Source organism: Archocentrus centrarchus, chromosome 3 (assembly GCF_007364275.1).
Source record: "Archocentrus centrarchus isolate MPI-CPG fArcCen1 chromosome 3, fArcCen1, whole genome shotgun sequence".
Classification (NCBI taxonomy): domain Eukaryota; kingdom Metazoa; phylum Chordata; class Actinopteri; order Cichliformes; family Cichlidae; genus Archocentrus; species Archocentrus centrarchus.
The window spans coordinates 11819395-11880342 of NC_044348.1; the positions used below are offsets into that span (position 1 = coordinate 11819395).

The 60948-nt window shown below is 41.6% G+C and overlaps 8 protein-coding genes across 8 annotated transcripts; 4 read left to right on the forward strand and 4 right to left on the reverse strand.

Moving 5' to 3' along the window:
• Window positions 1-9590: 9590 nt before the first annotated feature.
• mettl21e (methyltransferase like 21e) lies at window positions 9591-12869 on the reverse strand. The gene is made up of 5 exons (XM_030726267.1): window positions 12598-12869; window positions 10692-10861; window positions 10482-10599; window positions 10304-10401; window positions 9591-9901 (listed from the first exon to the last, which is right to left on the reverse strand). The coding sequence occupies exons 1-5, from the start codon at window positions 12644-12646 to the stop codon at window positions 9605-9607; spliced, it is 732 nt and encodes a 243-aa protein (XP_030582127.1). The 5' UTR covers window positions 12647-12869; the 3' UTR covers window positions 9591-9604.
• Window positions 12870-13185: 316 nt separating this feature from the next.
• On the reverse strand, window positions 13186-24180 carry ercc5 (excision repair cross-complementation group 5). The gene is made up of 15 exons (XM_030758030.1): window positions 23881-24180; window positions 23577-23752; window positions 23365-23480; window positions 23140-23241; window positions 22719-22782; window positions 22446-22589; window positions 22075-22285; window positions 20983-21864; window positions 19752-20023; window positions 17659-17778; window positions 16839-17052; window positions 16316-16460; window positions 15062-15262; window positions 14903-14987; window positions 13186-13926 (listed from the first exon to the last, which is right to left on the reverse strand). The coding sequence occupies exons 1-15, from the start codon at window positions 23966-23968 to the stop codon at window positions 13390-13392; spliced, it is 3357 nt and encodes a 1118-aa protein (XP_030613890.1). The 5' UTR covers window positions 23969-24180; the 3' UTR covers window positions 13186-13389.
• Window positions 24181-24319: 139 nt separating this feature from the next.
• On the forward strand, window positions 24320-27913 carry blzf1 (basic leucine zipper nuclear factor 1). Its single transcript, XM_030723844.1, has 7 exons — window positions 24320-24594; window positions 24888-24989; window positions 25437-25897; window positions 26023-26222; window positions 26321-26449; window positions 26626-26857; window positions 26982-27913. The coding sequence occupies exons 2-7, from the start codon at window positions 24911-24913 to the stop codon at window positions 27165-27167; spliced, it is 1287 nt and encodes a 428-aa protein (XP_030579704.1). The 5' UTR covers window positions 24320-24594; window positions 24888-24910; the 3' UTR covers window positions 27168-27913.
• Window positions 27914-28545: 632 nt separating this feature from the next.
• trmt10c (tRNA methyltransferase 10C, mitochondrial RNase P subunit) lies at window positions 28546-30485 on the reverse strand. The gene has a single exon (XM_030723694.1). The coding sequence runs from the start codon at window positions 30291-30293 to the stop codon at window positions 28770-28772; it is 1524 nt and encodes a 507-aa protein (XP_030579554.1). The 5' UTR covers window positions 30294-30485; the 3' UTR covers window positions 28546-28769.
• A 687-nt stretch (window positions 30486-31172) lies between these two features.
• On the forward strand, window positions 31173-33965 carry txnl4b (thioredoxin-like 4B). The gene is made up of 3 exons (XM_030724586.1): window positions 31173-31354; window positions 31434-31585; window positions 33077-33965. The coding sequence occupies exons 1-3, from the start codon at window positions 31223-31225 to the stop codon at window positions 33240-33242; spliced, it is 450 nt and encodes a 149-aa protein (XP_030580446.1). The 5' UTR covers window positions 31173-31222; the 3' UTR covers window positions 33243-33965.
• Window positions 33966-34623: 658 nt separating this feature from the next.
• Window positions 34624-40949, forward strand: mrpl16 (mitochondrial ribosomal protein L16). The gene is made up of 5 exons (XM_030723389.1): window positions 34624-34861; window positions 36568-36639; window positions 39638-39786; window positions 40149-40442; window positions 40597-40949. The coding sequence occupies exons 1-5, from the start codon at window positions 34792-34794 to the stop codon at window positions 40786-40788; spliced, it is 777 nt and encodes a 258-aa protein (XP_030579249.1). The 5' UTR covers window positions 34624-34791; the 3' UTR covers window positions 40789-40949.
• Window positions 40950-43493: 2544 nt separating this feature from the next.
• On the forward strand, window positions 43494-54165 carry cenpq (centromere protein Q). The gene is made up of 8 exons (XM_030726243.1): window positions 43494-43962; window positions 45865-45907; window positions 46017-46128; window positions 46283-46351; window positions 49663-49792; window positions 51410-51529; window positions 53049-53120; window positions 53793-54165. Exons 1-8 carry the CDS (start codon window positions 43876-43878, stop codon window positions 53976-53978), a joined length of 819 nt encoding a protein of 272 aa, XP_030582103.1. The 5' UTR covers window positions 43494-43875; the 3' UTR covers window positions 53979-54165.
• Window positions 54166-54902: 737 nt separating this feature from the next.
• LOC115778072 (C5a anaphylatoxin chemotactic receptor 1) lies at window positions 54903-57579 on the reverse strand. Its single transcript, XM_030726088.1, has 3 exons — window positions 57530-57579; window positions 56567-56679; window positions 54903-56198 (listed from the first exon to the last, which is right to left on the reverse strand). The coding sequence occupies exons 2-3, from the start codon at window positions 56651-56653 to the stop codon at window positions 55263-55265; spliced, it is 1023 nt and encodes a 340-aa protein (XP_030581948.1). The 5' UTR covers window positions 56654-56679; window positions 57530-57579; the 3' UTR covers window positions 54903-55262.
• Window positions 57580-60948: the final 3369 nt, after the last annotated feature.

Here is a 60948-nt window from a genome sequence, read left to right on the forward strand (position 1 = left end):
TTTGTCCCTGGCCTGAACCTCAGACAGAAACTGCTACTCAACGTTGGGTTCCTCCCTTGCCTGAACCTCACACATAGATGGAGCTTCAGAAGGAGGTTCTTCCCTGAACTGAACCTCAGTAAACCACCAGGCTTCAGAAGGGGCTCTTCTTTTGCCTGAACCTCAAAAAAAGATGGGGGTTCAGCAGGGAGTGATACAGGATCTGGTAGGACTGCATCAGAGTCTATTTCTAAACTGTTTGTTGGTGCTTCTTTGGCTCCAAAACACCTTGAGAATTGGTAACATCAGTGCACTCAGCCAGGGTCTTGTGAATACCCCTACATTTTGCCCACACTTGTTACTTCTTTGTGAAAGGATAATATTGTTTTCCAACCCAAGTCTGGTGCCCTGTTGTTAAGGTGCTGGAATTTGGAAAGCTCTTATAATGTAAACCTCATACATCAAAATCAAGAACTACTAACATTTGAATTGGGCCACATATCACATTAGGTTCTTAATTGTTTTTTTCCTGCCAGTTTTAGCTGTGGTCAGCACAGCAACTCATGCTCCATACATGCCAAACTAAACAGACCAGCACCTAGCATTCACAGGGTGCAACAAAAAGGAAAGCTGATGCTCAACTTCAGCTGGAGGCTTGAGCCTGAGCCTACATCTTTGCCAAGTGTAAAGAGTGTATCCATTTGGAACAAGAAAGTTTCTTTTGTCAAAAAACATGTTTTTGTGGAGTCATCTTGATGTTTGAATGTACCAGCAAAGACGTGGTGTCACAGACAGGGGACAGACACTTCAGAAAGTCATTAAAAAAGGTATAACTACAGGACAATACATTGTGTTTCTGTGAGCGCAGCTTCAAAGTCAAGGAGACATAAAGGCCAGTTTCACTGTCAGAAAACTACGATTATATTACAGGTGAGCTACATGATTAAAGCTCTTATTTCATGAAAACAAAACCACAATTGACTTTGAGGATCATTGCGTACTGGAACCTTACACGGGATATGTGGACAACACTAAAATATATATAACCACATATATATTACTATAACACACACACACACTCACACACACTATATATATATATATATATATATATATATATATATATATATATATATATATATATATATATATATATATATATATATATATATATATATATATATATATATATATATATATATATATATATATTGTGTGTGTGTGGTTTGTGTACTGAATATTGTCTAATTCTGGAAGTGACAGCTGATTTTTCTGAGTAATAATACAATATAATACAAAAATTACAAAACCCTTGATTTATTTGAAATGACTTAAAAACATTACAACAGTATAACAGTAACAACATTTTAAGTATTAACCACCCACACAAACCCAAATTTAAAGCCAAATTTTTAGTTTTCCATTTTCCATTTTCAATAGAATTGTTGCTCCTCAGTGACACTTGAATATGATGGTTATTTGTTCAAGGTCGAGAAACAGGAGTGGAAGGCATCTGCACTTTTCCTGCTATATTGTCAGCTCTTGCTTGTGGTTGTTGCTGCTCAGTGTAGAAATTAGTTATGCAGCTGGTTTTTGGACACTACAGTCAATGCTGTGTGGGCTTTTTGATTGCCAATGGGAAGGCTCCTGTTCGGGGCTTTGGTCTTCTGTGTTCTCATTTTTTTAAAAAGTCTTCTGTGTTCTCTATGTCAATACAAGGGTCTCTGGAGGATCTCTGTGAGAGGCCAGGGTCAAAAAAGGGATGTTGAAGAACCTCCAAGGGTGTGATGCGCTGGTTGGGATCTAAGTGCAGCATCTGTTTAATCAGGTTCACCAATAAATCCTGACCACTATGGCGTCCTGTTTTCATTTGCATTATTTCCTCAAGATCATCAAGATGCTTGAACGTTGTGCATCCCTCTTGTGGTGGGAATCCAGTCTCATATTGTTCTTCAGATATAAATCTCCAGCGCTGATCGCTGCAGTTTTCTTGTAAGAAGAAATAATGTGTATTAAATCCACGGTCTAGGACACAGTCTGGTGGCTGGCCCTGAGTGTCTATTATGAATCTGAGAACATCAAACTCTGTTTCACCGGGGTAGAGTGGCCAGCCTATGGCCATCTCTGCAGCTATCAGGCCCAGGGACCACATATCAATGGCTTGATTAAATGGCACATGGAGCATTACCTCTGGCGCCCTGTACCAAAGACTCTGCACAGAGACATGTGGAAGTAATGCAGACACGGGACATGCTAGTCCAAAATCAATCATTTTGACTTTGATGGGAGACTGATGGCGGTCCACAACCATCACGTTATGTGGTTTGAGGTCAGTGTGTAATATTCCCATGGAACTCAGGTGAGACAGAGCATTTGCCAGCTGATATAAAATCGGCCTCACCTCATTTATGGGAAGACCTTGGTTGTTGCGATCCCATATGTAATCAAGCAGGCTTTGATCAAGTAGTTCGAAATTTAAGCATATACGCTCCCTGTCGAGAAAAAAGCCATTCCATTTCACAATGTTGCACCTGTCTGGGTCCAAGCATTGCAGCTGCTCGAGGATGAATATCTCTGATTTTGCCTGTTGCAAAATTTTGGGGTGGTTCTTGTTTACCTTGATAGCCACGGCTTTGTCGGTTTCGGTATTGAGACATTTGGTTACAAAACCAAAGCTGCCTTCTCCGAGGAAAGCCTCCACTCTGTAGGAGTTTCCCAGCATGGTTCCTTCAACAATGTCCAGATCACTAGAGAGGAAGGATGGTTTGTTGACTGACATTTTGGGCAATGTTTGTTCAGATGATTCAGTTGGGTTTTGGACACTGCAGTCAATGCTGTGTGGGCTTTTTGATTGCCAACTGGAAGGATGCTGAGAGAGAATGAGGCTTTGGTCCTCTGTGTTCTCTATGTCAATGCAAGGGTCACTGATGGAACTCTGTGAGAGGCCAGGGTCAAAGAAGGGATGCCGAAGAGCCTCCAAGGGTGTGATGCGCTGGTTGTAATCTAAGTGCAGCATCTGTTTAATCAGGCTCACGAACAAATCTTGACCACTATGGTCTCCTGTTCTCTTTTTCATTAATTGCTCAAGATCATCAAGACTCTTAAGCTTAAAATATCGTGTTTCTTGCATTTGGTATCCTGTGTCATGTTGAAATTCTTCTTCAGCCTTGAATCTCCAGTGCCGATTGCCGCAGTATTCTTGTATGAAGTAATGCTCTGTATCCAATCCACAGTCTAGGACACAGTCTGGTGGCTGGCCCTGAGTGCGTATTATGAATCTGAGAACATCATACTCCGTTTCACCGGGGTAGAGTGGCCAGCCTATGGCCATCTCTGCAGCTATCAGGCCCAGGGACCACATATCAATGGCTTGATTAAATGGAGCACAGAAGATTACCTCTGGTGCCCTGTGCCAAACAGTCTGCACAGGGTCACGTGGATCCAATGCAGACACGGGACATGCCAGTCCAAAATCAATAATTTTGACTTTGATTGGAGACTGATGGCGGTCCACAACCATCAGATTATCTGTTTTCAGGTCAGTGTGTACTATTCCCATGGAACTCAGGTGGGACAGAGCATTTGCCAGCTGATATAAAATTGGCCTCACCTCATTTATGGGAAGACCTTGGTTGTTGCGGTCCTTTATGTAACCAAATAGGCTTTGATCAAGTAATTCGAAATTTAAGCATATACGCTCCCTGTCGAGGAAAAAGCCATTCCATTTCACAATGTTGCACCTGTCTGGGTCCAAGCATTGCAGCTGCTCGAGGATGAATATCTCTGATTTTGCCTGTTTCAGAATTTCAGGGTCATTTTTGTTGACTTTGATCGCCACTGCTTTGTTGGTCTGGGTATTGATACATTTTGTTACATAACCAAAGCTGCCCTGTCCAAGGAAAGCCTCCACTCTGTAGGAGTTTCCCAGCATGGTTCCTTCAACAATGTCAAGATCATTAGGAAGGACAGATGGTGTGTTGACTGACATGTTGAGTGATCTTTGTTCAGGTAATTCAACTGGATTTTGGGCACTGCAGTCAATGCTGTGTGGGCTTTTTGACTGGCAATGGGAAGACTGATGAGACAGAACGAGGCTTTGGTCCTCTGTGTTCTCTATGTCAATACAAGGGTCTCTAGAGGATCTCTGTGAGAGGCCAGGGTCAAAAAAGGGATGTTGAAGAACCTCCAAGGGTGTGATGCGCTGGTTGGGATCTAAGTGCAGCATCTGTTTAATCAGGTTCACCAATAAATCCTGACCACTATGGTGTCCTGTTTTCATTTGCATTATTTCCTCAAGATCATCAAGATGCTTGAACGTTGTGCATCCCTCTTGTGGTGGGAATCCAGTCTCATATTGTTCTTCAGATATAAATCTCCAGCGCTGATCGCCGCAGTTTTCTTGTAAGAAGAAATAATGTGTATTAAATCCACGGTCTAGGACACAGTCTGGTGGCTGGCCCTGAGTGTCTATTATGAATCTGAGAACATCAAACTCTGTTTCACCGGGGTAGAGTGGCCAGCCTATGGCCATCTCTGCAGCTATCAGGCCCAGGGACCACATATCAATGGCTTGATTAAATGGCACATGGAGCATTACCTCTGGTGCCCTGTACCAAAGACTCTGCACAGAGACATGTGGAAGTAATGCAGACACGGGACATGCTAGTCCAAAATCAATCATTTTGACTTTGATGGGAGACTGATGGCGGTCCACAACCATCACGTTATGTGGTTTGAGGTCAGTGTGTACTATTCCCATGGAACTCAGGTGAGACAGAGCATTTGCCAGCTGATATAAAATCGGCCTCACCTCATTTATGGGAAGACCTTGGTTGTTGCGATCCCATATGTAATCAAGCAGGCTTTGATCAAGTAGTTCGAAATTTAAGCATATACGCTCCCTGTCGAGAAAAAAGCCATTCCATTTCACAATGTTGCACCTGTCTGGGTCCAAGCATTGCAGCTGCTCGAGGATGAATATCTCTGATTTTGCCTGTTGCAAAATTTTGGGGTGGTTCTTGTTTACCTTGATAGCCACGGCTTTGTCGGTTTCGGTATTGAGACATTTGGTTACAAAACCAAAGCTGCCTTCTCCAAGGAAAGCCTCCACTCTGTAGGAGTTTCCCAGCATGGTTCCTTCAACAATGTCCAGATCACTAGAGAGGAAGGATGGTTTGTTGACTGACATTTTGAGCGATGTTTGTTCAGGTAATTCAACTGTCAATGCTCTGTGGACTTTTGATTACCAACTGGAAGGGTGCTGTGAGAAAATGAGGCTTTGGTCCTCTGTGTTCTCTGTTAATGTAGCACTCAAGGTCAAAACTGAAAGAAAGTTTCAAATGTAGGTCCTATTTATCAACATCAAAGATCAAAGGACCACACAGCATTAAAAATTCGACATTCTGACGTATGTGCGTGTGCATGCGCCCGTGTGTGCGTGTGCATGCGCCCACGTAAGCGTGCGCACGCACGTTAACTGATGGCGTAGAATTCCATTTCCGGGTCCAAACTGTCACTAAAAAAAAAAAATACTTTGAGGCTGTTCAGGGTCTTGAACTGACCGTTATCTATTCATTGTGGAACAAATGGAGGAAAATTGTGGTTTTCGAGGATTTGGAAATTGTTTAAGTGTACTTGTCATTACTGTGTTTATTTTTAGGGGGCGGATCCCCCTTCAAGTTAGCAGATCGGTCCCACCATAGACTTATATATGGCTATAGGCCCCACTGTGCCACTCATGTCTGGCCCTCTGGAAAGGATCCGGCTGCCTAAACGTAGCGGACCGGTGTGCACACGTTACTGGCAGATAGGAGGGGGAGCACTTCTCTAAGGTAAGCACTGTAAACTAGCGTGTCAAACATGGTTCAATCATATAGTTATCTGTTCAATAAAAATGATCGCGGTAGGAGATAATGAAGGTAACTGTTTTATTTGTCGTTTTTATTCAGAAATGCGAGATTTGGGCAGTGGAGTTAGCTTATAGCTCTTTAACTACCGGCATATTAGCTAACATAACGTGAAACTTAAAGAGTTTAAAAGTTAAAAAAGCCCCTCAAGCATTTATTTTGGTGTGGCAGGTGTGGTGAGTTAGTTGCCTGTCCTGGTAGTTGATGTTACTCCAGGGCTGAGCACATGAAGGATTTTTATTGACCCCGCTCCAGGACTAACTGCAGCTAAAGTTAAACACAGCCTGTTGTGGTTCTCCAATTTCAAATCTTAGCGCGCATCCATCAGATTAAAGTGCAGCGGTCTAGCCAGAGAGTTGATTATAATTTGGCCCAAAATTGATCCTGATTCAGCTACTTCTTTTGAAACATAGCCATTCCTTTACAGGCAGCTGTAAAAAAAAAAAAAAAAAAAAAAAGAAAAAGAAAGAAAAAGAAAAAAGTAAAAATCTGATGATTCTCCAGCAAATTCTTAATTGGCCTTTTCTCTTCCTGATTTCTACATTTAAGAAAGAAATGTCGCTATTTAAATCAGCAGTGTCATCATCCGAATGCTTTATCACACAAGACTTGTTTTACCTGTCAAGACTTGTTGGATCTGTGCCATGAAGAATTAAGGCAGGTCTGAAGGCCGAAGCAGGTCCAACTTAGTAAAGTGGCTGATGAGGAACAGCTAGTCTCAAAATACACCAGGATGTGGCTACATGGAGATGACTAGAACAAAATGTGCTATGTGGCAGTTTGACAAGTGAGGAAGACTCAGTGAACATGACACAGTGTCACCTTTTCTAAAGTCATTCCTGTGTGACATTAAAGTTGAGTGAGAAAAGTAAACTCTTTTGTTAATCAACAGGATCCAGCCGAATGCATTTCTCAGTCATACCTTTTGTACTTTCCCCCAGCAGGGTTTTGTTGATGGATAGGCAGGAGAGTCGTCCTGCTCAGTGGATGGCTAGGAAATTCTTCAGCGCCGTTTCCGCTGTGGGAATCCAAGTGGTGGCAAAAGCAATGGTGTCAAACACCGTGCTTCAACCTGAGCAGAAGACGGAGATCCTGGAGAGTAAAGACATCGCTGCTCTGGGGAAAATTGCAGAGAAATAAAAGAGCAGGAGAATCACATTCTCAGTTTACACTCAAACCCCGTTCGAGCAAGTTTTCCGGACATCAGAGTGACACGTCAAGCTTTACATTTGACAGAGGACGCCTCTGAGGCAATCATCTAAATGGGCGGTTGTCTCAATTTCACCCACATCTGCATATTTTAAATCAAGGAATATTTGGGGGGGTGTTGCTATATGTTATAGTCCTAGAAACTTGTAAGAAATTGAGGCTGATTAAATTAACTTTCCAAAAGTGTAAAAATTCAAAGGTGTGCATGAGAAATTGCTTTAAAAAAGTTTTAACTTTATTCTTTAAGGTAATTTTATCATATTTCAGAAATGACTATATCCTCCAGCGCTCATCACACCGACATCATCATATTTTGCAGTTGTCAGAAGTCCAAAAAGTGTTTTTCTATGAACACACTGACAAAGAAATATTGCCAGGCCTTTCAGGCTTCATTATTTATTAACCACTGCCTTAAAGTGAAAATTTATAGAGCACTAGATTCAAATGATGTTTAACTTGTTCATTAAATTATGATTCCTATTTAACTGTGTGTGTTTAAATCAGGAAAATGTTTCCATATCTATAGGATCAATATACAGGTCAATATAAAGATGACAGGTTTTACTTTGCACATACCAAAATCCCAGTGTTTGTTGTGTGTATTAAAATTTTTGTATTGGAGGTGCTGCAAAAATTGTCATATTTACAATAAATGCTTATTAAAAACTGAATTATCTATGAATCAATCTCATGTAATGAATACACAACACATTTACCTCTGCGTATACTTTTGTACACTAATGATTACACATACTACCTCCCTGCACTTGTATTTTCAGTGCGATATGAATGGAACAAAAAGTTAAGATGAGTCTGATAGTTTTCTTTCCTACAATTTTTATAGACATCTTTCTGCCACATATGAAATCTAATATTCTAACAACCCAGTGCAGTGATGAACTTGGAACAGGTGATGCCATAATTAGTTCTCTCTTTTTTAAGAGATACAAAATTAATTTGACTCGCGTGACGCCGCGGTGCCGTTGTCATGCTTTATTTCTTCCTCCGTTTTCAGTTATGTTTTCCCTTTATTGGAGTTTGATGGATTTCATTGCTGAATGTAAAGGACTGAACTGCCACTTTTCATCTTTGATGCAGCAGCATGCCTCTTGTGACAGTGTTGTAATACATTTCACATACATGGATTTGTTCACTAGAAGTATTTGTTGGCATCAGCAGTCAGTGGTCAGTGTGCATTTTGGTCCTTTGCTGTGGGAAAAACACACAGACTGAAAACTGTGATGGCTGCTGAATGAAGCTGAAGTAGTTTTAGAGAGTTGGTGTTGGTGTGCTGTGGGTCACTGTCAGATTTGACACGTAAAAATTTAAATGTGGGGTATTTTTTTTCTTTTCTTTTGATCTAAAGTAAAGCATACACTTCCCTCTTACACAAATTAGTATCCATAAGTAGTATGACTACTGCCCAAGTGTCTGTTTAATAAAAACGCAAAAATCAATAAAATTACCCACAATGTGATGCAAAGAAAGGGAATTTATCTCTGAAAATGTCTGAGGAACATTCAGCAATCCACCCCTCATGCAGCTGTGTGTGGCCTCTGCAGTAATTGGTCCGTAATGAGCAACAGCTGCATCTATCTGCCTAAATGTGTGGAGTTTAGAATATGTTTATTGGTCTCAAAAGTCTGTTTTATAAGGTTACTTCCAGCCTAATTTACTCATTGATATGATGCTGGGAAAAAAAAAAAAAAACCCTGAATGAACCCTGCACACCGACAGCCATTTGAGCACTGAATGGAATTAAAAGTATACATGTGATTTGTATCTGTGTTGCTCTTTAATATATTGGCTGTTTGTTTTTGGCAGCTGATTGGTGATGTAAAAATTTTGATAACCTCTGAGATGTACCATAATCAGGCTGTAGCCTATATCAGCATCCATTAGCATTTAATATGCTTAGCTTTATATGTACCAGTGAATGTACCAGCAAAGACGTGGTGTCACAGGCAGGGGACAGAAACCTCAGAAAGTCATTTAAAAAAGGTATAACTACAGGACAATATATTGTGTTTCTGTGAGCACAGCTTCAAAGTCAAGGAGACGTAAAGGCCAGTTTCACTGTCAGAAAACTAAAATTATATAACAGATGAACTACATGATTAAAGCTCTTACTTCATGAAAACTGGAAAAAACAAAACCACAACTGACTTTGAGGATCATTGCGTACTGGTACCTTACACGTGATATGTGGACAACACTAAAATATATATAACCACATATATATTACTACAACACACACACACACACACACACACACACACACACACACACACACACACACACACACACACACACACACACACACACACACATATATGTATGTGTATATATATATATATATATTACTACAACAGAATGGTTTGTGTACTGAATATTGTCTAATTCTGGAAGTGACAGTTGATTTTTCCTGAGCCCAGTTGTCAAAGTAATAATACAATATAATACAAAAATTACAAAACAACACTTGATGTTAGTTGATCTTTAATCTTGATTTATTTGGAGTGACTCCAGGCTCGGTACAGCTTGATGCTCAGACTGGGAATGTCGTACAGTTCCTCCACTTGGAAACGTTGCTGGAAGCGATCCACAAAGCTGTTTTCCGGGTCCAGCCGGAAACGCATAGCCCATAGGATCTGAGTGTTTTCCTGGCACAGGTATTCAAAGGTGTCCATCAGTTCCTGCAGGTAAGGGTGGGCGTACACCACATCAGCTGCCAGTATGTAATCGAAACAATGAGTGGAACGTGGGAAACGTTGATCCAGCTCCTGACCCCAAATCAGCTCTGTGACCTGAAGGCAACAATATACTGGGCTGTTTTAAACAGTTTTAAACCAATACATTACATCCAGAAGTATTATGTATATAATATTTTGATATCTGTATATAGTGTTTTGATGTGTGTGTATATGTGTGTATATGTACATGTGTGTATTGACTATATATTTTCTGTATATGCTTATGTATATGTGTATAGTGTTTTTCTATTTTATTTTATTCTATTCTATTTTTAGTTTTCTGTACTGAGCTGCTGTAACACGCAAATTTCCCCGTCGTGGGATCATTAAAGTTTTATCTTATCTTATCTTATCTTATCTTATCTTATCTTATCACACTCTTAGGGTGTTATATGTGGTAAATGCTGCTGGAGTTTTACCCAGTATTGACCTAAGGGTTTATAATATAAAACCCACCAGAGGGATGTACTTGCATCGGCCCTTGGTGTTGCGTGTTACATTGTACTGGAGGTTCCCCAACACATCGGGCAGGTCAGTGGAAGTCACCTTAGCACCTGGAGAGAGAGAGACAGTAAAAGAAATGTGACAGAAATCACCACAGAGGTTAAAACTAATCACGGGAATGTTTGAGTACCTAACAGGCTGGACACAATGGTGACAAGCCCAGTTCCAGCACCCAGTTCAATCACATTCTTGTCCTGCAGATTGTATTTGTCTTGGTTGGTCTCTAAGAAGTGACAGAGCACCATAGCCTGTTAGAGGGAACCAAGTATATGTTTCAGTGACAGGGGTAAAAATTATGAGCATTCAAACATTTAAACCTGAGGATAATGCTTGGGCGCACTGAGGGCCAGAGTACAGCTCCGTAGAGGTCCGTGGACTCTTTGATGAGAATCTCCAGATCAGAAAAGACGTATCCCTCCCACACCTCGGGACCAGTAACAGGCGGGTGAAACTGCCGAGCCATTATGGCGCTGGCTAGCTCTGCGTCCACAGCAGCACCTGCTTTGGCATCTACAGGTGAGACAGATATTGTATCAACACTAATGTTTGTGTAGAGACGCTTCATGGTGAATAAGGAAAAGCAGGACCATCATATCCAGCACATGACAGACAAATGGACTATTTAAAGCAGGTGAGGCAGATACAAACCTTGATCTCACATGTCTTTCCTGACTGGCATTATAATCCAAAGATATAACCCCAAAGAAAGTTGGCATGTTGGGTAAGATCATCTGGAAAAGCACCATCAATGCTGAAAGGTATCGCAACATACGCTCCCATCCAGTGATGTATTTTTCAGGGAAGGCATTGCATATTTCAGCAAGACAATATTAAGTACTATATACTGCAACTATTAGACCAACATGGCCTCTTAGTAAAAGAATCTGGGTGCTGAACTGGCCTGCCTGCAGTCCAGACCTTTCACCAAATGAAGACATTTGGCACATCATGAAATGAAAAATACAGCAATGAAGACCCAGGACTGTTGAGCAGCTAGAATCCTCTATCAGACAAGAATGAGATAATATTCCTCTCCCCAAAAGACAGTGGCCTCCAACAAATGCAGGTTTTTTAAAGGTCATCATTTTTTATGGCAGAATTGATTTTTCAGACCATATGTTGCAAAATCCTGTTCAGACTCATTCCATTTAGATGACATTTTCAGTTCTTGTTTTTTTTTCTCCTTAAAATCTCCATGATGGTGATGCAGTAACATGAACCTTAAATTTAATCTTGCATACGAATTACTCTTAAATGCATTTGTTTTAATTCTGCTACCTGAATGGTCAGTGTACAAGAAATCCCATGTTATATGCACTGTGGTAAGAAAATAACATTAACAGTGGTGCCACAAGCACCAACACTGACTGAATGACAACTGCTTAAATTAAAAAAGAGGAAAAAGAAGAAAACAGGCAAACATATCAAAACAAGCAAACACAGAAGATCTCCCTCTCCCTGCAGCTCTACCGACAAATGGCACAAAAAAAACATGCTGCGTTTTGCTTTTATTTGCCACAGAACTACAATAGCTTCTTTGAAAAATGTTTGTAGTGAAGGTGGTTGATTATCCAGATTAACAGGGACTTTGGATCTGGGAGGACATTTGATTTTTTTTTTCTCAGTGTAAATGTTCTGTGTGTGCAACGCTGCAGAAGACGGGAAGCAGAAATCTTAATTAGGTGAACCAACTCTTCCACAGTCCTATCAGCTATCATCTCACTGGATGCTGGAGGACAATACAACAAAATGCAGGACCGCCGTTTCCTTTATTTTGTCCCTGACTGCATGACACTGAATTGAGGTGGCCTTAAATTAAACCAATGAGTAATCAGATGGGGATTTTTCTTTTTTTATATAGCATTAACATTTGACTCTCTGCTCTATGAATAACAATCTGGCTCACAATGCCTCTCTGATCCTGCTGCATTTGTTTGTTTTTAACTCAGGCCAATGTCTCAGTGCTGACATCTACTTGGAGACTCTGACCCACAACTTCAGTTATGCAATGCTGCATTAGAGAAAAGGTCAGGGGAGCCCACCGAGGCACAATGCAAAGGCTGAGTGAGGACAGGGAGAGCTCAGGAGCTCAATTTATAGCTGTGTGTAAATACTAAGTAGAGCCACACGTCTCACACAGTCAAACATCAGATTCATAAGTGCCATTATGCCAGCAATAATAACTGAATAACACTGATGTTATGCAGAAAAGAATAATGTGTTCTCTCTAGTTTAATGATTCTCACCTTGTTTGGTTTTGGAGTCCTCCATGGACTTGGGTTGCTGAGTCTCCATGTCTGAAGGCAGCAGCAGGGCAGGAAACGCCCAGATCAGGAGATCTTGTATCAGCCAAATGCAGTTCTTGGTTTGTAATGAAGGATGAAGTCCTGTGAATTTGGGTCACTGTGGATCCTGACCCCCTGGCAGGAACATTATGGTTTTAAGTTACACACAAATAAAGTGTTTCCCAATTTATTGTCCAGCACTCCCACACTGAGCGTCAGCTGGACCCCACATCTGAAGCTCTTTCTGGACATGCTCCCCACACCTCCCCACCACCATCGCCGTGTGACGCAGTGACTGACAGGAACAGCTGCACTGACGGGCTGCTACGCTGGAGCTGGAAGCGGAATAGAAATTTCTGAAACTGTTCCAACAATTTAACTTGCTTTTTATGTTACTAGGTACGAGTGTTAGTACAAAAAAAAAAAAAAAAAAAAAAAAAAAACGAGGCTGAAATAAGACCTGAAAGAAGTCTGAAGGATCTGTTGTGCTGAAAACTCCCTCAGTTTCATTGTTGACACACGGGGGAGACAAATGACATGAAGAACAGTTCAAAGATTTAATGCAAAGTTTTCTCATTGCTCTCACACATACATCTACAACTAGGAAAAATAATATCCTATTAATAGTTCACAGCAATTATGAACAAAATTCATGTTTTGTAATGGAGAAAAGCCCTGAGTTTAATCAGGCCTTTAAATATCAGTCATTTGGGAGTGTGCATGATCTCAAAGTTCATGTGCAGTTTGGAGTCCTCATATCTTCTTCCCCCTGCCCTTTCCTCTCATGCGTCCTCTCCCTCTCGTGCTTTTCGCTCCACGGCCTCTTTGGTTTCCCTCGAACACAGATCGGGCTGTAACCATAGCAACCCCAGGACCACCGTCACTATCCTCACCAGAGCTGCTGCTGCTCATCCTACCCCTCATAGGTGGAGTTTTACTCGACTGAGGGACAGCCTTTACTGAGGGGGACTCCTGACTGGTGCTGCTGATATCTTTGAGAGCTGTAAGAGGAGATTCATCCATCATCTCTGAACTTAAAAAGCCTCCTCCTGCCACAGACCTCCTCACATCTTTCTCCTCTCCTCCTTTCTTCTGACTCCCTTTCTTGAATTTATATGGAGAATGTGTTTCGTCCTCACTGTCGTCCTCTTCCTCCTCCTCTCCTCCTCCTCCTCCTCCTTCTCTCTCTTTTCTCTTCAAGCAGGTGACAACTCTGCGGAGTCGCTGGCTGCGGATCGCCTGCTTTTCATGTTGCTCCATGCGGAAGAACGCGTCTATCCGCAGCTGAGTCTAAACCAAAACAGACAAGACATAAACGATGGAGGACTTCAAGGCGGTTTTATTTGTTGCTTCTGTTAATGACTTTTTCAAAAAAGGTACACAATTAAACTGGAGACATTTAACCTGCTGAGACCCAGGCTCATGTTTTGGTTAGCTGGACCTGATAAGTAGAAAAACTCATCATCTTTCAACAGAAAAAAAAAAAAGTCCACACACAGGGACAATCACTGAGCAGAATGAAGTATGAGATGCAGAAAAGTCCAAATGTGAGGTCCCCATATGAGGATGCAGGGTCTCTGGAGGTTAAGAGACTAAGTGATGCTAGTGTGCTTATGTGAGAGCATGCAGCCATATTTAAAACTGTGGTGATTAAAAACTACAAACAGACATTATTAACTGCAGCAGGGTCATACACAGGTGGATACTGTTGTGTTTGTTTCTGTTTGTTTTTTACATTACAAATTGCCAGTGCTTTGGTTTCTTTGCTGTGCATTTGTACTACCACTGATTGTACTCTCAGTAACTGTGTGTGTGTATTTAAACCAACTCTCTGTCACTTTTAGCTTTAAATAAGTATTTCCACTATTAGCTAATTACTTACCTTTGTCTAATTATTAACTGTTTCCATTAACTCGGATTGTCAGTATAGTGGCTAACATGAGTAGGAGCATTTCAGTTAGGACACCTTTTTGGTAAAGGTGTCCACCCTCACAGTTATTAGGAAGTATCAGGATCTTTGGTTTTGTGGCCCATTGTAACATCCAGCTCATTCAAAACAGAGCTGCTCATCTTGCTCTCAAAATCTCTTGCGCTGGTGCGCCATGCTTGGTGAACATTTCTATAGGGTCATACCGCAACCTGTGGCTTCGACACGGTCTGGACAGTGATTAACACTTTTTGAGGTTTTAATATGCATGGAGATATTTTTCAAAGCGCAAGTATAAAATCCCCGTTTTAAAAACAGCCGTGTACATGGCTGAGCTACCTGCTGGGTGCTGAGCTGCTTGATCACAGGCTGAACAGTCTCCTCTGTTTTCCGGCTGCTCCAGCCAAAGCGACTCAGGCAGAATGTAAAACACTGGTTAAGAAATATTCACACATTCATGAACACACAGGCAAACCCAACCAAACAGAGGAAGGATATTCTTTGATCATGTCCAGCTGTGGGCGTCCCCAGCTGAAGGAGCTGTCTGACTGGTCCACAGCAGGGTGCAGGTAAGCCTGAGCCACCACAGGGTTGGGGAAACCAGGCTGCAGCTTTAGATCCCTCAGTTTCTTCTTAACTTTGGTGTCGCGAGGATCGGCCACCAGGCGCTTTTTCTCCTGAGTGTCTGACCACCATTTACTGCAGTGAATTCAAATGAATTTAAAAATACAGGCAGACAGTAGTAACCCTTTAGATACAGAAACAACATTTAACACCTTTTCTGGCAGTACTTACAACCCCAATTCCCCCCCAAAACAAATGCATAAATCCATATTTTATTTACAACAGAACACAGAAAACACATCAGATGTTAAAACTTAAAAAGAAAGAAAAAAAAAAAGTACCATTTTAAGAAAAATATTGGCTCATTTTGGGTTTGGTGGCAGCAACACGCCTCAAAGAAGTTGTTTACCGATCTGTAGCACCCCCTCCTTCTTACAGCAGTCTGTGAATGTCTGAGAGCTGGGGAGGCCGGTTGCTGGACTTTTGGGAGAGGAATGTTGTCCCATTCTTGTCTGACAAAGGAGCCAAGTGTCCCAGTGGAGAGCAGGTCACATATTGACATTAGCACTTTACATATGACTCGGTAGCATTAGCAATTTATAGCCAACAGCCTGTTTTTTTTTTATGGTTTTTAATAAAATTTTCATGTAAAAACATCATTTTCTCTTGCATTTTGATTAGAGTGGAGATTTAAGATTGGGTGGGCCCCGTGGGATTTTCTAGTTTTTAAGTGGCCGCAGAACTCTCGACTTTGGGAATGGCTGCTCTGGCTGTTTTCTTTTTTTGGTACCACTTACTTTTCCAGCCTTTTGTTTCCCCTGTCCCAGCTTTTTTGAGATGTGTTGCCACCACTAAATTCAAAATGAGCTAATATTGAAATTTCTTGGTTTAAACCTCTGACATGTTTTCTGTGTTCTACAGTGAATCAAATATGGATTTATAAGATTTGCCAATCATTGCATTCTGGTTTTATTTTATTTTTTTTAACACTTTTTTTTTCTTTGAATTGGGGTTGTATTTATTGTAAAGATTTATATAATACTGCAATAAGCAATAACGTTAACTAGGAAAATGGATTAGAATAGAATAGAATGTCTTTACTGTCATTATAGAGTGTACAATGAAACTGGATTAAAGACCTTTTCTAATGCCTTTAATCATCCTAATCCCTGAAGCAATCTCACACACCTGAACTCTACTAATGGCTCCAGTCCTGGTCCCGGAAACTCATTCAATATCTCCATACCAGTCACATATCCGACCCCCGGCACACCCTCTGTGTAGTCACTTCCAAGCAGGTAAGCCAGATTGATCATTTTAGTCCTGTCCAGACCTGATGGAGGTGAGATAAAAAGGAACAATAAGAAAATGAGATAACACCCTCAGCAGTTAGATACTGCTGACAGCCTGTCACACAAACACCCGTCCCTGATATGTGCAATATTAGCTTATGAGATTCCTGTTGTGATGTGTCATCTTAGCACTATTACAACACTCCCATAAAATATGACACCTCTGCAACTGCAAACGTGTGAACATGAATCAAATTAAATCAATCGCACGGCTGCACGTGGGTCAGTGTGCATTTCTACATTCAACAGGAGATTTGATTCGATCGGAAGCCGGCTGGAATGATCATCCTTTGATTTTTTTTTTTTTTTCCCCCCCTCATAACTGCAAAGACACATGAACAACGGTGGCTTTGACTGACCGAGCTGGTTCTGCAGGTCGCTGTACTGGTAATGTTCTACATATTTGTTCTGGCTGAAGAAGTTCTTGTAAACGTGACGTCCCCCGAACAGCCACACGTCCGAGTCGTCGGTGATGGTCCCGTGCGTCTGGTCAGCGTGATCGAGTGCTGCACACTGAGCCTCGGCCTCCATCGGAGCCACCAGATACGGCACGCCGAACAGCCGCAGCAGCTCCTGGTTTCAAGCAGTCACAAAGCAAAATAAGATGATGCACAGTATTCTCAGTATCAAAGCTGGTATTCAGGTCTTTATGTCTCATTATTCATGACATCTGGGGCTTTTTTTTTGAAAATATATTCTTAAAATTATGATCTTTTCAGCTCAACAGGCGATGGATGTTTCGGTGGTCAGCAGAGATTCTTCTGCTCTTAGCAGCTCATTATCAGAGCTGCTGACAGGATTAAAAAACGATCTGTCGCTTTTACATTAGCGTGAATTTTATGAAGGAGAAAATGCTGACAGCCTGTGGCTTTCAAGAGTATGAGCAAGCTGGCAGACACATGCATAACCCAACACACAGACTTAACACATGCAGACACACACCAAAGTCCGTGAGGTAACACTGACTCTGGGAATGTTGCACTGGGCAGTGCAGAGAAATTTATCCCCCGCTGGCTGTCACACCTGCTCTGATCTGTCAGATCCACTGACAGTGTTACTCTATTTACATGCTGATTTTTATTTTGTGTAGTAAAATAGTATACATCTACTTTAAAAAAAAGTTGAACTGCCTGCGAGGTTTATGTGCGTCTATATGTGCTGATGTGATTTCTCTTTCACCTGGCTTTCCAGGTACATCTGCCCAGTGACTGTGTTGGCCATCCTCTCCTGCTGCTGCTTCTGCTCCCTCAGGTTGCTCTGCTCCACTTTCAGTGAGCTCTCCAGAGCCTCCAGCTCATCCTGCAGAACCACACACACACACACACACACACACACACACACACACACACACACACACACACACACACACACACACACACACACCTTCAGATTTAAAAAAAGATATAAAAACCTCCCACATCTGCCCCCTCTTCACACCACTTGAGGCTTACCCTTTTACACCCCCTCTCCTTGTCTGCTGATCAGGTGAGGAAGGAGCTAAAGAAGATCAAGACCAGAAAAGCAGTAGATAGATCAACTGCTGAGGGACTGTGCAGATCAACTCTGTGGAGTGGTAATGCACATATTTAATCTGAGCCTTAGTCTGGAGAAGGTCCCTGTCCTGTGGAACACTTCCTGTGTGGTTCCAGTGCCAAAGACTGTGCACCCCAGGGAGCCTAACCATTTCAGACCTGAGGTCTTAACTTCCCACCTGATAAAGATCCTGGAGAGGATCATCCTTAACACCATCCTCCAACCTCTGGTGAGCACGCCCCTGGACCCCCTGCAGTTTGCTTACCATCCTGGTATTGGGGTGGGTGATGCAGTCATTTACCTCCTGCACACATCACTGTCTCACCTGGAGAGGACTGGAAGCACCGTGAGGGTCATGTGTTTTGACTTCTCCAGCGTTTTCAATACAATTAAACCGACACTACTGAGGGAGAAGTTACAAGGAGCAGGAGTCAATCATCACTTTACTGCATGGACAATCAACTACCTCACCAACAGACCACAGTACATGACACTTCAGGACTGTGTGGCTGAGGTGGTGGTATGCAGCACAGGGACCCCTCAGGGGATGGTGCTTTCTCCCTTCCTATTTACCCTCTACATATCAGACTTTAGTTATAATGCCACTAAGTGCCACCTCCAGAAGTTCTCTAAATGATCTGGAGTTTATAAAAGCCACCACTGACTTCTTCACCAGGTGTGAACTCAACCACCTGCACATTAACACCAGTAAGACAAAGGAGATGGTGGTTGACTTCTGGAGAAAGCCAACACTTATCTCACCAGTGAACGTCCATGATTAGGACATCGAGGGGGTGGACAGTAAACTGGACTGGCCAGATAACACAAACTCTGTACAAGAAGGGCCAAAGTTGGCTCCATCTTCTGGGCAGGCTGAGGTCTTTTGGAGTGTGCAGGACATTACCGAGACATGGTGATGGCATCCAGCAGGTGGCAGCACAGAGAGGGACAGGAAACTACTCAATAGAGTTGAAGAGGGCCAGACCCCTAGACTCTATAGAGGAAGTGGGTGAGAGGAGGCTATAAGCCAAGCTAATGTCCATTATGGACAATACCTCTCACCCCCTGCACGTGACTGTGGAGGCCCTGAGCAGCTACAGCCACTGTGTAGGATGGAGCGCCTTCATCCCAACAGCAGTCAGACTAAAATATGCACACATGATAAAAAGCCTGCTTAAAAATACGTGTGTATATTTTATCATTCCAACAGCACTTCATGTACATATAAAAAACATCTTTGGTATATGTCTATTTTTCTTATTTATTTTTCTATTTTTATTTTTCTAATAAATCTGTCCTGGGTCTACCACGGGAGGAGGCCCCGGGTAGACCCAGGACACGCTGGAGAGATTATATCTCTCGGCTGGCCTGGGAATGCCTTGGGGTGGCTGGGGAGAGGGAAGCCTGGGCTTCTCTGCTTAGGCTCCTGCCCCCGCGACCTGGCCCCGGATAAGCGGAAGAGAATGGATGGATGGATGGATAAATCTCTGATTCACTTTTTTTCCTGACCCTTTTGCTGCTATAACAAGCGAATTTCCCCAGTGTGGGATTAATAAAGTTTAAATGCAAAACTGCAGTCATGAATCTTTAAAAATTAGTGTTTACTAAAAAGGATAAAATGTAGGTCATGTCTCATAATTTTTGTAGGACCGCTTAACTACTAATGGATCATCAAAATGGCTGGAAATTAATTTCCTGTCAGTCAAACATTGCTCAACTGCATATTTACAGACACCTACCACATCAAAGTGTTCCCATTCATTGATGGCTGGAGCTGACCTGGAGTCTGCCTCTGTCTCCTCTTTCGTCTCACTCTGTGTCTTTGTGTCCGTTTCTTCCTCTGAGTTCAGACGAGCAGCCGAGGAAAGTTCTGTTAAACTTTCCTCGGATTTTTCTTCCTCCTTTGCCTCGTCTTTATGGACTTCATCTGGATGTGTTTTCTCTCCAGTTATCACAAGTGAGTCATCTGTATCCTCCTCTTTTGAGTCGTCTGACACCTCAATGAAGCTCTCTGAGAACACACACACACACACACACACACACACACACACACATGAATATGCTGAGATGAGCTACTTTTCATTCTTCATTCTCATTTTGCTGCGGTAAGCTTTTTTTCCCCCACCCCCGCAAAATTAAAAAAAGAACTGTAGCCAGAATTTGATCTTATTTCCTTGTGAATGAAACAGAAGCATCTCCAAACAGAAGTATTGCCAGCTTGAAAAGCATCAGACATATGACATGTTGGTGTTTTATTCCAAACAATATCAGTTTTATTTAATTTAAGACTACCATGCACATTACATGAAAGGAGCAGGGGGGTCAAGTTGGTTTGAGCAGCAGCTGCAGCAGCATCATCGACTGTGGGCACCAAATGTAGCTTAATAAATGCCCTATATCAGATTTGTTAATTCGATCAGCTGAGCCACCATCTGGGCTGGCACTGAGATCAGCTGATGTATCACGATTGCAGGACTGTTAGCTTCACTTAGAGGTCTACCTGAACTAATGCTGAATTTCCTGAACACCTACCAAATCAGCAGAGCACAGAGTTTGATCATTAATAATTATACTTTCAAATCTGGTTGATAAAACATTTTGTAACTGTTTTTCCTAGATGTAAAAAAACCGACCCTGCCAGCTAAATAACTTAATTTTTCTGGGAGGTCTATTCAACTTAGGCACCTTGTTATGGTTTCAGTTGATGACATGCATCCTAAAGTTGTGTCGTATGCAGCCTTGTTCTTATATTCTCTATTACAGTGATGTGTTTCTGTATTTAAAAAAAAAAAAAAAAAAAAAAAATCAGCTTTTTCAGAAACCGATGTGGCCCAGTTCAAAGTTTTGTCTTAAAAACAAAACTCATCATCTTACATAAAAAAGAAAATCAGACACATGGAAGCAGCAGGTCACCTCTATCAGTTTAACACATTTCAAATGCCTGCGATCTTAATGAGCCTATTTCTGTACCTTCTGATTCACCTTCCTCGCTGCTCTCTGACTTCACTTCGTATCCATTTGTCTCTGGAGCTTCAGTGAACTTCTCTAAGAGTGCAGCAGGTCTTCCACAGAGCTGAGGAGAGAGGCTTGTAGATGCGGCGTTTCGATCAGATGCAGCAGCAGCAGTGTCCTGCGGTTTGTGCTCTGTGTCTCTTCTCTCAATCTGTTCTCGTTTCTCGACTCGGGCGGGACTTCCTGACCTTATATCCTCAGACAATTCTGCTTTCTTTGTCTGACCTTCTGAGTTGATTTCTGTTGCTGCAAATCGAAGTGCTTTATTTCTCTGTCCAATCAATTCTTCCATCTCGTCTTCAGAACTACTATCCAACAACCTGTCTCTGACATGCAGACTGTGTCCTGTCAGGCTCGTCTTAACATCTTTTTCTTTGATCGAAGGTTCGGCCTCTTCCTCTGAGCTGCTGGTGACCACTCGTGCCACACGACGATGGATATTTGTGTGGGGTTTGATGGGTGAGCTACTATTAAATTCAACAGCTCCACCTTCCTCCTCAGCCAGAACCTGCTGGATTGCCAGCAGTGTTCGTGGAGACATGCTGCCATCCGTCTTACTCTGGTCACACTTCTCCTCATCGGAGCTATCGTTAATCGCAGCCTGGATTGCTTTGAGTGTTCGAGGCGAGGGCGGTGATGTGTCTCCCTGAGACAGTTTTGATACAGAGGGTTTGGAGTCTTCTGAGGAGGAAGCCCGCACTTTCTCCTCTTCCTCACAGACAGGACGCCACAGGGGCTCAGGTCTGTCCGGGGCCCGTCTTTTACAGCCTGACAGGGTGCTCCCAGACCAGGGGGCAGCTGCAGGTCGGCTCTCAGCGGCAGTCTCACTCGTTTTGGAGTCTATGAAGATAAGATGGAGTGCAGTTTTATAAACTAATACAAAGTTTAGTTAGTTAGTAATAGATCCATTTCCTGTCTTCCAAACAACAATTTCTATTTACCAAATGTATTTACAGAGATTTAAACACAATTTAGAAAATAAATCTATAGCACTGATTATTTATTGTGCGTACACGGCACAGTAATGTGACAGCCTACCAACTGCTTCACCTTTAATAAGGATATAGTGAGAATGGTCTTCTGAAACAAGTCGCTGTGACTCCACACTACGACTGTGCTGAGCTCCGTCCTGCTGGCAGAGCTCTGGAGCGCTGCCCACATTTCGCTGGTTCATCTCTTTCTCAACTCCCTCCAGACGCTGGTTCAGCTGGTTCCTCTGCAGCAGGCCGGCCAACTGGTACTGCGAGAAGTCTCCTGACCGCTGAGAGGGAGAGAATAAGCATCAGGATGAATTTATTTGGGATGAGTGAATGTAAACGTCTGACCACAACTGTAGGTTACTATGGAAAAATGTTAGTTTTAAAGCTTTATTTTAAAATGAAAACACATTAGCACGGATGTAGCCTGAGAGTGCGCTGTACCTCTGGAGGTTTGTGAAACATGGTGCGCCGTCTTTTGGAAAACTCTTTCATGTCTTTGAGGATCTCGTGTTTCATTTCAGGAGGCAGGCTGGCAAACTCCTCCGAGTTGATGTCCATTGAGTTGGGATCTTCACACACTTCTCCCTGAGGCACAAAGAACAAGCTGCCTTTAAATGTCAGTCAGTGGGGGCAGTTATACAATAAAATTAAAATAAAGACAGATACCGCTATATGAACAGAGGCGTAAAGTGTAAAATTATTTTGGACATGTACCTGATACATGTAATAACTGTCAACAATTTCCTCCTCCTCCTCTTTTTCTTCCTCCTCCTCTGAACTGCAAATTGAAGGGAAAACATTCAAACATTTCTTATTGCACACAACATCTGAAATGACACTGAATAAAGCCAACCAAGTACTTTACCAACTGCTCCCCAGGGCACAGTTTATATGCACTAGTTGGTTATTTGATGAGTCAGTTTTAAAAAAGATAATTGAAAATAAAATGTTTCTAGTCATGGGTGTGAAACCATTTGTTTTTGCTTTCACACAGCACCTCTGTCATGTCCACACATGGGGAGGAAAAGAGCTTTCCAGCCTTTTGCCTGCTTCGAAGAAGGCAGACGGAAGATGCTGGTATTATTCTGACTGACGTATCTGCCCCTTTAATGTATGTAAGCGAGTGAACAGTAACCTGCTTTTGTCCTTGTCCTCTGCAGGGGGCAGGGATGGCAGAACATACATGTCATCCACCTCATTTCTCTTCACACTGGAGAGGCTGGGGAGAGGCTCCTTACTGTGGCAAGGAAGAAACGTGGGTTACCTTCAGACAACAACACTGACACTATAAAGACTCCAGGAGCAGAGTGGGTTTTTTTTTTTTTTTTTACTGCTAGTTCTGGTATGCTCCATCCCTTACCTGTGATCTCCAAGAGCAGCTTTGATAGCCTGTCTCTTCAGGAATGTTTTGATGAGTTTCTCATTCGTGTTTCTGGACTCACGGGTCAGCTCCTCCTTCCTCTGCCTCCTCAGAGCCTGCAGGAGAGCCCCAGCAGAAAACAAGGAGAAATTAAGAGGCTAAACGGGAATCGCACGCTTGAGCGGAAAACATTTAAGCACACAATGACTTACAAGGGTCTGCTTCTTCAGCAGCGGTGCGTCGCCATCAAACACAAAGACCGGCCTGATGCGGAAGAAAAGCAGCTTGCAGATGCGGTGGAAGAGAGTGAGCAGGTGGGCGTTCTGGACGCTGTTGCCGTCCCGGTCCCTCACTCCTTTCACCGCCTGGTTCAGCCATATACTGATGTCTGGGGGGGGTGTAGTTAAGGTTTCTGCTATGGTTTAACAGAAGTCAGTAAAATCCATACACTGCAGAGATAGAAGAAGCAAACAACGGCAGATAAAAGGTAAATACAGTATCTCTAAGTGAGGATACCAACAGCGAGGATCTTTCCTTCCAGAGTCTCAGGGTTGATGGGTTTCCCGGTGCTCTCCAGCAGCCTCCACAGTCCGTGCACTCCCATGGTTTGCGCTCCAAAACGCACTTACACATGAAAAACGGAGGCACACCACTACCGCGACGGCACTGTGCGTGATGAACCATTAAAGCCACTGGAGCAGAAAAAAGGAATCCCTTTTTAACGTTTTTTGCAACAGTATTTTCATCCGGAAAGCAATTATTGCCTTCGCATGAAAGTTCCCGGTTTGAAGGGTCCCATTACCCTGTTACACCACCGGTTTATTACATCTATTTCTGATCTCGAATCAGTTGTTGGTATGGAAATGACAGTAGAATTATAGAATAACCGATCTGAGATCTGTGTGCTTTGACGACGATAAAGGATTTAATGGTTCCTGGGTTCAGTCTTATAGGTTGTGCACTTCGTTCGCTGCTGCTACGACAAAATTGATATTTTTTAGGCAGTGTTATAGCTATTCATGTTTATGGTTAGAATAATGATTTGGGGGGTTAATCTATAACCAGAGAATGTCCTCTGGCAAGTGAGTTTGCAGAAGTGTTTTAGCAGGAAGTTTTGCCTGAGAGGTAGAGCTCAGGCCAAAAACCACCCCAGAAACTCGCCAACTATATCCGGTGACAAAATAAACAGTCTGCGGTTTACGGCAGATTAACCAAGGAGGTTCTTGACCGGTATGTTATCTAATTATATTTGTGAGCCACTTAAAATGACCCAAAATACACTGGACAGTGTGTCCTGTAAACCTGTTATGGCACAGCTAATGTCAGTGTGATGTAGGTTGTTGAAATTCACCTTTCAGTTGGCGCCGCTCAGCAAAGAGCTAACGTTAGCACAGTTAGCTTTCCGCCGAGTTACCGTTATCAGATAACTCAGCTGTTGATCCTGACCTTTAACCGGCGGCCTTCTTTAATCACTGGACGGTACAGCTGTTAACAAAATACTTTCCCCACTGTTATCATCCCAGGACGAAGAGTCACCTGAGACGTTATGAAGACTTCGGTTTCACCCAGACTACAGACTTCCTTCTCAGCTAACGCCACCTCCACCATGACTGCTGCTGTGAGAAGTACGTATAGTTGCTCCAGGCTTTCTGAAAGTTTTTCAAAGCTTTTCTTTTGACATTGTCTGCTTTTTCACCCAGTTTCAGTCACCCTGCCAGTGCAATAAAAGCATACCTGGATAGAAAAGAACAGTTTTTGCCTCACATACTGGATTTCCCTTTATTTTTGCACGTTTCAATAAATCATTGGACCGATTTTCCATAAAGAACTAAGGGGTGGCCCAAGAATTTTGCACAGTTCTATACTTTGGTGTCTGTGCTGTTTGGTGTTGGCAGATCAGCTGTTTTTTGTTTTTGTGAGACACTAACAATGTTAACAGACATAAAGATTAAAGCCACACCATACTGTGTTAGTGCAGAGGGGTTAACGTTTCTGTCAGTATGTTATAGGAATTACATTCAGGATGTATTTAAGCGCAGCATTTAAACACTTTATCTTATCTTATCTTCCAGATTCTGCCAGTGTGCCTGTCCGGGGTCCTGGCGATGGCATGGAAACTGAAAAACCACCAGCCATCCTGGAGGTTAACACAGATCCACTTCCACCAGGTCCATCTGAAGTTCCTCTCCTGAAGATAGCTAGTCCAAAGCACAGCCCCAAATCTACCCATCCAGCACCACCTGCTGCCCCGCAGCCTCTTGGTGTGCTCCACCTAGGCAAAGTAAGTCGAGAGGCCTGCACAGAGGTGGAGGCTGTGAGGATCATGGTTCCACGTGCTGCTATTAGCCGGCGCACCCGCACAGGAGCCACTGAGGGGAAAGGGGAGACTGGGCAGCAGGCTGAGGAGCAGGGCTCTCCTTCCATGCCTTTGGCGGAGGACTGGAGAGGACAGCTAGAGAAGCTGCAGAACTCTGAGCGCAGGCTGCTGCAGGACAAAGAAGGCCTATCCAATCAGCTCCGTGTGCAGACAGAGGTGAGACTGCAATGAAACTGACACACATTATTTAAATATCAGAGCTGCTTAGGACCGTTTCTTATTATGGACACAACAAAAACGTTTCAGCTGTAAAAGGAGCTCTTATCACATCTGTGTGTTAGGTGAACCGTGAGCTAAAGAAGCTGCTGGTGGCGTCAGTGGGTGACGACCTTCAGTACCACTTTGAGCGTCTGTCGCGGGAGAAAAACCAGCTGATTTTGGAGAACGAGGCTCTGGGCAGGAGTCTGGCACACACTGCAGAGCAGCTGGAGCGAATGAGTATCCAGTGTGACGTTTGGAGGAGCAAGTTCCTGGCCAGCAGGTAATGCACAACAGAATTCAGTGGGAAAAAAAAAGAAAATAGAACATTATCATCTGTATTTTACTGAATAAACACTTGAATCTATGTTGTCTCCTCAGAGTCATGGCAGAGGAACTGACGAACGCCAGAGCAGCTCTGCAAAGACAGAACAGAGAGGCACAAGGAGCAATTCAGGACCTGTTGTTAGAGAGAGAGGAGTTCTCCAGGCACATGATGCTCACCCACAGGTAACGTGACCACTCATTTATAGTTATTAAATGAACTTAAATGTTTATTATAAAGGCTCTAAACATAAAAACCCTGACATTGAGGCAAATAAAGGACATTGAAACTCAGAGCTACTACTAGCTTGAATGATGATGGCAGCATGTGTTGACATTGCTTGTTTTTTTTTTGTTCCCAGATCTCTGGAGCAGCTCTTGGTGTCTCTGCAGTGGGGCAGACAGCAGACGTATTACCCCAGTGCACAACCCCTGAGCACAGGAGAGCTGGCAGCGGCCAATAACAAGCTAGCAGACGCCATCAATGCCCACCTGCTGGGCAACAGCGGCAACAGCAGCATCAGTACAGCAAAGAGCAGCAGTGCGTCAGTTGAGCAACTCTGCAGCACACCGGCCGAGAAGATGGCTGAGAAGGTACAAACTCTGTCACTGTACACATCTTATCCCCCCTTTTTTCATGTTTACTAGAATAAATACCATATTTATTTATGTATTTGTGCAAAAAGCTCACAAATGTGTCTTTCATTTTCTTTCTTAGGTGCTGAAGAGTTTAGATCCAATTTCCTGTTCCGAAAACAAGGCTGAGTCTCCTCTTGGTGACTCCACCCCTTCAAACTTCCTCAACAGTAAGAAGAGCATCGGCAGGTTTCACCCTTACACTCGCTACGAGAACATTACTTTTAACTGCTGTGAGCGCTGTACGGGAGACATCCTGGTGCTGTAGAAGTCACACAGACTCATTCCAAATGACTGAGTGTATCTGAGGTGATGCTTTTGCGTTTTTTTTGGAACAGCAGCAGACGATTGTTGCTTGTGATTTTTACCGACTGTTACGTTTACAGCATTTCAGATAATGGCTGGAAAATGTGTTGACCTACTGTTTATTTTTTTACTTCCTTGCTATTTAACTTAAATGATTTAGAGAATCACGGGATTACACATTTCACTGGGAAGAGAGGCCAAGATAAGTCAGTGTTACAAGGTGAACGGATAATGTTAAGTTACATACACGATGGAAGCGATTCACAGCGAGGTGGAGACCAGCGAACAAAGACAGTGAATGACATTCTTCAACTTGAGTGATTATGGGTAGAATAACTGCTGGCAATTGGAAATCGGCAGGACCCAAAATCAGCTTTTCTCAACTTCCGGGTGAGCGACTGAAGAGATTACCAGTAAGAGTGAAGAACAGCATTGACCGAGCAGAGAATGGCCACAAGCGACCAGCTGTCAGCTTCAAAGCGATGTCTGACAAGTGAATTGCTTCCAGTGTAGATAAAGCTTTAGGGTGTCTGAAGGCGTGTTGAGTTTTGTTTGCATATTCTGACTGTAAGTTTGAGCGTGAGACTTGACAGGACAGTATGTTTATCTAAATACCCTCAGTGAGCTGTTTGTACTGTGACAGGATGCCTCCTGTATCGCAGGAGCCACATTTCCTCTGTATAATGGTGCTATCACATTTAGGAAAACACAGTATATACATATATATATGTGTATATATATATATATATATATATATATATATATATATATATATATATATATATATATATATATATATATATATATATATATATATATATATATATTTTGATATTGCATGATATAAATGTGTACATCATGCAAAATCATGATCAATGAATGGTATGTATATTGTATACATACAATATACAACCAGTGTTTTGGCCGTTTTATGGCTTTTAGACAGTTCTTTGCAGTGGAGACAGGAAAGTGGGAGTAGAAGCGGGGAAAACATGCAGTAAAAGGCAACAGGCCAGGATTCGAACCTGCGCCGACCGCACTGCCACGCGGCATACATGGTAGCCAGCTCACGCGCCCAACCACCCTGGCACCCACAGTGTTTTGGAAGTGGACTGATGGTACTACAAGAGAATATTTTGGGGTAAAGGCGACCCTGCTTGTATATATATTTTGTCATTTAATGATGTCACAGTAATTTGTTTTGTGTAACTTATAATTTAAAAAAATGGATAAGGGCTATGTTTTTGCTTCAGAACACATGAAGATAAAATAACTGGAAATATGTCATTAAAACCAAGCAGTTTTTTTTTTTCCTTTTTTGGTTTATTTCATCTCTGTAGAAAGGTTTGCTCTTTACAGTAATGATGGTTTCATCTGCAGTGAAGGCACAACATATAGATATTTGTACATCCTGTTTTCCCATAAAATAAAGACCAAAGTGGCTTCAACCTTTCTAAAATGTCTTTTTCTCATTTAAAAAAAAAAAAATATGTTGCAGCATTTTATTCACTTTCCTCAGCCAATGCTTCCACTTACATTTACAAAATAAAAGTCAGATTTTTTTTCACTCCTCGTGCCACCACTTGTTTCTGCCTGCACTTTTTCTGGCTTCTATGTCGCTCCTCAACGATGGCCGTACTTTGGTTCCAGCTGGTGTGCTGCCTCGACCTGTGAACCCAGACTCTCTGTGCTCTTTGCTTTTAAGTGTGTTTCTAGCTCTTCTCTCTCCTGAACTCAGCGGTCGGTTGCCCTCGTCTCTCGGTGCATGATCTCTGCCTTTATTTCTGGTAGTCTCTGTCTGTTGGTGGAAGCCGTCGTGCTTCCTCTTAGGCACAAACTGTAGCGCCTCAACCCATTTCCCTGTATCCTTAAGAGTGAGCATAATGCGAATCATCTGATCCAGAGTCAGATTTTTGGCTCCCATCTCCCAGTGGAGGAATTCATCCAAGGGTAAACGAGCTGTGGCCAGCTTCAGACGCTTTGCGTTGGCCAGTGACAAGCCTGTCTGGATCGAGCGGTCCACTAGAGCTCCGATGATGTAGACCTTGGAGTGATCAAAGGTGCGGAGGACATTGGGGGAATCTGCGGTAAGGTAGACGAGTTGTTCACGGGGGAACAGGTCGACGTGCTGCCGGTCAGTGCTGGTGATGAGCAGGCGCTCCCACATCTCTGCACCATATCGTTGGAGCAGCTCCTTCATGTAGGGTCCATCTGGTTGCAGGTTGCAGAAGTGGAGATGGTAGGGATCAGCAGCACGCCGGTTCAGGCCTTCCACCTCCATCAGCTGGGACACCGTGTTCTCGATCTCCCGCCTGGACATGTGCGACTCATAGCTCATGTCAAACATCAGCGGCTGACCGAACACCATGGACTGAGCGGTCTTCCAAGCCAGCAGCTTGTCCAGGGAGCGGTCCCAAAACTGGAAGAAGAGTGTGTTTTTCAACTTGTGTCCTCCCTCACCACTCCCTTCCTCTCCACTGCCCTCCAGTTCTCTCTTCTCCATCAGAGATGCTTCTCTCGCAGCCTTCTTCTGCTGCTGCTTCTCCTTACGGGCCTTTTTGTGACCCTCCCTGACAGCCAGGTACTTCAGGTACTTCTTCCTCGAGGACTTGGTGGTGAGCTTTGCCAGCGTCTTGACCTCCTCATCAGTCATCTCTTCAGGTACAAGCTTCCCAGCTTGCCGCCACATCGCAACCAGATCGCGCGTTGCCTCCAGAGAAGACCCGTCCTTTAAATCATTTCCTGCTTCTTTTAGGTTTTCATCATCATCATCATCCTGCTCCTCCACTTCATCTTTAACATGCTTCTCATTGAATGCAGCCTGGGATCTCATCACAGACTTCCATCTGTCCAGATCTAAAGTCTCTGTTTCCTGGGATTTATCTGATTTTGTCTGTGGGGCATCTTTCCCCGCTGGGCTGACCGTGCTGAAGAGGCGTAGGCACACCGGGAGGGATACTCCGCGCCTGCTGGCTCTGTCGTTGGGGAGAAAACTGCCCACTTGCCTCTTGGAAGCGCAGGACGCCACAGAATGGGCGCATTTCCAGAAAACAGCACAGCCTCTGGCAGTGAAGAGCCGCAGTAGCATCGCTATAAATGATCCCAAACAGGAGATCCGGACTGGCTCTATTTTACAGAAACAACAGAAGCGGAACAAAAAGACGCGACCACTTCTCCCAGACCTCCGGCGTCACTGAAATATTACAAGTAACAGTGGCATCTTACTGAGAGGCTTAGATACTCTCAGAGGTGTGCTCACATGCGTTGACGGGAAGGCTTCTCAAACAGCACAGGGGGAGAAGGTCACGGCGTCACACTATAATGTGTCGTAGAAGAAACAAACACCGCGGTATAAAGTCAATCGTTTTTTTTGTTAAGAAGAGCACGTGAACCGTTTTCTGCCTCTCTGGAGCATCTATATTAAATTGTAACAGTCGTAATTTCGACAGTGACGTTCATTACATTAAAACAGACATTATATATATATATTTTTGTGGTCGAGTCAGTTATTTATTTATTTGTGATCTTTATTTTCAAGAATATAACCAGAACAACATGAACATCTTATGTACAAACATTAAGAAAATGCCAACTTACATCTAAAAATAGTATGGGAAGAAAATAAATAATGAAAATAGAAAAAATAAAAACAAGAAACCTTTCGATAAAGAGGAAGACAAACTCATTCAAGGTATTCCGAGTAGAATTGAAGGGCTGATAAACATTTCTTGTTTTCTACATATTTTAGAGACTCAAAGTACAGTTTCAGTTAAATTAAAAACAACTTAAATTATGGGGTTACCTTTGACATCTTTGCTTTATGAGTGTGAAATTTATTCAATAAAATAAAAAGGCTGAAAATGTTATACTTATTATTTTTTTAAACAATGTTTTTCTCTTCAAATCGAAAATTAATTGTAGTTTCATGCGGATATTTTATGGCGTCGCACAGCAAAAAATCATTTCCTCCCGGAAGTAAAATAAGCGTGCAGGCGACACTAGCTCGTTAGCCTCAAAATGAGTTTATTTTTGCCCAAATTAACGTGCAAAAAAGATATTGATGAAGTCATTAAAGGCGTAGCAGAAAAAGTCGTGGTTTTACGGTTCGGCAGAGACGATGACTCGGTGTGTCTGCAGCTCGACGAGATTGTAAGCTGAAGCGTGGACGTAAACAATGACACTGCTCACCCTCCTGCTTTCGCTCATGTGTCTTTGCTCTTTCTTGCAGCTGTCAAAAACTGCCCACGACTTGAGTAACATGGCGTCTATTTATATCGTCGACGTGGATAAAGCTCCCATTTACACACGATACTTTGATATAAGCTTCATCCCCTCCACCGTGTTCTTCTTCAACGGGCAGCACATGAAGGTGGATTATGGGTGAGGGCCCAAAGTGACAGCATTCAGTGGAAATTAATATAAAAACACATCAGTTTGAAGCGGTGGAATAGCTATAAACGGGGGAAATGACCCGAGTTATTATAGATGGTCAAAATTGTTTATTTTTTCTTGATAGACACATAATGCTTTGGCTTCATTATTGTGTACAGTCCTGTACAGAAGTCTTGAGACACCCCTCATTTCTTTATATTTTGCTTCCAAACTGGTTCTGAGCAATAGTTCTTCAGCTTTCAAAGATTTCTTGTCTACACATACCAGACAAATCAGCAAACAACCAAATATAAATTTGATCTTTAGGTGCTTTTTTTGCTGGCAGCCTGTTGCAAAAACACACACAACTTGTTCCAGTTTCTAAAGTTGAATCTATGAAAAATTATACAACAGTTTCACGGGCACAAAATAGTGTTTTTGCACCAACAAGTAGAGCTATTAAGAGACAACTGAAAAATTATCAAATTTCAATGTAGTGTGCAGTGCGCCCTTAAAAAATTGGACACCTTAAGGACATAAAAAGAGGTTTCAGCTGATCTACAGCTCTGAACAGCTGAGGTCTACAGCTGATGAACAAAGTATCTGAAAGTCATGTTCTAAAGAAATAGGGGGAAAAAATCCAGCAAAGACCCGATACAGGACCTGAGAGCTGCATCTTGCCCTTATTCTCAGTGGAAGGGTTGCTGCCAAGAAGCCATTCTTAAGGAAGGGAAACAGGAAATGAAGTCTGAGGTTTACAGGATTACACAAGAACTGGACTGAAAATCAGTGGCAACAGATCTGATGGAGTGATGAATACAAATTTGAAGTTTTTGGATCAAATCATCAGTATGTACAGAAGAGATCAGGAGACACGTGCAACTGTAAAACCTGACCGTCTGTCATGGTTTGGAGCTGCATTTCAGCCTGTGGTGTTGGGGATCTCGACAACACTGACGGAATTGTGAATGCAGAAAAGCACCGTCAGATTTTAATCCACCATGCAATACCATCTGGAATGCATCTTACTGTCAATGGCTTAACTTTTCAGTAGAGCGGTGACCCCAAACACACTGCCAATGCAGTAAAAGCATACCTGGATAGAAGAACGCACAGTGGAACACTTATCCGTCATGGATTGTCCTCCTCAGAGCCCAGACCTAAACATTACTGAAGCAGTGTGGTTTCATCTTAATAGAGAACAGAACAAAAGAAGAGCATTGAATGTCCTTCGATTTATTTATTTATATTTTTGCATATTTAAATCACTACATTTCCCATCAAAATAAAAAGAAATGGAGGGTTTCAGACTTATATTTAATTCAATTTAATTCTGTGAGTCAGTCATCCCTTGAGCTTAAGTTAATCAAATATTAATCTTTATGGATGCATATCAACACATGCACAGACTATAAGATGCCAGTGATGTACAAACTGCAGTGAAAGAGTCAGAGTGATGTGTAATGTGGTCAGCAGTTGTTAATAACTGTTATTTTTCAGCTCTCCAGATCACACTAAGTTTGTCGGCAGCTTCAAGACCAAGCAAGATTTCATGGACCTGATTGAAGTGATCTACAGAGGAGCCATGAGGGGGAAAATGATTGTCCAGAGTCCCATAGATCCTCAAAATATTCCCAAATATGATCTCCTCTACCACGGGATTTAGAGTCAGCACCTTTATTTATTGTGTGACAGCTTTGCAGAGGAGCATGGACTGCTACTGAACGAATAACCAGATGTTCAGACTTTGAGCCACAAAGCGACTGTATGAGGAAGTTGTGATATTAAAACTTATGTGACTCAGATTTAGAGACTGTTACACATATATTCATTTTCCCGTGGAGATCAGATTACAGTCAGTACTCCTGCCTTTACTCTTTCTCATTGTGATACTTTTAAAGGTTGTTTGTTGTGTTTCTGACCATTTTTGCTAATGCTAAGGAGCAGTAATGTGTCAAAAACTCACTCAGACAGTACGAAGAAAAGTGAAGAAAGCGGCAGGTTAGTAAAAATGGAGTGTTTTTGGCAGTACCATGTGTAAGGCTGGAAAATCTGAAAGTATTCCTGTTTTATGACAGGTGTTCACTCTGTCACAGGGTTTATCGAATATTCCATAGTTTAATTTGTTAAGGATTTTTTAAATCAGTGAAAAATATAGCTTCACTGTTTTCTCATCCTTTTTCACATCTGTGATGGGTGTGAGTGTTCATAGAGGTCCTGCAGCAGTTTATTCTAATTTGATCAATTTTCTTGTGAAAATTTATTTTTATTATTAATGCGTTGCACCATGTTGGCGCTTCCTGTGGTAAACAGATGTACATCAGCAGAAAGATGTGATTTATTTATCGAGTGTACATGCTCTGTTATAATAAAATTTCAACAAATTTCAGGCAAGCTTGAAGGTGTTGATTTTAGAACATGGGCTTCTTTCTTGGTTGGCATCCTCTCAGTCCATGGCGATATAAAACTCACATCACTATGGACAGTGATGCTGCCATTTCAGCAGTTTCCAGTTCATGGCAGGCTTGAGCGTTGGTGGTCCCTGGGTTATTCCTGAACATCCTAACCAATTTCCTCTCAGGTGAGGGTGACAGTTTAGGTCTGTTTCCAGACCTTGGCAAAGTGGTGACACATCTGAATAACTTATACTTGCGTACAGTTGCTTAAACTGACGAGCTTGGAATCTGCAGTTGTTTCAAAATGGCTCCAAGACAAGTTCCTAACTTGTGTAAATCTACATTTCTCCCAAGATCTTCACTGAGTTCTTTGGAATTTTCTATTGGTCTGAGTATTGGCCAATCCAGTGAGTGGGCACAACTGTAGGATGAGATCTGGTTGACCTTTAAAGGTTATCTATTGATAACGTAAACTTTTGATTTCCTACACTAAACCTGTATTTGCATTAAACACTACAATGGATGTAACTTTTGCACCTTCGTATGATATGTTTGACATTTTACCAGTGTGACTCATTTTATCAAACGTTTCGCGAATAAGAGCCTTGTGTCTAATGTAGACTTTTATTGTGAAAAACACGTTCACGGGAAGTGTTTCTTTTTCTGGCGGAACTCCTGAAGTGACGCCGACATGGCAGCGACCTTGTGCACAGCGTGGTGTTTATAGCATTTTAATTATTCGGTCACCTAAAATGTTCGTATATGTACCACACGGAGTGACTGTTTGGTGTTTATAGGGTCCTTTTCAACGTTAGCATCATGCTCTCCCTCATAAAGGCTGCTGCCGGCGGATTGACCGGAATCTGTAAAGCCAACGGTCACGTACAAGGTAATACAAGTTAGCTAATATTAACCTCATCATGACGTTAACCTTCAGGTAAAGGTAGGAAGCAGGGGCTTTTTTACTGTCTTTAAAGCTGGGTTAGGGACATTCCCTACTAAGTAGACAAGATTACAGCCAAACGCGTCTCAAGCCCAACGTTACAGTTACTCTGAAAAAGAGCACTACAAGAGTCAGTCCTGTATGAGTAGTAAAGCTCATAGGGAAACGCAGTCTCGGTTATGGACTGCAGAGGCAACTCAGGAGAGACATTTTATCAAGGTGCAGAAGTGGATCAGTGAGCTGACTACATAGCAGGACAGTGGACTGTGAGTGCAGTGTGTCTTCAAGACATTTCCATTTGTTTTACAGTTTGCAGCGAGGTCCTTCGTTAAAACTGGACAGATTATTATTGCAGTAATTATTAAGCAGGTTTTTATTGTTAGCACTAGATTATTGGTATACCTGCTTCTCATTGCTATATAGAGAGGTTATGATGGTTATATATACATATTTATTATATTATTTATTTATAAGGTATAATGTGTTGTTTAGGCTACTGCCATTGCGTTGCGCTGTTATACTCTGTGTGCCATAAATTGCCCCTCGAGGATGAATAAAGTTTTTCTGAATCTGAAAAAAGTACTGAGCCATCTACACATTACACCTGCAGGAGTTGCTCGGCCATGGAAACCCATGCCGTGAAGCTCGGCGCACCGCGTTTCTGTGGTGCTGTTGTTGCCAGATGAGGTTTGGAGTTCCGCAGTTATTTAGTCAGCAGACCTTTGGCAACTTTTACGCAGTATGCGCTTAAGCGTTCGGCCACTCCGCTTTGGTCAGCCACATCCTGACTGAGTTGCTGTGGTTCTTAAGTGCTTCAATTTTGCAACAGAAATTTCGTTATCTGACTTGCTGCAATGGTGGCATCCTATTACAGTACAACGCTTGAAGTCAGTGAATGCTTTAGACTGACCTATTTTCACCAGTTCTTTCTAAAAGCAGATTGCTTGATTTTTATACACCTGTGGCAATGGGATTTAAAAACAAACAAAAAATGAATTCAAAGGTTAATACTTTTTAGTGCTAAAGAGACAGGAGTGTTATTTCCCAAGTCTGACTTGCATAGGACCGCTCCAAAGTCAGTGTCCTCCTCAGTCATGCTGGTTACTACTGTTAAGTAATTAATTAACTTAAGCTTGGGTACAATAGCCTATTGGTGATGGGATGGTGGTGTTTAACTTTTTCATGACCAAGCTGTATGACTGACATAATTTAACATACATTTGTGGAACTGTAACAGTAGAATTGAGCCAAGGGGGACACGGTGACCATTTTGGATGGGCCTGGACCCCCAGGATGATTTAAGTGATGAGAACGTTTTACTGTGCAAAGCAGTTCTATGAAGGAAATGCCCTGTTCATATTATACGACATGATGTCATAATTACATAATGTTAAACAACACACAGAACAAGGAACCTAAGTGGCAAGTGTACAAAGAGCAGCTGACTTACTGTCAAAGCTGGACACCAGTAAATACATGTTGTACATGGGACATGATGAAAAGTTCAGATGAGGATGAGCAAAGCACACACTTACGTCTAACATTTTCTCAATAATTACAGCAGCATGCATAATTAGGCAGATTAAGTTTTGTGTAAGAAAAATCACAAAATCTCTCTTGCCCTGATGTTTCACCTGCTCTGTACTCCACAGGTCCTTTGCACAGCTACTTGAAAGTCCTCACTGCAGGCCTGAAGACATATGAAATCCCTCCAGACTACAGTGGTAATCATTCATCTTCTTTTCAGTTATTTGTGGCAGGTTGGCCAATTTTTATTGTATATAGAATTCAGGCCTCTGTTCGATTCCTTCGATGCAGCTTTTAAGAGGAACCTCGTCTATTTCAGCCTGTGGGCCTTTACATGCTGTTTTCTCTGCAAAAGCATGGTGTTAAAACACTTGGAATATCATCATTGATTTAAAAATATAAATGTTTAATAGAGATTATGATCTCTATGAAGGTTGCCATTACTTTGCATGTGGAATACATTTGTAAAGAGGAGGGAAATTGCTTGCTGGATTAAAACTGCTGACCCAGCGGCTGTACTCTTGTGCTCTCAGGACTCTCATGATGCATTTGATGCAAGTTGAATAACAGAGCCCACAGATGCTCTCCCTCTACTCTGGAAAACGTCCCCCAACAAATTGTCACATTACAGAGGGATATAGAGACACTGCGTGCAGCTGTGCAGTGGCCAGCAGATGTGTATGAGTAGTCGTGGATCATGTGAAATGAAACTGACTGTATTCTGTATTATGCAGTGGATGCTGATCTCTGAAATTACTGTTCATGGTAAGACGTTTTATCATGAAACTATAGTTTGATCCATGTGTTTACCTCTAAATGCGCTCCGTCTCAGTTAGCACAGAAGTGCCACACAGACACGAACAGTTTTGCTCAGCGCTCGCCTCTGTTATCGTCTTTTTTTTAGATTTCCATCTCTAGTAATGTCCCATGTGTTTTTCTCTTCGGTTACTCTTTGGTTCAAATTGAAAAGGTGAAACCTGAAAACATGTTTGTCTCACTGTAGATTGGAAACGGTCACTACTAAAACTGCAGTGAGATGTAAAAAACACTGGTGGCCTGTAAGTGGGAAGACCTCTACAGTTTTCCTGTAATCTGACTTAAATTGCTGGTATAAATCTGCCTTTAGCAGGGCTGTACAGATCTTTATAGTCAGACTTTCTTCTAGCAATATTTTATGCGTCATGGCATAAAATATTGTTCACGCTTTCCACACGCCAATTCACACCTTTTGTTTCCATTGAGAAAAGGTCACTTCTGATCAACAACACTCATGGTGGAAATTGTACAGTTTTCACCATCGCAGTCTTTTTTGGCCCATTCCACACTAAGTGGTCCCAACTTTCCAATAATAAAGTTATTTCTTAGGGGCAAAGCAGATTCTTTTTTTTTGTTATCCGTGATACTCAAAGTTTAAAAAAAAAAAAGGTTTCACTTCCTCCTAATGCTGTGCAGTATCCACAGCTGCTGAAATGTACTACAATTTTCATGACAAACATCTTTAAAAAAATTAACACAACTCAGTGAAATTCAGTGAAACATCAGTTTATTTCATGAAAACCTATGCAATTCACAACTATTATGGTACCTCAATCCCAGATTTATAGAAATAACATTCCAGAGCCGAAATGACTCTGTGCACTTTGCAAACTGGATAAAAAATCTTTCATCCTCATGTGATACACAACACAAACATCCTTTTTCTCACCAAAGACCAGTGGAAACTCAGATTAATCACAATAAGCATTTAAAGCTGCAATAAGTGTACAAACAGTTTTATTGCCATTTATGTCCAAAGCCTGCAACTTTACAGAAATGACATAACTCAAAACATTGCAACATGCATAACGTTGCGTGCATCACAGCAAATGGTTAAGGATGAAAAATCTTTTAGAAAATGGAGCAAAAAGAATGGTCATATAATACCACATTTAATCAATTTTGATGCCAAATTCATAGAGGACATTCTCTGATCCTTCTGCACCATCAAGCAGGTCCACGTTTAATGTCAGTAGTTGTATATAACTTTGTTGTTTGCTAAATTTGCACACAAGTTTTTGAAAATTACAACTTATATTCGTATTTGTTATAAAAATTGTTGTTCGTTGAAACATGTTTGTGATTTTCAGAGTAAAAAAAAATTTCTACTCGAATTTCATGTTTTTTTAAATTTTTTTATATCTTTTATTAAAGTCATGTATACAGTATGTCAGAATAAAAAAAAAATAACTGTACAGTCACACATGTGAGGTTGTGCTAAAAATTGATACCAAACAAAGCAAAGTAAACAGTTTTTAAGTGAAGTTTTTAAAGGTAAAATCAAAAGTAGTCAAAAATGGCCAGTTATACTGTAGACCGCAGAGGGTTAATGTCACGTAGTTTCTCACAATGAAGCCATCGCAATTTGGCAATGTGGCCTGTGTGGTGTGAAGCCATTTTTCTGTGCCTTTGGAATCCGGTAAGAGGTGATTAGGAAACCATACCAAAGCTTTACTACATAATAAATAAAATAAATTCATAAATTGTTGTTCTTAATTCTTCCACATGAGTAGATCGAGTAAATTTCACTCCTTTTGCTATTTTTGTACCTTTCTCTGAAGTCATGTGAAAAGAAATCTGTTCAAAATCACTTAAAGTCATTTACAATTCAGTATCTTAAATTTAAAAAAAAAATGAAAACACATCAAATATTTAAAGAATTAATCAAACCTTTCTTCCTGAACTCCCCAGTGTGACATCAAACTTATTTTTTTTGGTGGCACACTTAAGGCTACATTTCATCTCTGAAAACTATAAAATTGGCAGCTAAACAGTTTTATCCCTTTTTACTGATATTAGTACTTCCTAAAGACTAAGTTTAACAAAAGTGGATTCACTAAAACACTTGATGGAATTTCATCTGAATGTGACACGCAACACAACTTCCCACTGTCCTAAAAATAAAGGGAGAAGTATACCAAAATAATGAAGGGATTAAAAATGATTAGTACTCAGATTCTTGGTTGAAGAACTTTCCACAAGAGAACTGTAGCAAATCAATTAGAGAAAACTGAGTCAAAGCTGTGACACGCGTTAACTTGGGATGGGCCTTTTGAATCCAGCACCCTCGGTCCTGGTGTTCAGTATCAGGTAAACATGTGACATGTGACGTTGTGTGTTAATGTTTGTGTTCCTTCGTGCTTGTTTTAACCTCTACAGATGTGGTGCTGCCGGAGAAGCCCAAACTGAAGTTTTTGAACAAGGTGCCAAACTTGAAAAAGGCCAAGAAAGAAGCGAAGAAGCTGCGGGACATCCAAGGCCCAGCTAAGTCAGCAAATACCTTTACCACAGGGCAGTACGGTATTGTGGTGAGTGCATATATTTTCTTTTAGAGATGTCTGACACCCTCTTATCACCTGTTAACTCTTCATCTAAATTGGTACATATTGTGCAGAATATGACTAAGTGCTAAGCAACATTTATAGTTCAAATAAAAGGTGAGTCACCCCTGGATGGCACCTTTTATTGTACTTAAGATATTTTTAAATCAAACAAAATATACTTGCTGGAGAAACTAACGGTATATGTGTTTATGGACTGAAATGGATTAAAAAAAATTCTGTAATCTGAACCATGGGGGGGGGCAGTTTTTGGCACTTACTGCCAAGTTTGGGGGATGGGGGGCATAGAGCATGGCGTTAACCGACCTTTTGCCCTTTCTGATATTCAGGCCATGGGAGGCGGCTACATCCACTGGGGCCATTTAGAGATGATGCGTCTAACCATCAATCGAAAGATGGATGCCCGAATCACGTTTGCAAAATGGCGCATCAACAGCCCTTACAAGCCCATCACACGTAAAGGTCTGGGTCAGCGCATGGGTGGGGGCAAAGGAGCCATCGACCACTATGTGACACCAGTTCGTTACGGACGTTTGATCTTGGAGGTGGGAGGAAAGGTGGAGCTGGGGGAGGTCGAGCACATCTTGACTGAAGTGGCAAAGAAGCTTCCTTTTCCTGCGAAGGTGAGATCACAGATAAAGTGTGCGCTGCCGGTAGCTGCTCAGAAAGAAAAGAGAGTCTGAATTGTTTTCAGTTAATATGATTTGATTTGGAATGATGGCACTTTTTTTACCCACTGCTTCTCTGTGTTACAGTATTCCTGTTTTTGTGTTTCAGGTAGTGAGCAGAGAGAGCCTAGCAGCTCTGCATAAGAAACAAGCCGACATGGAGCAGAACAACCAGAATCCCTGGACCTTTAAGCAGATAGTACAAGGTAACATGCTGGGCATCAGGAGAGTGCTCAGCCCCTTTGACCTGCGCAACCATGGACGCTTCACAGGCAAATTTCACTTTCCACACAGGGTGTGACACACCTGAGGGACTGGAATTAATAGTGTTATTGTATGAAGAAGATACTGGAATTCTGTACCGCTCCCAACTTTCAGCCATATCTGGAAATCTTCTGTCATGCTCTTTGGTTCGTGTTTGTTTTTGCAATCATGTTAGCAAATATAACATTTTGTTAAAGGTGTGTTTTTGTCCTTTTTGTGCTCATCATGGTCCCTCCATCCCTTCACAGTTTACAAGAATCTGTACTCTTAGAGTATTTGTCATTTTACTGGTGGCAATCTGTAAGCTGTGATGGCTGGATGAGCTTCCATTTCACTCTGGTTCAAGATCAGGTAGCTATTTAACTCTGATCATTTAGTTCTGTTTAATAGGAGGGAAATAAAGTGCAAAGGTGAAAAATCAACATAAAAATACATATTTGACTGTACAGATAAAACCACATTTTGTGCTTCTGTTGCTCCAGTATTCACACTCTTTTTAAAATGATGCATAATACGTGGAAATCTCCTTCTGGCCTCTCAGTGGCTAGCACTGAGCCCTCACAGTAAGAGTCCATTGGTCCCTTCTCTGGATTTTTTTCATTGTCCCACTGCTTCAGCTTCAGGAGCTCTGATTTCTCCCGCCTTCAAAAACACGCTAGGTTCATTCTCCCCTTGTTATACCCCTGAGAAAGGCACTTGCTTGCTCATTGATTACTTGCTATTACTTAGGACGATGGAGATAGTGATGATAAAAAAGACTGGAGGTGGAAGAGCTGAGGATGTTAAGGTTTTCATTGGGAGTGACCAGAATAGACAAGATTAGAAAGGAGTACATCAGAGGAATGGGTTGGGTTGAGCGGTTTGGAGAGACTTAGAAAGTCAAGACTGAGATGGTTTAGACATATGGAGATGAGGGATGGTGGATATATTGGACAAAGGATACTGAAGATGGAGCTGCCTGGCAAGAGGTGAAGAGGAAGACCTCAAAGGAGGTTCATAGATGTGGTGAAGGGAGCAGCCAGAAGAAGAGGTATGACTGGTCAAATACAGAGAACAAGTTTCCCTTTATGCATACTTATTTTTTTATAGGTAAAATAAAAAAAAAAAAAGTACAATTACAACTGTCATCTTGTCATTTGCGTTGCTGGCATTCTAAACATTTATTGCTGCCAAAAATGGTTCCATTTACATTGTATTCAGAAAGTACAGGAGCCTGCTGTTGTCAGAAATTAAAAAAAAAAAAACTAACGAAATTAATGCTAATGTTATAATAACGAGTGGTTCAAATTATAACACCCCCCCCCCCCCCAACCTGAATTCTCAGAATATATAAAGTCAAAATAAATTGCAGAGCAGACCAGCTCTGTCAGGTGGTCCTGCACATCTTCAACCTGAGCCTGAATCTGGAGAGGGTTCCTGAACTGTGGAAGACTTCCTGCATAGTTCCAGTGCCAAAGATCGCACATCCCAGGGAGTCCAACCACTACAGACCTGTGGCCCATGACTTCTCACCTGATGAAGACCATGGAGAGGCTCATCCTGCACCACATCCGCCCACTGGTGAGCTCAGCGCTGGACCCCCTGCAGTTTGCCTACCAGCCTGGCATCGGGGTGGACGATGCCGTCATCTACCTGCTGCACAGATCCCTCTCTCACCTAGAGCAGGCAGGGAACACTGTGAGGGTCATGTTCTTTGACTTCTCCAGTGCTTTCAACACCATCCAGCCTGCACTGTTGAGAGGGAAGATGGAGGGAGCCGGAGTGGACAGGCAGCTGACGGCATGGATCATCAACTACCTCACCAACAGACCACAGTATGTGAGGTTTCCAAAGAGTTAATTCAACTTGTAAAAAATCACTTGAGTTACAATGAATTGACAGAAGCACTACCTACACTTACACTAGGAGGAATTAAACTAACAGAAAGTGCAATAACAAACATATACGTCAGTGCTTTCATAGAAAGAACAGCGTCGTACCCAGGGGTAAGTTCTATTGGAGAGCTCAAATTGAGGACATAAACTGGAGAAAGGCCTGGCTCTTACCTCATAAATACTGTATTCCCAACAAAGCCAAAGAAGTACATTTTAAAATATTACACAACATATATCCAGTGAACTATGTTATTGCTAAATTTGCTGATGTTAATGACTCCTGTACTTTTTGTAAAAAACATTCAGAAACAACGTCACATTTATTTTTTAGCTGTGACATATCCAAGAAGTTTTGGAGTGACCTTGAATCTCATCTCTTCTGTTTGACCAAAGTTCTGTGTACACTCAGACTCAATGATATTATCTGCTATTATACTAACTCTGAAAATTGTATTTTTGAATATATGCTTAATTTCATTATTATATATGCAAAATTTTTTATTCACAAGCAAAAGTTTGCAAATTCGATACCCAACATCACTCATTTCCTTGCAGAACTTAAGTACGTGATTGAATCCCTCAAATTGATTAATAATAAAAAGAGCAATAAATTTATTTCTAATTACCAGGAATATTTTCCCGACTCCTCTGACTGAGAAAAGATTTGTATTATTGTAATGGACTCAATAGGAATTACATATTATTCTTGTTATGATGTGCTGCCCTTTAATGCAAACCTGTTTGTTTTGTATTTTCTGGTTCAATAAAGTTTAAAAAAAAAAAAAAAAAAAAAGAGCCTCACAGGCTTTGCTCAAAATTTGGGGGAGGTGTGAAAATTTTACGGAAGACAGTTATGTTTATTGATGTTCCAATGAGTTATTATTTTTAGTAATTACCGTTTTACTTATTACCGTGCATTTTTGCATCGAAGGTAACATTATTGTCAAAGAACAGCTGCCTGACAAGCGACTTCCTGGGTTAAACCTTTGAACCTTTTGCGCATGCGAACTGAGGCATTTGGTTTGAAAACAGCAGCGCGAAAAAACAGGACGCCTAGTTTTAGATTTTGAATACTGTGTTTAAACTGTGTATGACTTTGCTTATGCCTCAATTATTGCACTAAGAAAGCTCCTACTCCCTTTGCTTAAGAAGTTTTTGTTTAATTTACGTTTGCACACTCAGACGTCGTTACGTTGCTTTAGCCTTACATTTTTGTATATTTCGACTTTTATTTTTTTCCACGAGCGAACATGAAACCTGCACGAGGCTCTAACCGGGCCCCATCAAAAACACCTAACCGGAAAAACAAGGAAAAAGCAGAAGCGACAGCGAATCAGGTGAGTCAAAGTACACTCCAGAGCCCTACTCAAGGAAGCAGATTCAGCAAACTAAGTTGATCAACTCTGAGTTTCCTGTTCAAGAACAACTGATCAGAGTTCAATCAAATTCATCAATGGAGCTCCGATACCTGGATTCACCATGGTAACGGGTAAATAAAGAGCAGGGCCTCCATTTGAATCCAAATGAACACGTGTCAGTGCTAAATGTTGTCTTTATCTTAAAAACAGGAGGGAGGAAGGATCATTTTAATCAGCTTGATCCAATCTGTCATCATCAGAGACAGTTTGATATAAAATATATAATTTCTTTCATAATGTCTGCTGTCATCTTTTACCCAAGCTGAAACTTCACTAGATGAAGCTGAATCCAGATTTTACATTTGATTTTTAAAAATCAGCTTAACAGGGAAAAAGACAGAAAATGAAGATAAAAATCTGCAGAAACAGATCAGACACAGTTTGCTGACAGACCTGTGATATTAGTTAACCAAGTTAACTAATATCTGCCCTCAAGTAAGTTTTTTATTAAATAGCTGTTTTTGCTACAGTTCGTGACCATTTAAATTTTTGTTTATTGGATAAAAATCCTTAATGGGATTTACAGAAAAACTGCTTTAATGTTGCCAGTTTAATCATTTCTAATCTAATCTCAGCCTTCACTGTTAGAAGACGGCTCCCTGACAGCCACAACAGTTTTACTGAGTTACTGTTAATAGAGTTCATTAATATAACTCACTTAACTAAAAAAAAATACAGGGCAGCTTTTCAAGTCTTTAATGAATGTAAAGTTTTATTAATAAAGGCAAACATGTTACATGAAATGTCTCAGCTTCTATAGATTTTAAATATTTCAGTGCAGTTTTGGGAGGATGAGCCATTTTAAATAAAGAATGCAGATCGTGTCTGGAAAAATGAAGCCTTCATGAGCGGATCCAGATGAGATGAGCTGGGAAGTGACTGGAGCCTAAACTGGATGTGGGTTTTATCTGGTCTGAATTTGTGATCCTTATCCTGCAGTGCAAGTGGACTTGGACACATTTTGCTGACCTCTTATGGATCCCTTTGGGGGGATCCGGTTCTGGGTAGACCCACTGACTGAATGACTGAATGACTTGGGTGATTTTCAGTGGAAAATACGTTGAGATTCATACTTTGAATTTCAGACACTGTAACCTTCAAAACGTTGACAGCATTTAAGTCAGGCTCATCTTAATATTCACATCATCTCCAAGATCCAGACACTTTTCCATCAGTGACCTTTTACAACATGACAAATGACTGATCACTGATCAGTGTGTTCTGTGTCTAAAGCTTTATACAGATAAGTTTGATATAAATGGTGGTACTGCAGTAACATACAGTAAATGTTTCAGAGGAATTGACAGTCTGACAGCTGCATGACTGCGCACAGAGTCACAGATTTAGAAACTGAGACTATAGCTTTGATTCTGAGCGGATTATAAGCCAGTGACATAATCGCTTTCTCCATCCTTACAGCCTATTGACAAGTGAATGACTGTAAAAGCGATCATGTTAAGTACAAAAAATAACAAACTAATGTCTAACTGGGATTTCAGTGCTTGCAAAAACATAAACATTTGCAAATGAATGAGGAAAGGAACTGGAGTGTTAGACAGGTGGTTCAGGTGAAGCGAGGGGGAGGAGTCACAAAGAAATTTAGTTTGTTGAATTAAACCTGCCGGCAAGCAGGTTAGGTTCACTGAGTCTGCTACCATGGTAACTGAGTTGAAGGTAACTGTTTCTGGAACAGAAAACCTGAGTTTACATCATCTCAGGGTTAACAAACTAAACCTGCTTCCTCAACTAGGGGCCTTATGTTGTTGTTTGTTGTTGTCGTCTAAGCAGCTCAGGCTGACTTGTTTATCTCATTTACTTTAGGACCGTGGCAAGATCATCCATTCAAAACCAGCACAGAGGAAAGGTTAGGATGGCTCCTGTATCTCAGCTCTTACAAGAACAATGCAGCAAACTCTACATCCTGCCTTTCTTTTTGTATTTTCTTGTTCTGTTCTTGTATTTAATCCTGATAGCCGAAAGAGGATCATCTCCTGCCGCTAAGAGGACAAAAGTCCAGGACAACAGAGCGCTGATGTCCAGGTCCTCCGTCATTGCTCTGGAGAACATAATGGACTTATCAATACTGTGAGTTTCACATCAGAAGCAGAGTTCTCTTCTTTTTAACCATAACCTGATCTACTATATTTAAAGTTTGGTATGCGATTTTCCTGTTGACATTAAACTAGGAGTCCATACAATAATAGCCCGTAAATTTTTTTTTTTTTTCCTGTGTTCACAGAGCAACCCTTGCTTTAAAGCGGACAGAGAAAAAGGAAAGCCAGGAGCATCTGAACAAAATGAAAAGCATGTGAGTGTTAAGTCTGAAATTACATATAAATAAACTGCATATATTTGATATTTATTTAACTCTCAAGTAATACATGAAATGATCAGGATTAAAAAACCACACAAAAACACGTATGTAAGCTAGTCAAGGCTGGTTTTAGAAACATACAGCATCGACGTACTGAAGGCGTGCGATGCTTGTCAGAGTTTGACCCAGGCATTGAGCACATCAGGAGCCTTGCTGATGTTTTGTCAAGACCAGAATTGTGGCCAAAGGCGTGGCATGGCTCACACCCTGGAATTTAATTACATCCCACGTAATTGTGTTGATGATGTTCAGATCATGGCTTTGCTTTGGGCTTTGTTCCAGAAAGCAGGTTTAGTGAGAAGTCTGAGTTTGCTAACCCTTATTTGAGGGAAACTCATCTAAACTTTCTGTTCCTGAAAAGGGGTCAGCTGTCAGGGTGAGAGAGTATGTGAACCTAATCTCCTTACTGTCAGGTTTCCTTCAACAAACTCTCTGACTTCTCCTCTTCTGCTGCTCTTGAGCCAGGTGACTCACACTGGTTCAAGAGCAGCATTAATTTCCTCATTCATAATGCATTTATACCACATTTATGTCTGTAGCTATTTGCTTAAAGGGGATTTATACTTTTGTGTTAAATCTGTGTTACGGTATGTCGCAACCACTAGGGATGGGGGAAGAAAAATAGATGTAGCATAGTGTTGCCATATTTTGCATGCCAATATTGACACCAAATCTCAATATTTTATTAAATAAATGAAAATACTCTGAGAATACAAGAGAGTTCATCTCATGCATGAAATTATCATCCTGAGATGACGTTAGCTGGGCAAGATTACATTAAACCGGCTCAAATGAAAAACCATCCAATACTAAAAACACTGAGCTTGACAAAGCTGCCGCCTGATTCTTTCTTTCCCAACCTCTCTGCATCTATAAAAAAATAAATAAAAAATTGGTGGCTACCCGGTGATTGTATTGAATTTTGCGACTGACTGCAACTTGTGGTGACTAAATGGTTGTCCAGACCTTGAGGGTGTTGCATGCTCATGACCACTTTTGAGGCAATGTTTCTGCAAACAGTTGCAGCCTGACTCGGACCGACTGCAATCACTCTGAGAGAGATTGTCGAAGGTTTGCAAATAATTGCTGTCTATTTGTAAATGCAGGTGACTCGACTGGCTGCCAGCTGGGTGTACTCTGGTTATATTCCAGCAGAAGAGGAAGGCTGCTGAGCGTAAATGTTGTAGTTAAATGTGAATTTCTGTCTATGTAAACAGAAGCAGATATGGGATTTTTGCAGATTTATCACAGTTAATTGCTGTGTTATGAGAAACAGATTGACTGTAATTGACAACTTGACCCCATTCAGTCGCAGACTGATATCAGGTTTTAGTTTGACAGTAAAGTGAGATACCATTATCTTACAGGATAAATTTGGATATTGATATATCTTGCACTCTAACCTGACATGCACCTCTCTAGAAAAGTAACTACATGTTGCATCGACCAGCTATTGTGATTGGCCTGTTCATTACGGTCGATTCTACCTATGCATTTCCAGCTACTGTTGTGCTGCAGTTTTTGATTGGATCAGTGAGATAATAACAATCAGCACCTCAGTATAAGGAACAATAATCATAGCCTCAAGATAGTGACTCACAGATGTTGGCACATACCTGGAGGGAGATTGGCAAAACTATCAGAATGGACGTGAGGGAATGTATGAAGTGGAAAAGCTTGAGGGACAAATATGTTTGCCTACGAGAACAGAAAAACAAACACAAGACTGAACTTGGGTGTGTGTGGGGGTGGGGGGTGTTAAAACAGTTCCAGCTTTTGTTTTTAGAAAACACCGGGACACAACCACAAAGTGGTTAACACAAAGTGCCGTGCAGAAGCACGAATGCTAGCAATGGTGGCAGCCACTTGGGTTATGTCACAGGCTCTATAAAGACTCAACCCCGCAGAAGTCTGAATCGGTCATTAATATAGATGCATTTGCAACCTGCGCAGACATACTTGGGTGAAGTCTACAAACTGCATGTTGGTCAAATGCTGATTGGTTGAAAAGTAGGCTGAGCAGGATAAGTAGTGGCAGTGGAGTTCACCAAGAATGGTGACACACCCAAAAAACATAATGTAAAGCACATTCAGTGTTCACGGTGGACATGTTCCATAGTTTGTAACTTCAGCTTTTTGTACTTTGTAGCTTTGCTCAGCAGCTGGCTGAAGGATGTGCAGACCAGTTATTTGTGACACTGTCCTCTGGTGATAGTAAACAACTTTAACACAAACAATGTTCCGTAAAGCTGCCCGTAGGACCAATACACAACTGCGCTTAAACCACAAGGCAGCTGTCAGGTTCTCTGTCAGTCCTGTGCTCCAAAACAGTTGGTTTATGTTACTGCATCAATCGCTGTTTTATTAAAACCCGTCTGTGTGAAACTTTAGACTCAACACAGTGATCATTAATCAATGATTTGTTGTGTTGTAATTGGCCACATGGATGGAAAAATGTCTGTGACAGGGCGTATCTTGTTGAAGGTGATACAAATTTTTTGTGTTGAAATACTGCTTGTTCACACTTGGAAATACACACCTAAATACTGTCAGGCAACATTTTTGAATAGATCTCCAAAAAAAAAAAAGAGAAAGAGAGAAAATTTTGACATCTTTCCTTTTCCAAATGATCAAAACCAATTGAACCAATATCGCTCATCCATTAATAAACTAATCTGGAGGCAGATGATCCACTGTGTCTGTTTATGAACTTTGATCTGGAGTTGCTGTCACCTGCACTTTCTTCCTATCACGTTACAGCTGAATAATTACATTTTAATATCAAATAATGTTGATCAGAATTCAAAATAGGTAAATGATGACTGAGAGGACAATGCTGGATACAATGGCTACCCTCCTGTTTTTAAAATAAATACTGGCATGTATTTATATTCCTGGCGACTCAGAGCTTTAATTGATGATCACTTTTTTCCACAAATCAGCCATGTGCCGAACTCATTTGGACACACTCAGAGTTGATTAAACTAACTCTGATCAGCCTTCCTGGAGCCGGAAATTCTGAGTTTGCCATCTCAGAGATATTTGAATTTGCTTTCTGGAGCGGGGGCCCTGCTCTGTGTGGGGGTGCATCACAATGATAAGATCTGAGAGAAAGCTGATGAACCAGCATCAAACTATGACCCAGTTCTAAGTGTTATATTAATTCAGACATTATTATTTCTGATTGAATAAAAAAAATAGTGTGTTATTTCTTTTTCCTGATATATTTTCTGATCTATTTTTAGATTCCTAGCTCAGTGTGCGCAACTCAAAGTTCCAGTTCAGAAACAAAAAGATTTGGAGTGTTCATTTCAGCATCACCAGGAGGAGACTAAGAAGTCAGTGGTTGGCAAGAAGAATCTGAGCATCCTGGAAGTGAGAAACAGAGAAAATCATTGAAATATTTTTTGTTTTTGTTTTTTAACCTTGCTGTTAGCCCTGAATCATTATGTTAAACTGTCTCGGTGGAAAATTTATGTGGTCATGAAGTTCATATATCTGCAAAACATACTGATATAAAGATTTCTGCAATTGTTCACACTGCCTACCTTATGGGTAGACGTTTGGTTGGCAAGCTTTGTGGTTTTTGACACCACTGAGATAAACAGTTTCATTTTGTTGGCTGGGGTTTCTCTAGGCTGAACTCGCACCTTCTCAGCTCTCTGTATGTGAGAACAGAGAAATTTAAATGTCTAACCTGTGAATTATGTCAAGGAAGTCACTGATGCGGTTGGGTCAGTTTTAAACAATGATTCATTTGTATTTAGAATAGAAGAGAATGCCTTTATTGTCATTATACAGGATCTACAATGAGATTGGAGGGCCGCTCCTGTTCAGTGCCATGCAATAGAAAGTCAAACTCTCTAAAATAAAAATAAAAATATAATAATCTAATAATATCCCAGCTGATATAGGGCGAGAGGTTGCCAGCCTGTTGCATCCACACTCATATTCACACCTATGGGCAATTTAGAGTTTCTAAAAACCTAACCCCAGTAAGTGCATGTCTTTGGACTGTGGGAGGAAACCAGAGTACCCGGAGGAAACCCACACTGACACGGGGAGAACATGCAAACTCCACAGAGAGAGAGAGAGGGGCCTGGGCCAAGGTGGAATCGAACCCAGGCCTTCCAGATGTTATTCTCACTGTGAGGAAACAGTGCTAACCACTGTGCCACCGTGCTGCCCTAAAAATATATATGTGAATATTGCACTTGGCGAATGAATATTGGATATTACACAATATAGGAGTGATATAGATATTGTAGATACTGATATTTTTGCCTCAGTAAACCACCACAGTGGGTTTCAGTCGGCTGTTTTTGCAGTATGTTTTGCATCATTATCCATTTGCGCTGTGGAGCACCATACTATCAGTTTTTAAGCAGAATATAGCCCTGTGCACTTCAGAATTCATCCTGCTACTTCTGTTGGCACATCATCAATAAACACCAGTGTCCTGGTTCCACTGACAGCCATTCTGGTTCAAGTTAATCTAGATTTTTTTTTTTCTTTTAGATGTTTTCTGGCAAACTCTAATCTGGCCTTTTTGCTGACTGTAACCAGTAGTTTGCACCTTGTTGTAAACATTTTCTATTTTCATCCATGAAGAAGCCTCTTGACTGTAGACTATGACAATGATACTCCTGCCTCCTTGAGTCTTCTTGGCTTGATGTTAGATGTTGCGAAGTTGTTTTTCTTGACCATTAGCCCTGCAACAGGCTGGTGACCTTTGCAGGGTTTACCCCACCTCTCGCCCTATGACAGCTGGGATAGGGAACAGACCTGCCCTGGCCATGAAACAGCCTGTAAGTTACGTTAACTGTTTGATTTACAATCCACAATGGAAAAATTGTCCAAAATCATATAGACCTAACTATATAATGGCCACATTTCAAACATTACATACATTTTTACTATGCTCTAGCTGTTTATAAAAGAAACATAGGAAAGATGCCAGTTTATTTGAAGTCTTTGTGCTTCGGTTTCTAGGAAGACCTGAGAGCTGTGGTTCGTGGTCTCGAGAAGATGGAGGAGGAAACGGAGTCTTTGCAGCACTCATGCAGTCAGCTGAGGGACCAGGTGGAGGAGGAAGAGGAGAAAGCTAAAGAGGTGCAAATCATTAACACAAGCATTTATGCTTATTTGTCTGTATAGCAACAGTCCCTCTTTAATTCAGACATGTGAAGTTTACCTCTCTCTTTGTGCATATCTGAAAGATACACGTTAAGAAAACAATGTTACTATCACATGGGCGGGGGGGGGCATCACACTTTTCATGGCTGAGCAGTTGTCACCCATAACCACAAAACCCCACACTTAAACACTGAGGATTCGCAGTAGATATGATGTCAGTATTCTTGCATCTGTGTCATGTTTTGTACTAGCTGATGCAGAAAATTTCACCTCATTGGGAGAGACCTGGGAGGCCATGGTTAACGCCTTCGGTCCTTTGTTATTTTCTTTGAGCCGTGAGAATCAGCTGTCACGGAGAGTAACTGATGTGAATCCTCCGTTCCACCACATCCCGAAGGTGCTCTATTGGATTGAGATCTGGTAACTGTGGAGGCCATTTGAGTACAGTGAGCTCATTCTCATGTTCAAGAAACCAGTTTGAGGTGATCTGAGCTTTGTGACATGGTGTGTTATCCTTCTGGAAGCAGCCTTCAGAAGATGGGTACACTGTGGTCATAAAGGGACATGTTCAGCAACAAGACTCAGGTAGACTACAGCTCAGCTAAGGGGGCCAAAGTGTGTCAAAAAAATATCCCCAGCACCATTACACCACCAGCAGCAGCCTGAACCACTGATACAAGGCAGGATGGATCCATGCCTTCATGTTATCTACTCCAAATTCATGTTTTAGCAGAAATTGACTCATCAGACCAGGCAATGTTTTTCCAGTCTTCTGTTGTCCAATATTGGTGAGCCTGTGTGAACTATAGCTTCAATTTCCTGTTCTTAGCTGACAAGAGTGGCACCCGCTGTTGTCTTCTACTGCTGTAGCCCATCTGCTTCAAGGCACGATGTGCTGTGTGTTCAGAGGTGTTCTTCTGCATACCCTGGTTGTAACGAGTCTAACCTCATTATTATTTCAAGCAGTCTGACATTAACAAGGCGTTTTCACCCAGTGAACTGCTACTCACCTAGAGACCGTAGAGATGGTTGTGCAGGGAAAATCCGAGTAGATTAGCAGTTTCTGAAATACTAAGACAAGCCCGTTTGGTGCAAGCCACCATGCTACACTCACTTAAATTGCTTAAAGTGCCTGATGTATAAATATATTTTACTGTGTTGGATGACAAGTGTTGCTTAAGTAAAGGGGCCATTTAATAGTAGATACCACAATTGACATGACCTAGATATTGTTGTGGTGAACTGCAGTTTCAACACCAGAATGAGGCTATTTGACAAGTGAGTCTAGACATTTGTTGCCAATTCAACGTAACAGCTTGATGTCTGGCTGAAATTCGGCTGTTTTGCGGATTCTGACATAACCTGTTCTTGAGAAAACAGCTGAGGAGCATGCACGATATATATTGGGTATCACATCAAATATTACAGCAAAACCATATCAAATCAGAGACTACAACTGTTAGATTGAGTTATTAACCCCCCCCCCTCTTTACAGATTTTACAAATGACTGAACAAGCCATTCTGAAACTTCCTCATCTTCCTTCTCAGAAAGGTGAAACTTTAGAGGTAAGCAACAGTCGCACAGCCCACATTTTGACACTATCTTGCATAATGTCAGTCTTCACCATTACAGGTAGTCATTTTGTTCCTTTTCATGAATAACATGTCTAAACAGCTGAGTGGGCACTTCCTCTAATATGTAACAGGAAAGCCTAAACATGTTCTCTGGTGGTGCAACTTCTGTGTAAAAGGATGAAATTTGTGTTACGAAATGCACGTAGCATGATAGGCAGAGATTGTGACATTTGGGTTCTGTTTTATCTTGGTTGATCTACTCAGCTGTAGAATACACTTTTGTTTTTGTTCTAGCTTTCACGATAATTTTACACAAGACTCATATCACTCATATTAATACTTCTACCTGGAATTAACTTTAAGATCAACTAAATGTCAAGGAATGAGTGTAGATGAGTGTAATGCCATTTTAGGTGACTTGGACATATTTAACCTGCAAATGTCACACATGAACATTACTGCATCTTTTTGGCACAATATGACTGCAACAGTCACATTTTCTGAGGTCCTAAGCTGCCTTAGCTTTGAAATTTATAATGTGCCTCTTATGCTGTGTTAATGTCTGCTGATTGAACTGCTGCCCTTATTCCCTAGAATAATCATTTAAAAAAGGAAAAGAAACCCCTCCACATTTAAAATCTTCACTTTTTTGTTTTTTCTCAGTCTCGGTTGAAAAAGATTATACCAGACAGTGACTCTGAGGCTCGGAAACTGGGCCAAATCCTGCAGAAATCAGAGGCCACGGAGGATGCCCGGGTGCTGCTTCTACAGGCGCACGATCATGCTGAACAGCTCTTCCACCCCGGCTACGTAGTGAACAGAAGTGCACTTAGTTTAGAGGAAATGTAGCATTAATTTTGGAAGAGGAGGTTTAGAGATTTGCTGCATTGGACAACATTTCTTGGTGTTAATACTACTAACTTCCGTGTTTGTGGTTGTCTTTCTGCTTACCGCGCAGTCTACTGGTATTGAGTTTGCATCATATTGCTGTTTTCTGTTACTGTTTTACAGTTTCATATTATGTGTTCTAATATGGATGCTTTTGCCCCCCCCCCCCCCCCCAAAAAAAAAAACCTCCAATATTCAACTTCTGTGACATGTTTAGGCTAAACAGCAAAAAAAAAAAAATAAATTCTGCAATTAAACATTAATTGGTTGTTCATAATTAAAATTCTGACTCCTGCACCCGAAACAGTTTTTACAGTGAAAGATTTGGTGCGCTAGGAATAAAAACAAGTCCAAATCTTGCTGCTGCTTGCTGCTCGTTGTTTTTGCAAGCTTCATCACACAGTCAGAGACGTTTAGGTGCAGCTTCTGCTGCTGGAATGTGTTGTAATCTGGAAATCTTTTGCATGGATTCAACATATGTGAACAATCAGTTCTGTATTGGAAACAATGGCATTCTTAGAAGGCGCATGCAAGATGTGTTTTTGAAGAAATGCATGTAAAAAAAATTTGCCCTGGAGCCAGGAAATTGGCATTTAATTGATGCAAACGCCTTTTTTTTAATGCAGGTAGCACAAACAAATGAACAAGATGTTTCATGAAATCTTTTTTTTTTTTTTTTAACCTATGAATAATGACCCTGCAATCAACAAGCCCAGACAGGAGTTCTTTTTATGAGCTGGCAGCAGAAACCAAACCAGAATCACCTTTTCATGAGCCAAATGTGCTTCTTTTTTTTTTTTTTTTTTTTTTTTTTTGCAGCTTTGGCTCTTCTTGCAAATCACAGTATTGTCTTTAAATCAAACTTTTCGCACCAGTGTACAACCATTCAAATTCTCAAAATCTTTAATAGCCTGAGAAATAACAAAAAAATATGTGCATTCACAACAAGTCATTAACAGTCAAGCTCCTTGAAATGCACAGACCAGTTAGGATCACATCTCTGCATGTAGAAAGTGTCATATTAAAGCAAAGCAGTACTTACAGTATTAGCTGTGGCTTTCAGACCCTTTGAAATACATTCATTTATAGTAGCCCAAACCTTTCCACTTCTGTATTTTATTTACACAACTCACATTTTAAAGGGGGTGAGTAATTTGCACAAATGGAGAAATACAAATTCAAGATTAATGCTTAAGAAGTACTGAATTAAAATGCAAAAGCATTACAACATCACTGGCCTCTCTGTTACATCTGCGAGTTCTTCAGTGACTTCCGTCGTATAGAGTCTGTGGAGTCGTCGTTGAAAAGTCGGTCAATAGTGGAGACCACTGAAGCTTTGATGGCACGGCCTAAGCCTCTGGCAGCAAACACGTAGAGCACAGGGTTCAGAGCACTTTTGATGTACACCAGGTACAGAGATATGTATTTGCTATTGCTTGCTGCATAATATCGTGCAGAGTTTGGGTCGGCCAAAGCCTGTATAAATCGACAGACAAAATAGGGCACCCAGCAGGTGAGGAAGAGGAGCATGGTGAAAAAGAGCACGTGGTACAGCCTCATCATCTTGCGGGCAAGTGAAGGACTGGAGGAAGTGGGTGTTGGAGGTCCTGCATTCTTAATAGTGAGAAAAACAGCCAGGTTGCTTCCCAGGAACCCCAGCATGGGCAACATGAAACCTACTATAGTTTCTGTTAGGAACAACCCCTTGTTGAACTCTCCACTCTCCTTGCACTGTAATGTCCCATTGTACTCCTGGAGGATGGCGAAGTAGAGGTAGGGGGCAGACAGGATGGTAGCAATCAGCCATATGAGGCCACAGGCCAAAGGGACAGCCCAGGCAGGTCGTCGCAGTCGAGCCCACACTGGCCTCAGCAGGCACAAGCATCGCTCCAGAGCCACAGCACAGAGCAGGAAAGCAGCGGCATACAATCCGAGGACCCGCAGGAACATGACCAGGCGGCAGAAAGTATCCCCGAATGGCCACCTGTTGTTGTGAACGAGGTAGCCTAACATGAGTGGGGTCCGCAGGATCAGCACCAGATCAGCCAGGGCCAGGTTCAGGACATAGACACGGAAACTGCTGGCAGCACGCGTCTCCTCATTACTGCCTCTGCGCACCAGGTGACGACGACTCCGAAATCCGAGTGCCCAAACCACTAGCGCATTCAGAGGGACGCCCACCTTCAGGTACCAAGAAAACCAGGTTGCATTTAGAATCAGGAAATTTAAAGCAATTTGACCTTTGTAGGAAATGACTCATTTGCTGTCATGCCAATAGTCTGTAAAACAAATATGAAGCTGGTCTCAGTGTGTTTTGGTGGCTTTTTTTTAAATATCTGAATTATCATCATCCTTTACATTAAGCTGACTCTGCCTGTACATGAAGTATTCACGGCACAGATACTTAAGTGGAATTGATACTGAAAATGAATTTTACATTTGATAAATTTCATGAACTGAAAGTCAACTGGTGCCATAAACAGGGTGGCCTTTGTGGCCCATAAAATCCATTATTTATGGCTTAGGCTGACCAAAAGAAGATTCCTCACCAGGAAGATGAGCACAGTAACTGTGATTTGGATTCCCCTTGAAGCTTCTGCCTGCCAGGTGCTCTGCGTTCCATTCATGGTAGCCATCAGGGAGATGCAAAACCGGAGATGAGCTGAAACAAAGTAGACATCAGCTTCCTGTAAAATACTGTGGCTGTTCTTCAGTGATCAGTTTAATCACTGAAGGAGAAGAAAAATGTACAACTTGCAGAGTTACGTTTGCACATGAATTTCAATGACAAGCTGATGTCCACACCATACACCAAAATGACACCACAGACTTCCCTCTGTGTATAGTTTCTTAGACCTATGTGCCTCGCTTAGAAATAGGAACTGAACCTTTAAAGTTCAATTAATGCAACAAAGTGAGTGCAACACTCGAGTCTGAGCAACCTGGATTTTATCACTTGGGGAACATTTTCTGAACTGATGACTAATAATAACCTCTACACTCTTTCCTCTCTACTTTCTGGTGGTTTACCATGAAAACACCAGCCTTTTTCTTAACTAGCTTTTATGCTGCTTTTGTTTCCATGACATGATTAATAAAAACATGAACACACTGCACACATGTCAGGTGTAACAGCAATGATTAACAAGAAAGGAATCTGTTGCACGTACATTCAGGCAACCCCGGGGTCTGTTATTCCGCAGCCGCATTCAGACATTCCTGTCTCAGTGAACATACCTGCCTTGATCCGCCCAGCAAAGGTGAACTACTTTATTAAACCATGAAGGAAAATTGTGCCTCTCCATCCAAAGCATTAAAAGCAGTGAGCAGCCACTGTGCTGCAACTGGGACCAAGTCAAGCTCCAATTTTCTGCCTTGATCAGCACTAATCTGTGCCAAAGTTATCAGTAGTTGCGAAGTAGTAAAAGCTCCAGCAACCACTACTGTAATCAGTGTTAAAAAGCTAAAAGCTGCTTCAAATGAAAATATTAATAAAAGACTTCTTGTCTTACCTCCTTCACTTGAGATGTGGGTGGAAGAACTGGAGCAGCATATCAATAAAAAGGGAGTGTACTCTCTGTTATAGCAATCTCTATCTCTCTCCCTCTCTAGCTCTCTTTCCTGTCTGTGATTGCAAAACACACACACACACTCCTTCCTAAAAGCATATTTACAGCACATCACAGTCAGTCATATCTTTTCTTTCAGCAACAAAAAGCCATTTCCAGTGAGTGCTACCAGCTTTATTAGCTGTTTTTAAACAAGTAATCATTAACCTCAGAGGCATAAAAAGTAAGACTGCCATTACTTCCTTTAAAAGTCTAAAAAGCACTAAAACCTTTGTTTTCTTTGATTTCATGTTTTCTTTACAGCAGGGTAGTTCATTTAGTGATCCAAATACCAAATTGCATTTTTTTTTTTTTTTTATCTTTTGTTGGGCACACTTTTTTTTTTCCCTTCAGCGAAAGTGACAGGAAATGAAGTGAGAGAAAATGTCCCCTAGTTGTTCTTGAGCTGGCGATATTGTGTTCACCTATTCAGCATCCTAGATTTGTTTTTGCTGTATTTCCTCTTCGATTATTTGCTTTTCATTTATTTCTGCCACGGTGTTTTGAATTTTAGTGTGTGGAGTGTATTGTAAGAAAATTAGGGTAATAAACTGTGGCTTGTAACACCGGAAAAAAATACTTTCAGTTGTGTAGATCAATCTACTGATTCTTTTTATTTATTTTTTTTAAAAAGGTCTGCCACAAGCTTCCTTAATCTCAAGAAGTTGAATTTGAGCTGACACAATCTGTCGTTAGCGAAACGCTATTGAAAATTCATTTAAGCTTTATTGTTTTCAGTGGAAAGTGTCCCTATGTACAGTTCAGTTTGTGTGTAGATCAGTTAGTTTACACAGAACTCTGGTTTGATACTTCGGCTAGTCGGGTGACGAAGATGCTCCTCGCAGCAAAACACTCGTGATAATTGAAAGTGATATCTTAAAAACAGCTTTCTGCTTTCGTGAGACACTCCAGGTCACGCCTATGTGTGCTGTTTGAAGTGTGCTTTCAGAGACTGTGACTCACTTATTAGAGCCTCCCTAACATCCACAGGTGTATAAACCAAACACCCAGGCATGCAGCCTGCTTCTACAAGCATTTGTGAAAGAATGGGTCGCTCTCAGGAGCTCAGTGAAGTCCAGCGTGGTGAAGAAATTTAAAAAAATATGTGTGCTGCTTGAGCCTTTTAGGTTTCTGCGTGTTCGTTTATCGAACAGGAATGACACAAACAACAGAATAAGGAGTCCAATTATTAAATTTAATAAAACCATCTCAAACAGTTTTACAGAGTACTTTGGTTCAGAATTGTCGGAGCTGCCTAATGTCAGTCGGTGCAGTCTGACACCGCTCTCTATCTTAGTTCAACTTTTACACACACAACTTTTATTTCTCTACTATGCAGTCTTATTTCTGTCTGCTGTGCAGTGTTATTTCAGCACCTTCACCTTGTTGTGAAGATTAATGCTGCGATATGCTGTTTGATGCTATATTTCTATTTAAATTGTTATATATATGGTATGTCTAGTGTGCAGCTTATTTACACTCCTTCCTTCAGTGGTAACAAGCAACAAGTAAAGTCGTGAAATTTCCTCACTACTAAATATTTGACGGTCAGCTGTTAGTGGTATTATGATAAAGTGAGAACAACAGAAACTCAGCTATGAAGTGGTAGGTTACTTAAAATGACAGGGCGTGGTCAGCGCATGCTGAAGCACATAGTGTGCAAAGGTTGCCAGCTTTCTGCAGAGTCAATCGCTACAGACCTCCAAACTTCATGTGGCCTTCAGATAAGCTCAAGCACAGTGCATAGAGAGCTTCATGGAATGGGTTTCCACGGCTGAGCAGCTGCATCCAAGCCTTACATCACCAAGTGCAATGCAAAGTGTCGGATTCAGTGGTGGAAAGACGTGTTCTCTGTAGTGACAAATCGCTTCTCCGTCTGGCAATCCAATGGAGGAGCCTGGGTTCGGTGGCTGCCAGGAGAACGGTACTTGTCTGACTGCATTGTGCCAAGTGTAAAGTTTCGGTGGAGGGGGGATTATGGTGTGGGGTTGTCTTTCAGGAGTTGGGCTCAGCCCCTTAGTTCCAGTGAAAGGAACTCTTAATGCTTCAGCATACAAGACATTTTGGACAATTTCATGCTCCCAACTTTGTGGGAACGGTTTGGGGATGGCCCCTTCCTGTTCCAACATGACCAGTGCACAAAGTAAGGACCATAAAGACATGGATGAGTGAGTTCGGTGTGGAAGAACTTGACTGGCCTGCACAGAGTCCTGACCTCAACCTGACAGAACACCTTTGGGATGAATTAGAGTGAAGACTGCGAGCCATCCAGCATCAGTGTCTGACCTCACAAATGTGCTTCTGGAAGAATGGTCAAAAATTCCCATAAACACACTCCTGAACCTTGTGGAAAGCCTCCCCAGAAGAGTTGAAGCTGTTGTAGCTGCAAAGGGTGGGCCGACATTATATGGATTAAGAATGGGATGTCACTCAAGTTCATACGTGTGTGAAGGGAGATGACTGAATACTTTTGGCAGTAAAGTGTAGCCTCTGGTTGTGAAAAGTGAACTGCACATTAAACATGCAGTCTTTGTAATCAGCTGGCAGGGAGCATTGCAAAAAGAAGTCACATGGTATAGAAGTCAATGGGAAAGAGACCATTCTGCTCATTTGGTCTTAAAATAGCCACTTTCAGTTGCTCTCTTGTTCACAATGATTTGCCACAGTGGATAGCTCTGCATGTTTGATTTGGCAGATTTTTACACTGGATGCTCTTCCTCATGCAACCCCCCCAAGGGATCTGTGGCTGGGTTGATTATAAAATCTCATTAAAGACTTTCTGCTTGCTAGTGTCATCTCTCTTTGAGTTTAATGTGATGTTAATTTAATGTAAATTGTGCTTCATTTAGAGTAAAATAAAAGATAATTCAGGATATGCTTTAGACTGTGGCTACTTTCTGACTGATAATTTGCTGTTGTGTGAGTGTGCAGATCAATCCTTCGCTCGTGACATCTAGTTTCAAAACACTGACATTCGTGACAGCCAAATTCTCAGCTTCTTGAAACTGAGACCAGCTATGTTGTATGGTTTGGAGATTGTGGCACTGATAAAAAAAAAAAATATGAGTTGGTACTGGAGGGGGCAGAGTTGAAGATGCTAAAATGGTTTAGACATGTGCAGAGGAGGGATAGTGGATATATTGGACAAAGAATGTTGAATATGGGGCTGCCAGGCAGGAGGAAAAGAGGAAGACCACAAAGAAGATTTGCGGATATAGTGAAGGAGGACATGCAGAGGGTTGGTATGACAGAGGAGGTCAGGATGAGAGGCAGATGATATGCTGTGGTGAACTCTAAAGGGACCAGCTGAAAGATGAAGAAGA

Excerpts from the sequence above, each read along its gene's own strand:
- trmt10c (XM_030723694.1), bottom strand. The coding sequence starts at position 30,293 with ATGCTACTGCGGCTCTTCACTGCCAGAGGCTGTGCTGTTTTCTGGAAA.
- cenpq (XM_030726243.1), top strand. The coding sequence starts at position 43,876 with ATGAAACCTGCACGAGGCTCTAACCGGGCCCCATCAAAAACACCTAAC. Across the intron at positions 46,352-49,662 it reads CTGAACAAAATGAAAAGCAT|ATTCCTAGCTCAGTGTGCGC; the intron begins GTGAGTGTTAAG and ends ATCTATTTTTAG. Across the intron at positions 49,793-51,409 it reads AGAATCTGAGCATCCTGGAA|GAAGACCTGAGAGCTGTGGT; the intron begins GTGAGAAACAGA and ends TTCGGTTTCTAG.
- mettl21e (XM_030726267.1), bottom strand. The coding sequence starts at position 12,646 with ATGGAGACTCAGCAACCCAAGTCCATGGAGGACTCCAAAACCAAACAA. Across the intron at positions 10,862-12,597 it reads GGACTCCAAAACCAAACAAG|ATGCCAAAGCAGGTGCTGCT; the intron begins GTGAGAATCATT and ends TCTCACCTGTAG. Across the intron at positions 10,600-10,691 it reads GAGCTGTACTCTGGCCCTCA|GCTATGGTGCTCTGTCACTT; the intron begins GTGCGCCCAAGC and ends TCCCTCTAACAG.
- LOC115778072 (XM_030726088.1), bottom strand. The coding sequence starts at position 56,653 with ATGGCTACCATGAATGGAACGCAGAGCACCTGGCAGGCAGAAGCTTCA. Across the intron at positions 56,199-56,566 it reads TTACTGTGCTCATCTTCCTG|GTGGGCGTCCCTCTGAATGC; the intron begins GTGAGGAATCTT and ends TGGTACCTGAAG.
- blzf1 (XM_030723844.1), top strand. The coding sequence starts at position 24,911 with ATGAAGACTTCGGTTTCACCCAGACTACAGACTTCCTTCTCAGCTAAC. Across the intron at positions 24,990-25,436 it reads CATGACTGCTGCTGTGAGAA|ATTCTGCCAGTGTGCCTGTC; the intron begins GTACGTATAGTT and ends CTTATCTTCCAG. Across the intron at positions 26,450-26,625 it reads CACATGATGCTCACCCACAG|ATCTCTGGAGCAGCTCTTGG; the intron begins GTAACGTGACCA and ends TTTTGTTCCCAG.
- ercc5 (XM_030758030.1), bottom strand. The coding sequence starts at position 23,968 with ATGGGAGTGCACGGACTGTGGAGGCTGCTGGAGAGCACCGGGAAACCC. Across the intron at positions 17,779-19,751 it reads AATGGGAACACTTTGATGTG|GATGAGCTGGAGGCTCTGGA; the intron begins GTAGGTGTCTGT and ends GTGGTTCTGCAG. Across the intron at positions 16,461-16,838 it reads CGACCTGCAGAACCAGCTCG|GTCTGGACAGGACTAAAATG; the intron begins GTCAGTCAAAGC and ends CACCTCCATCAG.
- mrpl16 (XM_030723389.1), top strand. The coding sequence starts at position 34,792 with ATGCTCTCCCTCATAAAGGCTGCTGCCGGCGGATTGACCGGAATCTGT. Across the intron at positions 39,787-40,148 it reads CAGGGCAGTACGGTATTGTG|GCCATGGGAGGCGGCTACAT; the intron begins GTGAGTGCATAT and ends TCTGATATTCAG. Across the intron at positions 40,443-40,596 it reads AGCTTCCTTTTCCTGCGAAG|GTAGTGAGCAGAGAGAGCCT; the intron begins GTGAGATCACAG and ends TTTGTGTTTCAG.
- txnl4b (XM_030724586.1), top strand. The coding sequence starts at position 31,223 with ATGAGTTTATTTTTGCCCAAATTAACGTGCAAAAAAGATATTGATGAA. Across the intron at positions 31,355-31,433 it reads GTCTGCAGCTCGACGAGATT|CTGTCAAAAACTGCCCACGA; the intron begins GTAAGCTGAAGC and ends TCTTTCTTGCAG. Across the intron at positions 31,586-33,076 it reads CACATGAAGGTGGATTATGG|CTCTCCAGATCACACTAAGT; the intron begins GTGAGGGCCCAA and ends GTTATTTTTCAG.